This window comes from Arachis hypogaea, chromosome 17, assembly GCF_003086295.3.
Source record: "Arachis hypogaea cultivar Tifrunner chromosome 17, arahy.Tifrunner.gnm2.J5K5, whole genome shotgun sequence".
Classification (NCBI taxonomy): domain Eukaryota; kingdom Viridiplantae; phylum Streptophyta; class Magnoliopsida; order Fabales; family Fabaceae; genus Arachis; species Arachis hypogaea.
The window spans coordinates 6,026,102-6,096,431 of record NC_092052.1 but is presented as its reverse complement, the minus strand read 5'-3'; the positions used below and the strand labels follow the sequence as shown (position 1 = coordinate 6,096,431).

Below are 70,330 nucleotides of genomic sequence, written 5' to 3'. Positions count from 1 at the left end.
TTCCTATTTCTCGTATTGAATCCCGTATTTGTACATCATAATTAATATATAAGATCAAATTGATAAACTTGTAGTGTTTTCCTAAGCTAATAGACCTAACTAAGTTCCACGCATGGTAAGGTTGAATTGCAACATTTTTTTTTAATTTATAAATATAAAAAAATTAATCAATAAATTATATATATATATATATATATATATATATATATATATATATATTAATTGTTCGCTTTTAATTTTCGTCCTATATGAAAAAAGACTTAAATATTAATATCCAAGTCTATGATCACTCTTAGTAAAGTAAAATAGGCGATGACGTTGAATTAGAGTTGATTGTGACGTGTCTTATAAGTAAAAACAAGCAATTACTTGATACAAGAGAACAGAGAAAACTATTTTTACAAATACACAAAAAAAATTGATCGTTACAAATTTATTAACGGTTGGGATCAAATTCAATGGAAATCACTTTCATAAAAACATTAAAAATATATTTTTTTAAAGAGGTTAAAAATGTATTTTTTTAAAGACGTTTATATGTGTTATATTATTATTGGACATTTTTATTAAACCGATTAATAATTTGTTTTTAATAAATAAGAACAAAATTGATTTATTATAACAACAATCATAAATCTAATTGTCTGTATTATAATTGTTAGAATATAATTAGGATCAATTAGATCAATTAGTATTATTTAGTATATCTGAATATTTATTATAGGATATTACGTCTTTATTATTTCGATTCTCTTAACACCTATAAATACCCTTCTATATTATATCATTACAAACAACTTGAATACACTCAATAATACACAAATTCTTTCTCCAATTTAGTCTCTTGTTTCTAACAAGGTATCAAAGCCATGATATCCTTCTTGAGGAGAATAGGTTTTTTTCTCCGGTTGAAATTGCCGTATTTTTCTTACTTTTCTTCCATGTCATTTTTCCTCTTCATTTTTGTCACTTCTTTGATGTTTTTTCACCTCACCGACTAGCCTATTCTCTCCGTTTTGTGTATTTCCAAATTGAATGATCAAACACCAATGTCATCCACTGTTTTCCTATTCTCATGAAGAAATCATATAGTTTTTACTATCTTTCGGCAGTTCCGTTTGCTTTCCTCGTGGCAGTTCCATCTGCGTTCTCTTGTGGTAGTTCTGTCTGGGTTTCCTTGTTGCAGTTCCATCTGTATTTTCTTGTGGCAGTTTCGTTTGCTTTCTTTCGGCAGTTCCGTCTGCGCTTCTTTCAAACAGCGACAGTTCCATCTGCACTTCCTTTCGGTAGTTTCATGTGCGCTTCCTTCAGACAGCGACCGGCAGTTCCATCTACACTTTCTTCAGACCGCGGCAGTTCCATTTGCGCTTCCTTCAGACAGTGGCAGTTCCATATGCACTTTCTTTAGACAGTGGCAGTTCCATCTGCGCTTCCTTCAGACAAGCGGCAGTTCCATCTGCGCTTCCTTCCGATAGTTCCGTCTGCACCCGTTCTATCAATTTATGCATTTTTTTATCTTTATTTCTTTGTTTTAAATAAGTTTCAAACTCAAGTTGTCACTTGAGTTTGAGGGAGGATGTTAGAATATAATTAGGATCAATTAGATCAATTAGTATTATTTAGCATATCTGAATATTTATTATAGGATATTACGTCTTTATTATTTCGATTTTCTTAACACCTATAAATATCCTTCTACATTGTATCATTAGAGACAATTTGAATACACTCAATAATACACAAATCCTTTCTCTAGTTTAGTCTCTTGTTTCTAACAATAATTATTAGACCCGATTTGATCCGATTGATTTACACAATCTGAACCGAATCATATTTAAATATTTTGATAAAAAGACAAATATATCCCTAACTTAAAAGAGCTCCAAGTTCAGTCTAGTGTTGAGAGAGGAGTGTGAGAGTTTAGGGATGCCAAACGACATCGTTTATGGAACAGGAAGTGAAAAAAAAAACTATAATCCAATGGATTATGTAAGTTGATCGGTTTGATCGGTCTGATAACAATTATATTTATTGTTATTGTTATAAAAAGATCAATTTTATTCTAATTTATTAAAAAAATTTAAAAATAACCAATTTATTAATACGTCCAATAATAATATAACACATAAACGTCTTTACAAAAAGACGTTTTACACATCTTTATAGGAGCATTCATCAATTCAAATTTAGACAGTATATTCTGTACATATGACTTTTTACTTATACCATTTAAATTTGAGCAATGCTAGGGAACCAAAAAGGTATTAGCCAGAACCAAAAAGGTATTAGCATAAAATCAGCCAAATATCTCTGGGTGAATCCAAAATCTCTACGAGTTAATATACATGGATGTTTCTTCTGCTAAGTATCAGAATGTTTCTTTTTCATATAAATGGATGTTCTTTTATATATTTTTCGAATTTTTTTGTATTATAAATGTGAATGTCTCTATTTCTTTAAGAATTTCATAATTTTTTTAAATTTTATGGATATTTAATTATTTTTACTAAAATATAACTGGATATTTCTTTTGTTAAGTATTAGAATTTTTTTCATATTAAATGAATTTTTTTATATTTTTGTAAATGTTCAAGGACTCCTTTTGACTAAGATCAAGTGTATAGTTTGCAGTCTCTTTAATCATCAAAACGGCATCTAATATCCCAAAACGTAGATGTCGGTGATAGAAGACATGGGCATGTGTGCGAAAGGTTGCTGAGCCAAACTTTGTTGAACTGGTTGCTTTTGGATAGAAAGGGTACCTTGGCCTTGAACAGGTGAAGCCATATACAGTCTCTGTAATTGCTTCCGGTCGAAGGAGCTAGTGGAGGTGACGAAGATATGTAGGGAGATGAAGAGTATGGTTCCGGAGATATTGGAGGTGGAGGTTGATCCGAAGGGAGGGACGGAGATAGTGGAGGCCGCGATGAGGGTTTATGCGGAAAAGAAGAGTGTGGTGGAGGTGTTGCAAGCGATGCAGGGGATAGAGGCGGCGGGGATGAAGAGATCCTTCTTCGGTTACAAGCAGGTTGTGGCGGCGGTGATGGGGAGTGCTGAGGCTAGCGGGAACCGAGTTGGTTTCGGCGACTCGCTGATAGAAGAGGAGTGGGTCGCGGTGGGGAGGCGAAGAGGGCCTGACGGTGAGAGAGAGAGGTATGCGTGTGTGATTGTTGGAGGTGGGTAGGTTAATGTGAGAGAGACGAAGAACGTTTTTATAGGTTTTAATTGGGTTTACTTAATCTTTTAAATTTTTTAAATTTTGAATTTAAAAAATTTAAAAAATTTAAAATTAATTAATTATTAATATAAATTAATATGATTTTGTTTAGTTGTTGGCTGGTAACCTTTTGATTCCATATACTTTTCTTTTAAATTTTCTAAATGAAAAGTTTGTGGTTGGAATCATAGGCCACACAACAACAATTCTATTTTTGTGGTATTCTCATTTTTTTAATTAGTTTTTATTTGTAGACTTTGATGTTTAGATTAATATATATTTTTTAATTATTTTTATATTTTATTGTTAATTTTTTTATATCATATATATTAGTTTAACATTAAATAAAAAAAAACTTATTATGTAACTTGAACCCAACAAAGTACTATAGTCTAGAATATACAATTACTAATTATTATTTTTAATGCACAAGCATGCATATTACAAGATGGAATACCGATTATATTTTCAAAGACTTAATAATAATGCATTATCTGAAAGTTTTTAATGTAATTAAATAACTAAACTTTGTAATTTTCATTTTTCTAACGAAAATTTTACAAAGTTATAAATTTATTCCGTAATTATAATGATATTTATATAAAGTGCGTATTTTTTAAATGAGCATTTTTGTTAATTAGTGATTAGATTTTTAATTTTAGCATAGTTTGCAATTATTTCTGCAGCTACGACAAATTCATGATGAGTACCATTGCCCATATTCTACAGGCAATTTTTGTCAGTTGTATATCCAAGCAAATTTTGGTAGTTTACATCATATGCATTCATCTTATTGTTTCTGTTAAGTAATTTTTTATTCAGAATTTTTTTTAAATATGTAACATAATTTGTCTAATATTTAACTCACTAAATGATCATTTAAAATGACAAATATAATTATAATTGTGTGTGAATTAAAATTAAATTTTTTTATTTTTGATAATAAAAAGAGAAGTGTAAAAGAGATTTAGAAAAAAAAAAGACAAACAATTATTTTTTTTGTCATGGTAGTTGATGTGTTTATATTTGCATTACATGCATTCATATTTGTTATATGTAACTTATATCCAAAAGAGTACTATAGTCTAAGATATGTAACTACATCGTTATTTCCAATGCACAAGCATGCATATTATAAGATGAAATACAGATGATATTTTCAAAGACTTAATAATAATTCATTGTGTGAAAGTTTTTAATGTAATAAAATAACTAAACTTTGTAATTTTTATTTTTCCAAGAGAAATGTTACAACGTTATAAATTTAGAGGAAGTATAGGGAGTCAATGGAATATTTGTACAATATGTATAATAGAGGTTTAGGGATGTCCGATTTAGTATTAGAGATATAATCATTAGTGTTACCTTTTTTCCATCAGCTGAAACTTTTGAGATGAGTGGTATCATGACATGGTATCAGAGTGGTATCATGACATGGTATCAGAGTTCTGTTAAGTAATTTTATATTCGAAATTTTTTTTAATACGTAATATAATTGGTCTAATATTTAGCGCAATAAATCATCATTCAAAATGATAAATATAATTATAATTTTGTGTGAATTAAAATTATTTTTGTTATTTTTTATAGTAAAAATAAAAGTGTAAAAGAGGTTTAGAAAAGAAGACAAACAATTATTTTTTTTGGCCATGGTAGTTTATGTTCATATGTGCATTACATGTATTCATATTTCTTATGTAATTTGTACCCAATGAATACTATAGTCTGAGATATGCAACTACGAATCGTTATTTTCAATGCAGAAGCATGCATATTATAAGATGAAATACAAATTATATTTCTAAAGACTTAATAATAATGTAATGTGTGAAGGTTTTTAATGCAATCAAATAACTAAGCTTTATAATTTTTACTTTTCTAAGAAAAAATTTATAAAATTATAAATTTATTTAGTAATTATAATAATATGCACATAAAGTGCATATTTTTTAAATGAGCATTTTGACTGATTAGTGATTAGATTTTTAATTATAACATAGTTTATAATTATTTTTACAAATTCATGAGTATCATCGTCCATAATTTACATGCAATTTTTATCAATTATATAAATCTCCAAACAAATTTTGGTAGTTTATATCACATGCATTCATCTTATTGTTTTTGTTAAGTAATTTTCTATTTAATTTTTTTATATGTAACATAATTAGTCTAATATTTAGCTCAATAAATAATTATTCAAAATGACAAATATAATTATAATTATGTGTGAATTAAAATTATTTGTTTATCTTTTATAGTAAAAATAAAAGTGTAAAAGGAATTTAGAAGAGAAGACAAATAATTATTTTTTTGGGACATGATAGTTGATGTTTATATGTGCATTACATGCATTTGTATTTGTTATGTAATTTGTACCCAATAAAATACTATAATCTAACCTATGCAACTACGAATCGTTATTTCCAATGCATAAGCATGCATATTATAAGATAAAATACAGATTATATTTCTAAAGACTTAATAATGCAGTGTGTGTGAAGGTTTTTAATGTAATCAAATAACTAAGTTTTATGCCAATGAGTAATAGCTCAAATGGCATAGTCTTTCCATACTCAATTAAGAGGTTGCGGTAAAAAAAATAATAACTAAGCTTTATAATTTTTACTTTTCTAAGAGAAAGTTTACAAAGTTATAAATTTATTTAGTAATTATAATAATAAGAGAAAGTTTACAAAGTTATAAATTTATTTAGTAATTATAATAATATCCACATAAAGTGCATATTTTTTAAATGAGTATTTTTACTGATTAGTGATTGAACTTTTAATTATAGCGTAGTTTACAATTATTTTTGCAGTTACGACAAATTCATGAGTACCATCGCCTAGAATCTACATGCAATTTTTGTCAGTTGTATAAATTTTCAAGTAAATTTTGGTAGTTTATATCACATGCATTCATCTTATTGTTTCTGTTAAAGTAGCTTTTTAGAATATTTTTTTTAATATGAAACATAATTGGTCTAATATTTAGACTACTAAATAGTTATCCAAAATGACAAATATAATTATAATTGTGTGTGAATTAAAATTAATTTTTTTATCTTTTATAGTAAAAAAAAAAGTGTAAAAGAGGTTAAAAAAAAAGACAAACAATTATTTTTTTGACCATGGTAGTTAATGTTTATATGTGCATTATATGCATTAATATTTGTTAGGTAATTTGTACTCAAGAGAGTACTATAGTTTAAAATATGCAACTAGGAATTATTATTTCCAATGCACAAGCATGCATGTTACTAGGGACGCACCTAGAAGGAGGCACGTCACTCCCCAAAATTTGAAAAAATTATATTTATATATGAGATATATGTTTAAAAAATATTATGTAATTTAATAATTTTATAGGTATTATTTTTGATTATGTGATAGATTTATGTCTTAGTTGTTTAATTTACTAATATTTTTTACTTAACTAATTTAATATCATATCCTCAAATCTTTGTATCTTTCAAATTTGTTTTTATTTAATATTCTCTATATTTATTTTTAAAAAATTATTTATTTTTTTATATTAATATATTTAACATTTATATTATTATATTAATAATGACTTACGTAGTTATATTTTGGTAATCACATTATCATTATGTACTTTAGATATTATTTTCTTGTAAAAAATATTCATTTTTCTTTTCTAAATTTATGTTATTAAAAAAAAGGGCAAAAAACCATATTAAGCCACATGCAGAAAAGTTTAACCAAAATACGCCAAACAGAAATTTGTTTCAGCAATAAGCCAAGAGGCATTTTTATATAAATCGAACCAGCATGGTTCGAACTGTATTAACTAGTAATTCGAACCAACATGGTTCGAACTACTACTGGAAAAGTTTGAATAATTCGAACCAGATTGGTTCGAACCAAGAAAGCATGTAATTCGAACCTGGTTGGTTCGAATTATGGGGAGAGAGCGTGGTTGTAGTAATTCGAACCAGGCTGGTTCGAATTACATGCTTTCTTGGTTCGAACCAACCTGGTTCGAACCAAAGAGAGGTTGGTTGTAGTAATTCGAACCGGCTTGGTTCGAATTACATGTATGATGGTTCGAACCAGGTTAGTTCGAATTAGTAGGAATCAGAGCTCTATATAAACGCTGTAAACGTGAATTGCTCTCATTAGAGGACGTAACATGGCTAGTGAGGAGGAGAGTTTTGCTGTTTTGGTACACCACAAAGGATCCATCAAGAGGAAAACTCGGTCCGGAGTGAAGTTCACAGATAAGAATCCTCTCTATATTGTGGTGAATCGAACGACAAGCTATGATGACCTGGTTAGAGCTGTGCTGATGAAACTTGGCCTGGAAGGTGCAAAGCGGATTAAGAAGTTTTTCTATCGCATTCCAGTCACGATCCTGCACGATACGGTGAAGTATGATTGTCTGACGATTGGTAGTGATGAGGACCTCCAAGTCATGTTTCTTTGTCGGAGGCAGTTTCCGGTCGTCCGCAAGGTCAGTACCACTCCTCGCCGTATGATCCGGCCACCTGAACTGACGCTGGCTCCTCCGTGTCCCTACACCCATCCTCCTCTCAACCCTGCGCCTGTCAGGCACGTCATCCGGAGCATCCATGTCAGGCACTCGCCCCAGACCCCGCTGTGAGGCCTCAACTGGGATAGGAACTGATCTCGGATCCCCCAGGTCAATGTCCGGGGCCAAGAACCTCTTCCCATACTGACTCCACCACTGAAGGAACTGATGAGACGGTCCAGGGTCGGCAACAACGTCGAACCTCAATACACTGTCATGACGAGCGTCCCAGTATGCATGCCACTTCGGCATGGAAGAGGGGAACCATCGATCGCCGCCTCTCCCGTCCTTGGACATCAGAAAGTCGATGTTCAAGGCGGGCCGCGGAGGGGCCTGTACCCCTCCAAACTGAGGAAGAACACGATCTATCTGATGCCACTCTATGACAGCAAAGTAGATCAGCGCGGTCACACTGCGCCACACCGCCATGTGCCGAGGCTCCAAAACCGCCGGGTGCAACACCTGAAGTACGTCGGGGCTACTGTACGGCATCCATATAAACTGCAGAACAAACCGACCCTTATCAGGGCAACTGTACGACCCAAGTATAAAATATTTAACTAAAATGCATCAGTTATTAATTAGCAGACTAACCTCCCTGGACTGTAACCGGTCTATCCTAAGCCTCCACGACCGCACTCTCGGACCCTTCTCGCTACCGGAAGGGTTGTAACCTGCCCATCTGCAACATACACATGAGTTACATATACTAATATCTGTGTTTACATTATGCAATAGAGTATTAACATACACGCAATTCTCTAAGTCATATTGAAAAAGAATAGGCCCAGTATAGTACCTCGACGCCAACGGCCAGCTAAACGTCTCATGTCCTGCAGGCCTAAACTGAGGAAACCGCCAAAAGATCCAAGACTGCAGTAGCTGGAGCGGGCCCGCTAACTTCACAACATGTCTGTTTGCCACTCTGCACATGCACCGGTACAACCAGGCCAGTGCTGCCGAACCCCAGCTGTACGTACCCAGCTCCTCCAGCCTCGCTACATATGGAAGCCATCTAATGTGAATCCGGTTGCCAGACTTGTCCGCAAACAACTGCGTGCCTAGCAACATCATGATGTACGCACGGACATATCGGCGAACAGTGTCATCATCTGCATCCTCAGGGCACTCACCAAAGGTCTCCTGAAACCAGCTGCAGTTCACTGCGTACTTCTGAACCTGACTGGGAGGAGGTATAACTCCTAGCAACTCCTGGAACCAGACCCAGGGTGGACGGCCTCCATCGATGTATATATGGAACTCTGACAGGCACCCGCTCACGTAACGGCCATCGACTGGCAAACCCAGCTGGTATGCCACGTCCTGGAGTGTGATCGTGCACTCTCCGAACGGCATATGAAAAGTGTGCGTCTCGGGACGCCATCTCTCAACGAATGCACTGACGAGCGCCTCGTCTAGCCGGAACCACCGGTCGTTCAGCCGTGCAAGATGGTATAGCCCTGCCATCTGCAAGTATGGAACGTATCTGTCATCAAGACGCATGCCCTGCTGCCGCCTCATGCTCCTAATGCATCGTTCGGGCTGCGCATGAAAAGAACCCCATACTGAGATATATAACTACACAGGTTTTACAGTAAACCGGTTCACATATACCGGTTCACAGTAAACCGGTCTACGTAAACGGGTTTACATAAAACGGTTTCCATAAACAGGTTTACATTAACCATTTTTCTAAATTAAACAGCATAACATTACATGAAAGATAACTAACTGGAAAACAAACCCTAAACCACACAACTAAACCGCTAGCATATACCACAATTAACGAGACCCATTAACAAGAAACAAATTCAATAAACCGGCTTACTTAAACCACCTACCATTAAACAACTACCATAAACCACATAAAAAAACCGCTTGCGAAAACCGCTAACAAAAACCGCTAACATAAACCACCAACATAAACCACTACCAAAAACCACTGACTTAAACCACTAACAAAAACCACTACCCTAAACCACCACCCTAAACCACTTACATAAACCACTAACTTATACCGCTAGCTTAAACCACTATCATAAACCACCTACATAATCCCCTCACCTAAACCACCTACATAAACCACTAACATAAATTACCGTCTAACCAAGATACAAAACCACTAAGGCACAACTAACGCTTGAATCAAAAAAAATTTCCGTACTAACCTCGTCGTTGATGACCCCGGCTATATGAGCGACTCCGTCCAACCGATATAACCGTGCCGGATCGTCCCCCATCAGCAGAGTAGTCCGTTCAGGTCTTTCTCGGAGAGAATCTGGGTCGTTTTCTCTGAGATTTTGTGGGGTAGGGGGGAGGGATAATGGTTCGAATGAGGGTGATTCGAACTCCTTATATAGTCGAATCACACATAATTCGAACCAGCCTGGTTCGAATTATGAAGGAGTGCATTAGGAGTAATTCGAACCAACCTGGTTCGAATTACATGGACTCGAATACAAAGCATAATTCGAACCACCCTGGTTCGAATTATGCATGAGAGAAGTTCGAACCTTATTGGTTCGAATTATGTGTTGGAGAAGTTCGAACCATCTTGGTTCGAATTATTCAAAAACGTGGAACACTAAATCGAACCATCTTGGTTCGAATTATGAAGGAGTGCAATTCGAACCAGCTTGGTTCGAATTGTATTAAAATACACTTTGGCTCATTGCTGAAACGAAATTGGATTTGGCGCATTTTGGTTACAAGTTTCTTGCTCTGGCTCAATATGGTTTTTTGCCCTAAAAAAAATTTATAAAGATATCTTATATCTTGTATTCTACAAAGGTACCGTGTCTTTTGTAACATAATAGAGTTTGTTTTTTGTATAGCTGTCAAGTTGGTTAGTTTGTTAGACATAATTATAGTACTATTAGTTAGTAATTTATTTTCCCTTTTGCTATATATATTGTAATTGGTACTCAGTACTCTGTGCTAGTTCTTTTAATCAATTATTCTCTCTTTTCACTTCTTTCTAATTCTTCTTCCATTACTTTAAATTTCAATGACCTGAGAGTACATCACCAACCTTCTTATTTTCTTATAATTATTTTTGTAATTCACTTGAATTAAGCTTGGTATCATATGCTAAGGTATTCACTTGTAATTTCATATGCTAATTAATTTATATATTATATACAAACACAACTGGATTATTTCATATTTAGTTTTATATTCAATTTTTTTAATTCTTTAGAATTTATAAAATTATTAAAATAAGTATCAAATATTTTAATATTTATATTTACATATTAAAATATTAGTAAAGATATTTATTTTAATTTTTTTAGAGTATTGAATTAGTAGGTTTTCGAAGATTTCGACTTAGGACTAATTAGTAAGGACATATAAATATTACCATTAAATTTCACATGATAAATTAATGGAGGGACATAATGTGTTCATCGTTTACTATCTTGAATGGCTAAATTGGTACTTTATTTTTTTTTCAATAGCTAATTAATCTGAAGTCAAAAATTTTAAAGATCTAATTGTCAATTTATTCAATTTTTTACTATTTTATATTTTTTATTTATGTACGACCGGTTCTATCGGTTCAACCAGTGACCCAACGGTTGAACCAGTGACCCAGTAATCTGACCGGTTCGATCACCGGTTCGGTTCTGACAACTATGCTCTGTGGTGGTTCTTTTAATCAATTATTCTCTCTTTTTACTTCTTTCTAATTCTTCTTCCATTACTTTAAATTTCAATGATCTGAGAGTACATCACCAACCTTCTTATTTTCTTATAATTATTTTTGTAATTCACTTGAATTAAGCTTGGTATCATTTTACATCTTTCAAATAATTAATAATTTATAATTTATTTTTAAAATTTTAAAATTAAAAAAAAATAATTTTAATTAATAAGATATGTGATAATTTTTAACTAAACACATTATAAATTATTAGTATTTTATAATTTTATAATATACTATTGATATTATTATATTTCTTTTATGTAATTATCATATTAAAAATAAAATTGTGAAAAAATTATATATATATATATATATATATATATATATATATTATGAATGTTTTAAAAAACTAACTCTAATAACTATGTGTTAATTATTTTGATGGAATGAAAAATTATCTAAAATTTGGCCCCTCCATAGTAAAATTTCTGGATCCGTCCCTGCATATTACAAGATGGAATACATATTATATTTCCAAAGACTTAATAATAATGCATTCTCTAAAAGTTTTTTAATGTAATCAAATAACTAGCTTTGTAATTTTTATCTTTCTAAGAGAAATTTTACAAAGTTATAAATTTATTCAGCAATTGTAATGATATCCACATAAAATACGTATTTTTAAAATGAGCATTTTTACTGATTAGTTATTGGATTTTTAATTCTAGCATAGTTTATAATTATTTTTGCATCTACGAGAAATTTATGAGTACCATCGACCAGAGTCTATATGCAATTTTTGTCAGTTGTATGAATCTCCAAACAAATTTTGGTAACTTATATCACATGCATTCATCTTATTGTTTCTGTGACTTAAAGTAATTTTTCAGAATTTTTTTTTAATATGAAATATAATTGGTCTAATATTTAGACCAATAAATAGTCTTTTAAAATGACAAATATAATTATAATTGTGTGTGAATTAAAATTAATTTTTTTATCTTTTATAGTAAAAAAAATGTAAAAGAGGTTTAAAAAAAAGACAAACAATTATTTTTTTGACCATGATAGTTGATGTTTATATGTGCATTACATGCATTCATGTTTGTTAGGTAACTTGTACTAGGAATTGTTATTTCCAATGCACAAGTATATATGTTACCCTTAGGGTGTGTTTGGCAAACGCGTTACAAGAGAAGAAGCACGTTTAGTCTTTTTGAAAGCTTCAATTTTTGGTTTGGCAAATTTTTGATTTTTTTTTTTTGGTGACTGAACATAACACAAAGAAAAAACACCTAAGATAAAGAGTAGTACTCCTCTCTAATAATAATGTCTAAATTATTAGGGGGTTGTAACCACTCTAGGTACACCTGCTTGTTTAAAGCAGCAGTCTTAGCCATTAAATCAGCCGCTCTGTTTGCTGTACGCTGGATGAGCACTAAAGTAGCTGTCCAATTGCGCTGAAGCATCTCTTTGATTTTGCCAAGCAGATCAGAGTCATTCGTAATCATGCTGGTTGTGCCTCGCGAAACAAGAAGAAATGCATCAAGATTATCAGTTTCACATATGACCTCTTTATACTCGCAATCCCAAGCCATAACAAGCCCTCTCCAAATAGCATGAAGCTCACAAGAGAGAACACTAGAAAGAGGTATACTGGCAGAACAACCTTTCATCCAAATTCCCATGCTGTCTCTAATAATACATCCAAAGCCCGCTAATTGCCCATTTTTAAAAACGCTTGCATCGCAGTTCACTTTATAGACATTCATTGGAGGTGGTTCCCAGTTATATTGCAAAGAGGAAGGAATAATATGTTTTTGGTTAGTAACAACCTTAGAGAAATCGCGAGCAGCATGTTGAACTAAGTGAACAATTTTCTCCTTACTCCATGGATCATCTTGATGGAAGATGTCATTGTTCCTATCCCTCCAAATCCACCAAAAGGCCGCTGCAAAGAGAAACTCATTTTTGTTGAGGTTAGAACGAATCCAAGACACAAAATCCAAACTAGAGTCCTCAGCGGTCATTTCCAAATTTAAGCTAATCCAAATCTGACGAGCTTTTTGGCAAGTCCTAAAGCAGTGGTTAATATCCTCTAGAGCAAGATAACATCGCTGACAAAAATCAGAAGTAGCAAGACCTCTTTGAAACCGGTAACTAGCTGTGGGAACTCCGTTGTTGAGACAAAGCCAGAGCAGACACTTTATCTTCTCCGGTATTCTCAAGCGCCAAAGCCAAAGCCAATTTTCATTATTGTTCCAGCCAAATTTCTTCTTCAATAGCCATTCATACCCGCTTTTAGTCGAGTAGGTGAGAGTATTTGAGTTTGTCCAAAACCAACCTGTTTTATCTCCTGCCTGCTTGATAGGATCAAAGAGCATCAAATCAAGTTTAACTTCTTCCGGAATCATTGTGCAAAGAATATCCCACCGCCAATGTCCATGGTACCAGACATCTTCTAGCTTCAAGTGAGAATCAGAGATGTGCACAAAAGGAACCAAATGAGCTAGCGTTCCACATGGTCGCCAAGCATGATACCAAAAGGATTGAGACATCCTGCCTGTACACCAATCAAAACCATCACGAAGCTTTTCTATTGTCTTATAAATCGCTCGCCAAGTGCTTGAAACATTATTAGAAAAACTGGATGAAAAGCAAGACCTCCCAGATAAATATTTTGCCAACATAATTCTTACCCAAAGCTTATCATTATTATGCAGTAATTGCCAAACAAGCTTTCCTAATAAAGCAAAATTTACACACTGGGTATCTCTAATTCCCAAGCCTCCATATTTTCTTGGAGTGACAACTTTGCTCCACTTGACATAATTTAAGCATCGCTCCCCCACCTTTCCCTTCCACAAGAATTGTCTAAGCACAGAATCAATCTTTTGACAAATTGAAGTAGGAAAAAGAGTCACTTGCATCTGATAAATAGGAAGAGAAGAAGCAACAGATTTAATTAAGCAAAGCCTGCCTGCTCTGTTAAGGAGCCGACCTTTCCAACTAGCCAGCCTATTCTTGATCTTTTCTAAAGAGTCCGCAAAAATAGACCTAGCAGCTCGAGGATGATTAAGGTTCACCCCCAAGTATTTGCCTAGGTCACTAGTAAAAGGAATATGAGAAACACCAGACAACATTTCCTTCCTTCTATTAGAGATATTTCTAGAACAAATAGCTTTAGATTTTTCAATGTTAACCTTCATACCTGAAGCTTTGCAGAACAACTCCAAGGTGTGCACAACATTCCGAACTTGATTTTTCTTTGCTTTACAAAAAAGGAGGAGGTCATCTGCAAACATCAAGTGAGAAACTCTAGGTCCTCCTCTAGAAACAGCCACACCATCCCAAATACCCTCGTCAACTTGTTTGGAAATTTTTGATTTATGAACGCAGAAGTGATTTTGTTTTTAAAACCACGTTTACAAGAAGCTACAATTTTGAGCTTCTGCGTTTCACAAACGAGCTTTTAGCCATCAATACTCCATCTTTATTTACCTTTTAGCAATTTTATCCTTTATGCATGTTATTATATTATTATAGAATTCTTATTATTATTTTTGGTTACATGAACTCTTTTTTTAATTATTTATTATTATTATTTTTTATTAATTATTTATTTGATATTATACATTTTTATAATTATAATTTTTTGTATTATTTTTATTATCTTTTTATAATATGATTTATTGATTCTATTAGGTAAAGTAAATTAAATAAAAAATTAATTATAAATAATAATAATAAATTATAGCATACTAAAAAAGAGTACTAAGAGTACTAAAAATATACTATATAAAAAATATCATAAATTTTTTTTGATTTATTTCAGTTACTACCAAGATAAATATTTAATTTTTTTATTATTCTTAGTACTCTCTAAAATTTATATTTTGTTAGTTTTAATTAAAAATATATTTTGCCAATTTTTATATATTATTTTTATTTTAGTGTATAAATATTAATTTTATTATAGAATTAATTAATAAGATTTATTCAATTATCTAAATTAAAATGATAAGATAATATACAAAAATTATTTAAGTTAGTGTCTATTTTAGTAATTTTTTATCTAAAAGTGATTTTGAGTAGTATAATCCAAACAACATTTATTTTACTATAATTCATTTTGATGCAAAGATTGCCAAACATAAATCACTTTAATACAAATTTACTTTTCATCAAAATCAAGTTTGCAAAATCAATTTTATTCAAACTCTTATTTGTAAACTGTAATCCAAACACACACTTAGAGGGGGCGCGACGTTCCCTCCCAAAATTTTAAGAAATTATATTTATATATGAGATATCTGTTTAAAAAATATGATGTAATTTAATAATTTTATATGTATTATTTTTACTATGTAATAGATTTATGTCTTAATTGTTTAATTTACTAATATTTTTTACTTAACTAATTTAATATCATACCCTCAAATCTTTGTACCTTTTAAATTATTTTTTATATAATATTCTCTATATTTATTTTTAAAAAATTATTTATTTTTTTATATTAATATATTTAATATTTATATTATTATATTAATAATGACTTACGTAGCTATATTTTAGTAATCACATTATGTACTTTACATATTATTTTTTTTTTTTTTGTAAAAAATACTTATTATAACTCAAATGGCATAGTCTCCCCATACTCAATTAAGAGGTTGCGGGTTCGAGTCTCCTATCTTTGGTAAAAAAAAAAATATCTTGTATTCTACAAGGGTACTGTGTCTTTCAAATAATTAATAATTTATAATTTATTTTCAAATTTTTTAAAATTTTTGAAAGAATTAATTTTAATTAATAAGATATGTGATAATTTTTAACTAAACACATTATAAATTATTAGCATTTTATAATTTTATAATATACTATTGATATTGTTTTATTTCTTTTATGTAATTATCATATTAATAATAAAATTGTGAAAAAATTATAATTATATATATTTTGATGAATCTTTTAAAAAACTAACTCTAATAACTACATGTTAATTATTTTTTATGGAATGAAAAAAATTATCTAAAATTTGGCCCCTCTGTAGTAAAATTTTTGAATCCGTCCCTGCATATTACAAGATGGAATACAGATTATATTTTTAAAGATTTAATAATAATGTATTATCTGAATTTTTTAATGTAATCAAATAACTAAGTTTTGTAATTTTTATCTTTCTAAGAGAAATTTTACAAAGTTATAAATTTATTTAGCAATTGTAATAATATCCACATAAAATGGGTATTTTTTAAATGAGCATTCTTATTGATTAGTGATTGAATTTTTAATTTTAGCATATTTTATAATTATTTTTGCAGCTACGAACAAATTTATGAGTACCATCACCCAAAATCTACATGCAATTTTTGTCAGTTTTATAAATCTGCAAGCAAATTTTGGTAGCTTATATCACATGTATTCATCTGTTTCTGTTAGTAACTTTTTATTCAGAATTTTTTTATTATGTAACATAATTGGTCTAATATTTAGCTCATTAAATAGTCATTCAAAATAATAAATATAATTATAATTGTGTGTGAATTAAAATTAATTTTTTTTATCTTTTATAGTAAAAAAAAAAAGAAGAGGGTTAGAAAAAAAGATAAACAATTATTTTTTTGGCCATGCTAGCTAGTTAATATTTATATGTGCATTACATGCATTCATATTTGTCATGTAACTTGTACTCAACAGAGTATTATTGTCTAAGATATGTAACTACGAATTGTTATTTTCAATGCACAAACATTTATATTAGAAGATGGAATACAAGATGGAATACAGATTATATTTTCAAAGACTTAATAATAAGGCATTGTCTGGAAGTTTTTAATGTAATCAAATAATTAAACTTTATAATTTTTTTTTTCTAAGAGAAATTTTACAAAATTATAAATTTATTCAATAATTATAATGATATTCACATAAAATGCGTATTTTTGAAATGAGCATTTTTACTAATGAGTGATTGGGTTTTTAATTCTAGCGTAATTTACAAATTACAATTATTTTTGCAACTACGACAAATTCATAAATACTATCACCCAGATTCTACATACAATTTTTGTCAGTTGTATAAATCTCTAAGTAAATTTTGGTAGCTTATATCACATGCATTTATCTTATTATTTCTGTTAAGTAACTTTCTACTCAAAAATATTTTTTTAACATGTAACACAGTGAGTTTAATATTTAATTCATTAATTTATTTAAATAAAATATCGAATATGTCTAAGTAACGTACCATCATGATAGTAGGAGTACTTGTCATGCAAAGTATATTGTCTATTTAAAAAATTTTAGATCAGTAATTTTTAGTAATTTTGGTAAGTATTTAAATAGCATAAATATCAAATTATATTCATCAAATAAATTTATTAATTTATGTGTATAAATTCTAATAAATATAAATATAAATTATATTGATTTATATATATAAATTTTAAAGAATATGAGTATAAATTATAAATTTTGTGTACAAATTTTTTATAAATATTAATATAAATTATTATTAGTAAAATATTAATATAAAATAATAATATTGTTGCTTAGGTAAAATTTCTGATGCCTATTTATTCCCTAACTTAGAGAGCGATAAGGGCAACCAAGCTATCACACCCTTAAAACTCCAATGGCAGAGTATTCAAAGAAAGATGGCAATGAAAATGTCCACATTGTAATGCTACCTTTCTTAGTAGTTAGTACAAGGTCATCTCATCCCATTCCTAGCATCAGCAAAACAAATCCAACAAACAACTTTCAAAATTACCATTGCCACCACTCCCTTAAACATTCAACTCATCAATGGAGAGAGTTATTTCCAAGGCACAAGCATGCATATTATAAGATGGAATATCGATTATATTTCTAAAGATTTAATAATAATGCATTTTTTGAAAGTTTTTAATGTAATCAAATAACTAAGTTTTATAATTTTTATTTCTAAGAGAAATTTTACAAAGTTATCAATTTGTTCGGTTAATGATATCCAGTAAAGTGCGTATTTTTTAGATGAGCATTCTTATTGATTAGTGATTGGGTTTTGATTTTAGCGTAGTTTGCAATTATTTTTTGCAGTTACGAACAAATTCATAAGTATCATCGCCCAGATTCTACCTGCAATTTTTGTCAGTTGTATAAATCTCCACGCAAATATCATCGCCCAGATTCTACCTGCAATTTTTGTCAGTTGTATAAATCTCCACGTAAATTTTGGTAGCTTATATCACATGCATTCATCTTATTATTTCTGTTAAGTACCTGTCTACTCAAAAAATTATTTTTTTAACATGTAACACAGTTGCTCTAATATTTGTTGTTGTGTACAAATTTCTTGTAAATGTTAGTGTAAATATTGCTAGTAAAATGCTAATCTAGAATAGTAATATTTGTTGGTTAGATAGAATGACTGATGCCTATTTATTCCTAACTTAGAGAGCAATAAGAGCAACCAAGCTATCACACCCTTGAAACTCCAATGGCAGAGTATTCAAAGAAAGATGGCAATGAAAATGTTCACATTGTAATGCTACCTTTCTTAGCACAAGGTCATCTCATCCCATTCCTAGCATTAGCAAAACAAATCCAACAAACAACTTCTTTCAAAATCACCATTGCCACCACTCCCTCAAACATTCAACACATCAAACATTATTATTATGATCATAACCATGTCCACCTTGCTGAGCTACCTTTTGATCCTACACAACATGGTCTACCACCAAATTCAGACAACACTAAGAATCTCTCTTCTTTAGATGCAATGCTCAAACTAACCATGGCATCTTTGAGCCTTGAGGACCCCTTTCGCTCTTTGATTTTGAAAATCAAAGAAGAAGAGGGCCACTCTCTACTCTGCATAATCTCTGATGTGTTTGTTGGTTGGGCTAACAATGTTGCAAAGAGTTTTGGAATCAAGAACATAACATTCACAACTTGTGGTGCTTATGGAACTCTGGCTTATATATCTATCTGGTCCAATCTTCCCCATAAAAACTCTGATTCCGACGAGTTTTGGATTCCGGGGTTCCCTCAGAATTACAAGTTTCACCGCTCTCACATGCATAGCACCTTGAGAGAAACTGATGGAAGTTGTGATTGGTCAAGATTCATCCTTTCCCAGATTCAACTGTCCATGAAATCTGATGGGTGGATTTGTAACACTGCTGAGGAGATTGAGAATTTGGGTTTGGAACTTCTCAGAAAGTTTTTCATTAATCTTCCTGTATGGAGTTTTGGTCCACTTCTTCAACCACTTGCACTTCAAGGTATAGTTCAAAACAATTTGCACCTTATATATACAGGGAGTGTAAAATATAATTAAAAAAAAAGAAACTGATGTGAAGATGATTAGAGATGTCTTCACATGAAGATGTAAGTTCAATGAGGCACATTATATTGCAGTCCACCAAAATGTCCAAATAATTATAACTTTTTGCATCTAAATTGCTATGTCATTGGTTTTGGGTGAGTTTAGATTGGTTTTTGAAAAAAAATATCTATTATTTTTTTTAATAAATAAAAGCTATTTCACATTTCAATAATTTTTTTTTTAAATTTTAAATATTAAAAATGTCTTTTATTTTTTTTTAATCTAAGTATTTTTTTAAAAAATATATCTAAATATGTTTAAAATTGAATAAAAATATTTTTTAACTAAAAAAAATCAATTCAAACTAACACTTAGACTTGGTTAGATAAAATTTTTATTTTTTAAAAGTAACTTATAAAAATTAGTTTTTAAAAGTTGTAACGTCTATATTTAATAAATTAAATTAAAAATAGCTTGTAATAAGTACAAGCAACAAATGTATTTGGTAAAATAATTTTTAATATTTAAAAATATTATAATAAATAAAAATTAAATTTAAATATTAATTAATGTATGAGATTATATTAAGCTTTTTAGTTTTAATAAACACAAACTAACTTTAAAATTTTCACTTTTAAGTGCTTTTAAAGGCATTCTTAAAAGTTAAAAGTTGCATGAACAAGCAGATGAGAAATGGGGAGAAACAATCAGTTTGTTGTTTAGGGTTCTTGTTATTTATCGAATCCAATATTCGTATTTGTATGTACAGGTAAAGAGCGTGGCAAGGGTCTTGAACCCTGCATTGAGTGGTTAGATTTGAAGGATGAAAGATCTGTTCTTTACATATGTTTTGGATCACAGAACACAATCAGTGCTTTCCAAATGATGGCATTGGCAGAAGGGTTGGAACAAAGTGGGAGAAGTTTTATTTGGGTTATAAGGCCACCATTTGGTTTTGACATCAATGGAGAGTTCAATGGTGATGAATGGTTACCAAAAGGGTTTGAAGAGAGAATGAAGAACACTCAAAAGGGTTTGTTGGTGCATCAATGGGGACCCCAAATGGAGATTCTTTCACATAAGTCAATAGCAGCATTTCTTAGTCATTGTGGGTGGAATTCAGTGTTGGAGAGTCTAAGTTATGGTGTTCCAATCATTGGGTGGCCATTGGCAGCAGAACAAGTTTACAATGCTAAGATGTTGGAGGAAGAATTGGGTGTTAGTGTTATGCTCACAGCAACAGTTGAAAGTGTGATTTCAGGGGAGGAAGTGAAGAATGTGATTGACATGGTTATGGATCAACAAAGTGGGAAGGGAAATGAGATGAAGGTGAAGGCTAAAGAGATTGAAGTTCTTATGAGAGAAGCAACTACACAAAATGGTGAAGTTAAAGGCTCTTCAATCAGAGCAATAGATGATTTTGTGAAAGTCATCTTACAAAACTAAAACTTTGTGAAGATGTGATATCAAATGTTAAGTTTTTTTTTTTTTTTTTTTGTTTCCATTAATGTTGCTTATTTTAATTAGAAGAGAAGTCTTAATCATTTTCTAATAATGCATTAACTTCTCTCCTTGGATCCACTTGCCTTTGATTACTGCTGTTAGAATTCAAAAGAGAGGACTAAAAATTACTATGCATGTTAGTAATTTTTATTATAAAATTATGTATGTTCTCATTTAAAAATTAAAAAAATTACTTTATATATTTTTGCCTATTTTCCCATACAATATGTGGATACATATGCTAGTTAATTTAAAAAGGAAGAAGTATTATTATATTTAGAAAGAATCCATTCATAATAAATCTACATTTTTTTTCTCCATATTGGATTTTGATATTCCCATTTTTAAGTTTAGAAGATTGCAATAAAAGTATTATTATATGAAAATGTTTTTATCAAACTTTCTTATTGTCAATTTTATTAATTTTTTAATTCGAATAGGTCATCTATATGATTCTTTCTTAAATTTAATAGTTAAAACATGACACAGAATATAAAGAAAGTGTGTTCCTATAATGTCTAATTTAAAAATAAATAAATAAAAAATAATTTCTTAACATCTACTTCTCTCTTGTATTATTTCTAATTCAAAATACATTACATCAACAACTACAAAAAAGATACCTACCAAAAAAGAGAGATATCTTTGCATATATTTGCACCTACATATTTCCTTCCTTTTTTCAGTTGTCTACATAGTTGCTTATGGTAGTAAATTATCATTTACAACTATAAAAAATTGTCATATAAATTCAATTATTAATAGATACCAAGTTAAGTTTATATCTTTAACTCTAATTGTCTTGAGTTATCTAGGAAGAATCATTCTTATTTCCAAATCAGGTGTCCCATGATAGTGAAAGTGATACTACATTCCACCAAAATTTTGGTAAAGTGAAGTATGAAATTATGAATATAACTTGTTTGCTTTCATTCATACCAAAAAATACAAAAATATACGTGGACTAATCTAATTCACATGTTTCTTTTTCTTCTGTACACTTTTTTCTTATAAGAAAGACTCAAAAGGAAGAATGAATGAATGAAAGAAAGAGATTGAAGTTCTCTAATCATTCTCCTCCTTCTCCAATGGCACAAGATCCTTCAAAGAACAACAAACATGGCCACATAGTAATGATACCTTTCATGGCACATGGCCATCTAATTCCATTCCTAGCACTAGCAAAACTTATTCTACAAAGAACTAACAATAACTTCACAATCACCATAGCCACTACTCCCCTTAACATTCAATACCTCAGATCAGCACTTTCCTCCTCCTCTTCTTCCACAACAATTCATGATCATCTTCAACTTTCTGAGCTACCCTTCAATGGAATCCAACATGGTCTACCACCAAACATAGAGAACACAGAGAAGCTTCCCTTAACTTCCATGATCAAGCTCTTCAATGCTTCTACAAGCCTTGATGACCCTCTTCGTTCTTTGATATTGAAGATCACTGTAGAAGAGGGTCACCCTCCACTTTGTGTAATCTCTGATGTGTTTCTTGGTTGGGTCACCAATGTTGCAAAAAGTTGTGGCACCAAGAACATTTCCTTCTCAACTTGTGGTGCTTATGGAACTTTGGCTTACATCTCTATCTGGACACATTTTCCTCACAGGAAAACAGATTCTGAAGAGTTTTGGATACCTGGGTTCCCTGAAAATTATAGGTTCAGATTTTGGAATATGAATTTTTACATATTTGGTTTTTAGTATATTATATTGTATTTTGTTCGATACTAAAATTTTCTGGATCCGTCGCTGCTGCTGCAGGTTCAAGCGCTCTCACTTGCATAGGATGTTAAGGCTAGCTGATGGGAATGATGATTGGTCCAAATTCTTCCCTCCACAGATTGCACTTTCTATGAAATCTGATGGGTGGATTTGCTACACAATTGAGGAGCTTGAGCCTTTTGCCTTGGATCTTCTGAGGAAGTATCTTAACCTTCCTGTTTGGAGTGTTTGTCCTCTTCAGATAAAGGATTCAAATTCAAAACAACGAGCAGGGAAAGTTTCTGGCATAGCTCTTGAAGAATGCATTGAGTGGCTGAATTCCAAGGATCAAAGTTCTGTTCTTTACATATCTTTTGGATCACAGAACACAATCAGTGCTTCCCAGATGATGGCATTAGCCGAGGGGTTGGAAAAGAGTGGGAAGCCGTTTATTTGGGTTATCCGGCCACCTTTCGGTTATGACATGAATGGAGAGTTCGGCACTCAATGGTTGCCGGAAGGGTTCGAAGAGAGGATGAAGGAGAGCAAGAGAGGCTTGTTGGTGCATAAATGGGGACCCCAATTGGAGATTCTATCACATAGTTCAACAGGAGCCTTTTTAAGCCATTGTGGGCAGAATTCAATGTTGGAGAGCCTAAGTTATGGGGTTCCAATAATTGGGTGGCCATTGGCAGCAGAACAAGCTTACAATGCTAAGATGTTAGAGGAAGAATTGGGTGTGGGTGTTATACTCACAGCAACAGTTGAAAGTGTTATTTCAGGGGAGGAAGTGAAGAATGTGATTGAAACAGTTATGGATCAAGGAGGGAAGGGAAAAGAGATGAAAGCGAAAGCGAAAGAGATTGCAGTGCTTATGAGAGAAGCAACAACAGAGAATGGAGAAGTGAAAGGTTCTTCACTGAGATCATTGGATGATTTTATAACTACTATTTTGTCATCCAAGTCTCTGTGAAATTTGAATTTGAACAGGTTATTTACATGGAACATTTCTAGTTTTGCATTGCTATATTCTTTTTGGGGCAGTAACATTATGATTATGGTATTTGAGTGTGAATATTATCACTGAAATATTTACAAACAAACATTGTTGATTTGCCATTGGAGTTCGATGTCGCTTCTTTTCTAAAATTTCCATAAAAGATAACCACCACGAAATAATCTAAGAATAACTCCTAGTCATTATATTACTTTGTGAATATTGATGACTCAAGGTGATTTTGTGACCAGCCTGGGATATAGTTCCTAAAATGACACTAAAACATTACTTATGCAGAATGACATGACAAAAGGCTTCCTATATAAACAACGTGCTGCCTACGATATGATACATATACAAATATGTTAGACAAACAAACTTACATAGAAAAAGAGACTAACCAAAACAAAAGAAACACTAGATTTTCTAAGCCATCGGGGTATCCATTGCCATTGTCACCAATCTGCCAGAAATATGATTAACACACCCCACCTGGGCACAAAAATAAAAATCTATGCTTCACTTCTTCTGCCTTTTCGTTACAGAGATAGGATCTGACTGCACATAGCCCTGCCAAATTTCACCACATAAATGCATTAATATCCCCCTAGAGAACACACTCAATGGTGGCATAAAACAAGGGACACCTGAATCAACAGATTTTAACAGGATTCTTAAGCCTTTAGTAATTAGCTCTCTTGAAATTTGCACGATGATAACAGAAGATAACTTACATCAGAAGAAAGTTGCTCACGGATATAGGACATTGATCGTTGCATAGCACCCAATGTGTCCCTGGAAACCTGAAACTTGACTTCAGACTCGCCAGAAATTGTGTCGGAGTCTTGAAGCTGAAACAATTTAAAGAATTTTAACAATCCAAACATTGATCAAAGGTATAGAGACGGAGAATCAAATCAAAGAAAAAAAATTATTAGAAACCAGACTGTCCATACAATTAAAACTAAAATAAAAAGAAACATCAAGTATTGCCCAAAAATGAAGAAGAAATGTGATATTGTGCGAGAGTGAAGATATAGGTCATCAAGAGGACAAATAAAGGCACACTCTTCTGCGTAGTGCCAAAAATAAACAGGTCTCAAATGATTTCTACAAAAATTTCATGAATGAAATTATTGCACCACATAGAAGCTGGTTGTATCAAAATATGGCTTCAATTTTGCCAATTACAGTTAGTTTTGAGATACTAGGCCTGTCATGAAGAGTTTATTAGTTCCATTCCCTTTTTATATCCAGAAAGAGTGAAAGACTAATTACAAGTATCGTCCTTCACAAGCCTATCAATAACAAGTATTTCTCGTGAATTCAAATCAACAACAACATTTAGATATCCTAAGTCCCGATTCCCCCCTACAAAAGAAGGAATAAAAGAAAACATAGCATGGTACAACAAAGTGATGCGTTTCAAAAATATTCTTATGGAAAAACAAAACAGCAGTGATCATTAATCAACACACCTTCAGATTTATTACAGCAACCTTATTAGCTGGTGTAGAAAGTTGTTCACTGATGCCGGCCATAGACTTCAACATTGGTTCCAAAGAAACTCTAGAGAGCTGAAACTTAACCTCCGTTTCTGCTGATGGAACCTTGGTATAATCTTGTAACTGCAATTGAAATATGCAAGGAACTTGAGCTCCTAACCAGTTGTTATTTGTTAAAATGTGCAAGTTAAAAGCAAAGAATTATGCCACAAATAAGTCTCCTACAAAATAAAGAAGGCATTTATACCCAAAAAGGGCTTAAGTTAATTCTGTTCCATAAACTTCTCAGGCAAGGATAGGTATCTCAACCAACTTTGACTAAATGAAGAATTCTACTGCCTCTTTCTCACTATTTTAGATTACTATGACCATACCTTCAGATTGATAACAGCTACTTTATTCCCCGGAGTTGAGCTTCTATTTTCCATTACCCATGTCATTGATTTCATACAGGGAAGAACTACCTACATGAATGAACCCAAAGACCAGTTCAACACCATCCAGTCCTATTCCAATAGCAGAAACACAGTAAATAAACAAACTAAACAAAACCAAAAAAGTTCTCATTCATTTACCATGTTTTCATCTTGACCATCATCTCGCTGGACAGATACTGGAGCCATTCTAGGGAAGTTTAGATCGCCAAATGACTGTTGAACAGGTGCACCAGCATCATTAAGATTAAACCTCCTTGTTGTTTCATCATGCCGTGGCCACAAAAGAGGGGGTGTATCTGATCTTGAAGTCTGGTTTTTCTTGTCATCATGAGCATTGCTGATACTCCTACTACTAGCCGGTGCAACTTTTGCAAAATTTCGCTTTGCGACAGCAACTTTCTTTCCTACATCTCTAAGAGCACCCATTGCAGCACTATAAGTTTCCACAGATATTGCCCCATCCTCCGCATATTTTATGGCTTCTCGACACAGAGTGCCATACCGAGATGTCATAGAATCCAGTCCATGTGATTCACTGGCATGTTCATCCAATCCAACATAACTTTTTGCATTCCTTGTCCACCGTTTCAAGATGTAATGGGATGGTAAAGTAAGTACATTAGTAACAGTGAAAACAGTAAGGACATGCCTACACAGAATGCCTGAATACTCAAACATTTGACAACTACAGTCAGCCTTCAACTCGGAATGGTTTAATGTGACAATATATGCCTTTTGGTCATCCTCAAATTTAGCAACCCTGAATATGCTATTTGCCCCTTCTTCTTCAATTCTGTTTGCAGTATAAACAAAAGTTTCAACTAGTTCCTCTTGAAACTTTGAAAATACTTTTCGTGTATAAAGATTAGCAGTCTGTTTCTCCATTGGTGAAGGTGTCTTCAAAACAGGTTGGCTGCAAATTGTCTCAGAATCTAATTCTATTTCCCTTTCAAACCACATCTCCATAGCTTGTTCATACTGCCTAAAGAAAATTGGTAATGTTGTTTGCGGGTTAACAAAACCATCGAAAAAAGAGCTATCAAATCCATGATTAGGAGATATTGCAGCAAAAAATGAATCACGGAAATATGCTGGGACCCACTGAGCACGAGCATTGTACAATGACTGCAGCCATTCATTTCTTCCAAGTTCATACTTTTCCATAATAGAATTCCAAGATGAATCAAACTCTTCAATCGTTTCGGTCAGGTTAATACAATTATAAAGTTCACCCTGAAAATTTGGATGCATGTGACATACATGAGCCAACCTTTCCTGACCTTCTCTCAAGACATCCCACTTGTTTAGACAGTGCCGTGCATGGGGGAAAACTTGTGAAACTGCACTCTGAATGGCTCTATCTTGACCAGTAGTGATAGAAATGGGGTGGCGGTCATTCATTGCTGTCAGAAATGTCTTGAGAAGCCACACAAAAGAATCTTCAGAATCATCCAAAAGGAGTGCAGAACCAAATAAAATTGTCTGGCCATGATGGTTTACCCCAGTGAATGGTACAAATGGCACTTTGTATTGATACACTTTGAATGTTGTGTCCAGACTAATTGCATCACCGAAATGATTGTAAGCACTCCTTGATCTTGCATCTGCCCAAAACACATTAGACATATGGTTATCTTCATCAAGTTGTATAGCATAGAAGAAACCAGGGTTTTCCGCCTGCATTCTCTTAAAATACTCCAGCAGGTTCTGACAATCCCTCCCAAGTGTCTTCTTCTGAACAGGCTGTTTAACAGTATAATTAATTGATGTAGAATTTTTTATTTGGTGATTAGTCTTCGCAACAACTGCAGGAACTTGGTGATTAGTCTTAGCAGCAACTGCAGGAACTTGGTGATTAGTCTTGGTAGCAACTGCAGAAACTTGGTGATTAGTCTTAGCACCAACTGCAGGAAAATTCCTACTACCATGAATGTTCTCAGTGGAATTGCGATTCCCAGGAGCCCTATCCATAGATATATACATGACACCACTGGGAACAAGCCCCACTCCTTGGTAAGTTTCAGGCATTGTTCTTCCAACACTAGAAAAGTGCCTTCGTGGCTGAAGACTGTGCACTTCACCGGAACTTGACGTGGAATGACTATGCTCCTTCACAAATTTTGTAACAAACCACTTATGTTGACCCTTTCGCTCTATCCTAATCATTGCATTACAAGTTTCATTAGGCTTTCTTTTTAAACCATCGCCACCACAAACAAATTCCCGATACGCATTTGCCCCATCAGGTTTTGAACGACTCTGCGGGCTAGCTTTGGGAGTGAAACCCAAACGTCGGGCATACTCGTTATAGAAATTCTTTGCAGCATCTTCAGATTCAAACCCCATACCAAGATGTGGCTCGGAAGCCCCATCCTCAACATGAGAACCAGAGTTTTCAGCATTGTTAACTTCCCCATCACTAGGTTCAGCAGCTCCATCATCTGTAGCAGATAGATGGCCACTTCTTTCCCCCATGTTTAAGTACCACTTGGACATCCACCTTCAACAATTTATGCTGCAAAATTACTCAGCAACTATTTCGTGGGTAACACCATGCATCAAGAACCAATGCCTTCAATCATATCAAACAGAAAGACCATCTAAGTTGCCAAGGTTACAAGTAAATGCAAAACTACACAATGCAGCTCCTGAAGTTTTGGAAATTGATCTTCTTCAACCACCACCCTGGACTTCTTTAAACAAAATGCCGCTATCATGTCCTCTTCACACCTGTTAAATTAATTCCACCTCCAATGTTCTCAATAATGAAATGAAGCTTAACAAAAGTAAAGAATAACACAAGCGAGCTTTTTGGAATTTTCTTTTGAAAATTAAGGAAACATGATAGATGTTACTAAACATACCAAATGAAGCTAACAATTTGTGACAAACAAACTATTTATGATAAAGACAAAGTCTTGTTTAAAGTGTACGTTATCAATTCAAAACTGACAAAATTCACCAGAAATCTCATATATCAAAACATACTAACAAAACAAAAAGTTCATTTAAGTAGGGTGACATCATAGGTACATGACACAATTTCAATCCTCAATTTTAAAAAATAACAAAAAATTCTGATTCCAGGTCAAAACTGCAAAAGTGCAAAATTTATAGTGAAATTCACATAAGGAACGGAAGGAAAGAAAAATCATCTATAGACAGTAGCTGTTGCAGAAATCATTACGGAAAATTAGGAACCCTAACTTACAGTAACAAAAGGCTAAGTATAGCTATGATAAATTAATTCGAAAAAAAAAACCTTCAAATTTCGGCGTTGAAGAACCTCAACTCGCGTCAACAACGAGATTGAGGGGACAAAAGAACCGTGTTAGGGTTTTCTGAAGCTCCGGGCGATTTCAGAGTAGGGAGAGAGAAGGAAGACGGTATGTGAGAGAGAGAAAGAAGAGTGAGAGAGTGGATGTCGCGTGGGTTTCGGTTGCATATGACATAAGTACACACGCGCCTTGTCAACCGTTGGATTTGCATCGTACGGCTAGTGTTTGTTGAGAAGGAACTCGGTTCGCTGTTATCAAAGTCGAAAGTTGATTTAATTTTCTGTGTTTCTGTTTGTAGTGCGCGGGATCATCTCACGTGCACGGCGCATGACTGTGGGCTCGCCATAGACCATAGTGCACCACTACACTGGGAATATGATAGAAAAGTAAAAGTATTTCTTAATTATTTATTTTTAAATAAGATCACTCAAATTTTCACCTTTCCTCGTTTGAGATTACAATTTTGATGCAAGTAAACATTTTTTATACGGCATAGTTTTAGTTTTAATTATAAATTATAAATTATAAATAAATGCATAATAATTAAACTTCAAAATATAGAAAACCCACGATACACACAACGAGCTGCTACTATGTATGATTAAATCAAATATATATTGCCACAATAATAAAATTTGTTAATCTCAAACCTTAAAAAAATAAAAAAATAAAGTGTTGAACACAAATTTTTTTATTGAACGGAAAAAATTAAATTATAAAATAAAAATAAATAAATAATACTTATAACAAAATATCTAATAATTTTAAACTATTAATTTATATTAAAATAATTGTGAGTGATTTTTTTTAGAAATTAAAGGGATAATAACTCCCTTCTGTAATCACTGGGAGGATTATCAACAAATGGAATCAAGAATTAACTTTGAAACTCTCCTTAGCCAATCAGTCCTTCCCTACATGTGTGTTGAACTCTAACATTCCAACAGCATAAACAACATAACTCTATTGATAACTTTGTGTACAATATTTTTCAAGTTTTGTTGTCTCCAGTCCACCAATTCGTCTTTTTTGAGTTCTCTCACGTATAATAATTTTTACTACTGTTTATCATTTACGTATTATTTTAGTTTTCAGCATTACAATTAAGCATCTATCATCTATCCTTGAACCCAATGTACAACGCACGTCAAGGTAGTACAAACAAAATTTTGTGTGTTCATTGATCTCAAGTGCAAGTTATTCAGACCAATAAATTGTACTGTTTAATTTTTCACATGAAACTATTTAATCTTTTCCTGCTTCAAAAAAAAATAGATAAAACAAATTTGATTAGAAGATCTTGCTAAGCCAAAAATAATATCTTAAAAATTCATATAAAAAAAACAATCTAAAGGGTAATAATATCAGTTACAGGTAACTCAGTTGGATCAAAGTCATCATCAAGAGTCTTAGAAAGCCTCAACAAGCTCCTCATGGCCAATATAGCCATGGGGTTCACATCATGCATGGACCGTGCAAACAAGCACCGGCAAGCCTCATTCGCCGCCGCAAACACCGCCTCATTTTTATTACTCCCCGGTCCCATCAAACAATGCGCCAGAATCCTCACCACAGGCTGCATCAGCTCCCACGGCATCGGTATCCTCCCTTCCGCCGCCGCCTCCTCCACCGCCTTTCCACCACCTTTACCTTTACCCTTACCTTTCTCTTTCTCTTTCTCTTTCTCTTTCTCTTTCTCTTTCTCTTTCTTTTTCACGTCGATTTTGATTTCTGTTATTCTTTCTTCCTCGAAATGTTTATACATGCTACCGTCTTGTCCCGCCCAAATCTTACAAAACTCGCAGAAATCCACCTTCGACTCTGTCGGCATTGAAGATATCTTGCTGTAGAAGAGTTCTAACGCTACGCCGACGATTCTTGCTCTTCTCGTTGACCTAACGGTTCCGTGAGGCTCGAGCGTTGGGGAAACAACGGCGATGTTGAGATCCGTGGCGGAGTTTTTCGAAGGCGGTGGAGTTTTTGACTCGTGGTAGAGGCTAGGGTGGGAGAGATCAGGGAGCGTGGCGGTTACGGGCTGTCCGGCGCGTGAGGTTGTTTCATGCGCGTAGAATGCTAACAGAACGGCTTCAAAACCGGCTTGAGGCTTTCGGTTATGGATTCGAGAGAGGTAGAGACCGGTGATGAGAGGGAGGAAGCGGAGGACGAGGAGTTGGAGGTCGGGGACGGAGGATTGGAAGGTGTCGTATAGCCAGCGGCAGAGGTTGTTGTCGCCGATGCCTGAGTTTGGGCGGCGGAGGAGGGCGGAGATGGGAGGGTAGAGGGCGGAGGGATCGTGTGAGGAGAGCGGGGATGAGAGGATTGAAGAGAGGGATTGCATTGCGGATTTGATCTTGTCTTGGTGGGCGGGGTTGGTGGCAGCGGTGTTGGCTGGTGCGGTGGTGGGGGCGGTGGCGGGTGCGGTGGTGGGGGAGGTTTCCTCTTCTTCCGAGGAGGAGGAGGACGACGAAGAGGACGAAGACGACGTCATGTTTTTGTTGTAATTGTTTTAGTTGTGACGTGTGAGAGGGGACAGAAGAGAATGAAATGGCAGAAAATTTGTTTGAGAGAGAAAGAGAGAGAGGCGTAATTGAGGGAGAAAAAATAGGATCTTATTCTTATAACTGTTCTTGTAGATTATGATGATAACAATACCATGTGATCATGTTTTGTGCAACTCTAATTAACTAGATGAAATTCTCCTATTAATTTCAAAATAATTATAGGTAACTAGATTCTACTATGATTATGATACAGTAATTATAGTGATTATTTTAAAATAAACTATACGTGAGTAAATTTTAGTATGATTATATTATAATAATAATTAAAAGCATAATTTGGGCAAATCACACTATTAAACTAGAGTGGAGGAGAAATTACGTTATTTAATCAAAGCAAAAGATGTAACGTGAATTAACCATAAGCATGTTTCTATGTAATTCGAATTAGGAAACCAAGAGTAATTCAAATTACATCAATTTGAATTAACAGGGAAGTGTAATTCGAATTTGATCCATTCGAATTATGCATGCATTAAGTCATATGTAGTTTGATCCATTCGAATTATGAGGGAAGCAATTTAAAGTATAGTTCGAATCTGACTCCTTCAAATTATCAATCTATCTACGTGAATTCGATGACATAAATATAATCCATGCAATTATTTTAATACACAACAATTATATCTATATGGAGCCAATGCTAGATCGAATTCAATTAGTTCGATAATATGAGTCTATAAAAAAGTTGCATTTTATAAAGCTTAAAAATTTTTATTATGTGATATATTAATAACAATTTTTAAATTAAACATGGTTACGATTAGTACTATAAAAATTTGTAATGTACTTTTTTACTAACTTATCACGTAATAAAAATTTTTAAACTTTGTAAAATGTAATTTTTTTATAGACTCATATTATCGAACTAATTGAATTCGATTTAGCAATGGCTCCATATAGATATAATTGTTGTGTATTAAAATAATTACATGGAATATATTTATGTCATGAAATTCACGTGGGTGTCTTGATAATTCGAAGGAGTCATATTCGAACTACACTTTGAATTGCTTCCCTCATAATTCGAATCAGTGTGATTCGAACTCCCCTAAGTCAACCTTTATGCGTAATTCAAACTACTGATTCGAACTACCTATGACTTAATGCATGCATAATTCGAATTACTCTTGATTTCCTAATTCGAATTAACTTTGATTCAAATTACATAGAAACATGCTTCTGGTTGATCCATATTACGTTTTTTGCTTGTTGAATCACGTAATTTCTCTTCCACTTTGGTTTAATAATGTGATTTGCCCGCATAATTTTTTATATTTTAGTAATATTTTTTAACAATATTTAATAAAAAATATTTTTTAATTTTAGTAATATTTTTTAAATAAATAGTCAAATTAGTCCCTAAAAAATAATTCGTTTTTTAAATTAGTTTTCAAAATATTTTTTTAATTAAATTCATCTTTTAAAAATTTTAAACTAATCATGTTAGGTTTTTAGTTACTTTCTTTGTTAATATGGTGTCAAAATTTGTTAACGTGCCACGTTAAATAACATCTCAATACATAGTTAGAAATTTTAATTGACTATTAATATAAAGAGTTATGCTAGGTAATCAATGACTTTTTTAAACAACATAAACAACTATCAATCAAATAAAAATACACTATATCTCTAAATTATCCAATTAAATCTTAATATTAAAATAATCATCTGTACACCTAATAAAATGAATATTTGATATGTCTATTATTTATATTGTTTAATATTTTTATTATTTATCTATATTTTTCCTAATATAAAAATCTTATAGAAAATGATGGTGGATATTGGCGATGATAGTGACGAAAATAGTGGTATTTTGTCTCTTTTAATAATTCTTTGACGCGTGTCGAATTAATGTTATATGTGAGTAAATTATGTAAGTTTTAAATAAAGACATTAATAGAAAGGACAAAATATCTGATAGAATTAATAGTTAAAAACTATAATGTCATTTTCAATCGATGAGAGATCGAATGAGAGTTAGCAAAATGATAAAGGGACGGTTGGGAAATGTTTCAAAATTAAAAAAGATGCTGCTGTGCATGCACGTTTCATATCAACGCCTTATTCACGTTTTTCAGATAAATTTTAGGGTAAAATGTATATTTAAATTAAGATGAAACTAAAATTATACTATTCACCTAAAATGAAAAATGTTACATGAATCTTTTAATTGGACATTTTTATATAAATCGAATGAGGTCTATTCGAATTATACAACCCAACACTAATTTAAATCAAGGCAATTTGAATTATAGAGAAAATGCAAATTGAATTTGACCAATTCGATTTATACATGGATGAAATCTTGTATTAAATCGTAAGGGTGACCGCATATCAAATCAGATCGGATATGGCCTAAATTTCTATCAGAACCGTACTAAAATCATCGAATGGGACTTGATTCAATATTCGCAGTTTTTTAAACTTGAATCCGATTCGATCTGATCCGCACATTTGTGGATCGGATCAGATATCGGATATATCCGCATTTCGCAAAATACAAAACTATTTTTAAAAATTTATTTTTATTAAAAAACAAGTATAATTACCCGTGCCATGTACGTGATAAGATTGAAATTATAATTTTAAATTATTTTTTAAAAATTAATTTAAATTATAATAATTTGATTAATAAAAAAGTAATATGTTATGTATTATTTTTTTTATTTAGTGTTAATTAAATTAACTCTAAAATAGTTATTAATCGGTTTTAATAATCTACTTTTTTCTATAAATCAGACATATATACTGAATGTGATCATAAATAATATAGTAATAGTTAAATCCACCAATAAATATATTAGTTATTATCAAACTATAAAACAAATTAAATATAAAGGCTATTAGCACTTATAAATCTATAAAATCGCACTGTCTATGTTGCTTGCAAGGGTTTACTTATCAAATAAACTTAAAATATGAACAAAAAATATTTATAAATTAGACCTAGCATCACTTGAAAGAATAATGAAAAATAATCAACTTACCTTATCATCATGAGAACCATTTCTATATAAGTCGTCTTGTTCTTATCAAATTTGGATGAGACTTTCCGTAACTTTATATATATATATATATATATATATATATATATATATATATATATATATATATATATATATTACGGTAATTTTTCTTAATATATATACATATACATAAATAATTCTATATATATATATATATATATATATATATATATATATATATATATATATATATAATATATGAATTATATTTTATTAAACTCTATGTTACCGGTTATTAAAAATATTAAAATATATGAACAAAAAATATTTATAAAATGGACCTAATATCACTTGAAAGAATCATAGAAAATAATAAACTTATCTTACTATTCATGAGAATCATTTTTATGTAAGTCGTCTTGTTCTTGTCAAATTTGGATAGAACTTTCCATAACCTTATATATTAATTTTGTTAAATATATATATATATATATATATATATATATATATATATATATATTACGGTAGTTTTTCTTAATATATATACATATACATAAATAATTATATACATATACATAAATAAAAAAATATGTGAATTATATTTTATTAAATTCTATGTTACCGGTTATTAAAAACATCTAAATCACATATATTAATTATTTTTTTGTTATAATTATTTTGTTTTATATATATGATTATTTTTTATACCTATATATATTCCTCAATTCCGACTCCATTCGTACGCATATTAACAATTTTTTTCTAATAGTGATGTTTTAATTTTTCGTTTTCCTTTTTTTCACGTAACTTTCTTTTTTTTTTAATAGTGATATTTTAATATTTTTTTAAATACATTTTTTAATAATTATATTACTAATCTGAAATATAAAATGAGAAAGAAAATAAACTTAAAAATCATAAAAAAAAGAAATTTTATATTAAAAATATAAAAAACAATATATTCAAAAAGAATAATCGTAATATATAAATTGAGTCAACAATTTAAATTTCTCTAAAACTAATTTAATCAAATACCAATATTAGAAATAAATTACTTAAATAATATTTAATCTATTCTAATCCTTAGACACGTATAGATTAGAGTCATTCTCGTAATGACAACGAACTGAAACAACGTCGTAAGTTCGAACATTTAGAATTCGTGCAAATTCAGATCATTCATTTGTTCTTTGAAAACCTTCTGTATCCTTGATAGAGTTGAATCGAAATTCCTTTTATGGAAAAAGAGTTACGGATATGGCTTTGATGTGTTGGAGACCAAAATTCGGAAGTCACTATTTATATTTGAGTGTCACACCCATTAAACCCGAACGACCAAATAAAATAGTATCTCTGGTTTTATTCTCATTTAATTCTAAATCAAAAGTAATAATGACTTATTTAGTTCAGCATTTATGATAATAAATGAGATGGCCATTATATAAGTCATTTAATATAAAATAGCTTAATTTACGATTATAATTAATATATATATTGCCCATAAATAGATTAGGAAATAATAATTTCATAACAAAATAATCATTCAATTTTAATTACAATTAATTGATTGATAGAAATTATAATAAATTGTATGATATTTAAAAAACCAAATCAATTAGTTGATATAGTTAATTTATTATAATAAAATAAATTTAATGAGTTAAAAGAAATAAATTGAAAAACACCATCAGAAACATGTTACGACAGTTTTATCATTAAGTGCAGAAATTTAATTTTTACATAATAGAATAGATATTTACAGATTATTATATTAAATACAGACTAAAAAAATACACTAAACAAAATAAAAGCATCAATGGTAAAATATAACCTAAAAAATCACTTAAATTCAAAAAGAACATGTGATGAATTATAATAAATCTATATATGAGAAGTAAAAGTAAAATAAACAATTAAAAATAAAGTAAAAAGAGCAATTAAAAAAAGTAAAAGAAGATAGAAAAGATAATGTGTGGAGTAGATAAAAAATGTATTGCAATAGAAGATTAATATAATTAATTAATACAAAAGATGAAATAGAAAAATTAAAATATGATCTTATTAAAAAAATTTCAGAAAAATATTTTAAAAAAGAACCTATTAATCAACTTTTATAAAAATATTACAAAAAATTTAAATTATCTTTAAATAAAATAATAATACCCTTAAGAATTATTAATCAAAATAAATAAAAAAATTAATATAAAACAAAATCATAGAAAAATATTAGCAAAATTAAGATAAAAAAACAAAAATAAAAAATTACAAATATTTTACGTGAAGTACAAAATAGAGAAGGAGAAAAGGGATATATAAAATAATAAGACAATAATTTAAATTAATTGAGTTCATTTATTTCATTGCTTTATATATTATTTATTAAATAATTTAATATTTATATCGATCATATTAAATAATAAATTAGTTATAATTCATTTGGTTTAATGAATCGAATTGAATTTAAAATAATTTGATATTTACTCTAATTAAATTAAATATTTGAAGTTATGATTAATGTAATTTAATGAATCAAATAAAATATTAAATGATAAGATATTTATCCTAATTAAATAAAATTACATAATTGATTAGTTATAATTAATACAATTGAATGAATCAAACACATTAAATTGAGAAATAATTTAGTTAATTTGTGTTTTAAGGACACATTTTAAAAATATTTATTTTGCAACAACTTTTATAAAAGATTTTTTATAATATTTTTAATTTATGGTTTAAAGGCACAGTTATGTAAATCGAATGAGATCCATTCGAATTATATAATCCAACACTAACTTGAATCAGGGCAATTCGAATTACAGAGAAAATGCAAATCGAATCTGACCAATTCGATATATACATGGACGAAATCTTGTATTAAATCGTAGGGGTGACCGCATATCAGATCGGATATGACCAAAATTTCGATCAGAACCGTACTAAAATCATCGGATCGGATTTGATCCAAAATTCGCAGTTTTTAAACTTGGATCCGATTCGATCTGATTCGCACATTTGTGAATCGGATCGGATATCGGATATATCCGCAAAATACAAAACTTTTTTTAAAATCTTTTTTTTATTAAAAAATATCAATAAAATTCATTTTTTCTATTGTTTTAAATATGTTTACTACTAAAATAATATTAAACATACTTTTCTTAAATAATAAATTAAAATAATACAACATATATGATAATTATTAGTTGAAATAAAATATATAAAGAATATTTACTTATTTATTTCCTTTTTTTGTGGATATGCAGATTGGATATGCGGATATCTACATAAAATTCGTAATCCAATCCTATTAGTGTGCGGATCGGATCCATATCTGCAATTTTCGGATCAGATTCGGATAAACACCACGGATATACGGATCGGATCCAATCCATGAACACCCCTATTAAATCGAATAACATTGATTCGAATTATGCATGCATGTGAACACCTCACTAATTCGAATGACACCAATTCGAATAACACCTCATAATTTCCTTATATAATTCGAACTTTACTGATTCGAATTACCATGAACATATAAATCAAAGAAGGTAAATTCGATTTACTGTGACACCAACATATATAAACATGATGTGAATGTGAAATTATTGCCATTAGAGTGAAAGATAATGGCTAGTGAGGATAGTTTTATAGTGTTGGTGTACTATAGAGGGTCGATTAAGAAAAAAACACGCTCTGAAATTAAGTTTACTGATAAGGATCCTCTCAGTATTTTTCTGAAACCTACAACGAGCTTTGCTGAGTTCCTAAATTCTATAATCCAAAAACTGGGGTTGCAAGGCGTGAAACGAGTTGAGAAGCTATTCTATCGAATTCTGATTTCAGTTTTGCGAGATGATGTAAAATACGATTCGTTTGTCATATGCAATGATAAGGATTTGGAGGTTCTGTTCCATTGTCGTCGACAATTTTTTTAGGTCAGGACCCCTGAGCTGTTGGCCAAGCTTGTCGATGTGGTCTCCAGCTCACGAGGTTCAAACCAGAATCCCCCAGCTCTAGCAATGCCAGTCTGTTCTAGTTCGAGGCCTGTTGGTGCCTCGTCATCCGTGCCTGTGATTGCCTCCCCGTCCTTCGCAGCTGATCTACACCATAGTGGCGATAGAGGAGTTGGTATTACTGATGCGGCATCGGTTTTATTACACGGTGGCACACTGGATGGTATAGACGATTTACTGCGAGATGATGATGACGATGATGATGTGGATCCGAACATAATTGCCAATGATATCGGTGATGATATAGTAGCGAGTAATCCTGCTGGGGCTGACGAAGCCTAGCTCAGGGACCCAACAGTACCCCCGCACTTTTCAACTTTGGATTGGGATGCCATGAGATAGCAGGGGGTTCCTAGCAAACTTATTGGATTTGGTGCAAGAGATACACAGAGTACCAAAAGTCTAGCGGAGTTTTAGGTTGGTCACTAGTTTCAGAATAAATAGGAGGTCGTGTTAAGCGTGAAGACCTATAGCATCCGACGCGGGGTTCAGAACAAAGTAGTAGAGTCCGATTATCGCAAGTACTTTGGGAAGTGTAAGAAATTTGGCAACGGTGCACATGGTTGATTCAGATCAGTCTCCGCCAGCGTAGAGGTATTTGGGAGGTAAAACAGTACAATAGACCTCATACTTGTCTTGCCATGTCGATATCGAGTGATCACAGGAGTGTTGATTATCATGTGATCTCAGCATTCATACTGCCAGTGATTAGAGCTGATGCAGCTGTGTGTATCAAGGTACTGCTGAACGTGACAGAGGCACATTTCGGTTCTAGACCGACTTACAGGAGAGTTTGGTTGGCTAAGTAGAAGGTCGTGGCACATATTTACGGAGATTGGAATGATTCATATAATGAGTTACCGCGATGGGTCCTAGGTGTACAAATGACGATGTCTGGTAGTGTTGCAGTGTTGAGGACGAGTCTTGTGCGAGTGGGTGGGCAAGTGGACCAGGAGCAGGCCTATTTTCACCGAATTTTTTGGACATTCTCACCGTGTATTGAGGCCTTCCGACATTACAAGCCGTTAGTCAGTATTGACGGGACCCACCTGTACAGCAAATATGGTGGTACATTGCTTGTTGCAATTGCCCAGGACGGGAACTCCAACATTCTGCCGGTTGCATTCGCACTTGTGGAGGGTGAGAATGCTAAGTCATGGTCGGTTTTTTCTATCCCACCTTCGCCAGCACGTGACTCCGCAATCGGGTATTCTAGTGATATTAGATCGGCACAACGGTATCAAGGCAGCACTTGAGGCTCCCGACGGAGGTTGGCTACCACCTGCTGTATAGCGTGCATTCTGTATTCAACATGTGGCCGCAAATTTTGCCCTGACTTTTAAGGGCAAGGATGCACGCAGGCTTCTGGTGAACGCGGCATATGTCAAGACTGAGGTTGAATTTGATTACTGGTTTGATATCCTACGAACTGAAAACCCTGCCATGTATGACTAGGCTAACAGGATTGAGTATTCGATGTGAACTCAACATCGGGATAAGGGTAGGAGATTCGGACATCTGACGACAAATATCTTCGAGTGTGTGAATTTGACATTGAAGGGAGTGAGGAACCTTCCAGTTTGTTCATTGGTGAAATCCATGTACGGGAGGTTATCCTAGCTATTTGTTCGCAAGGGGAGAGAGGCAGAGGCCCAGTTGGGAACCGGACAACAGTTTAGTCGGCATCTGATGAAGTCTATAGAGGCTAATCTGAAGAAGTCACGATGTTTCATAGTGACTTTGTACGATAGGGATAATTCTAAGTTCGCTGTCGCTGAGACCACGCCTACTTAGTCGTTCTCACTTGGTAGTTACAGAGTGTCACTTAGGGATCAGACATGTGATTGCGGATATTTTCAGGCACTTCATTATCCATTCTGTCATGCCTTAGCTTGTTGTGCATATTCACGTCTGACTTGGTAGCCCTATGTGCATCAGGTGTATCGCCTTAGCTCGATTTTCAGCATGTATCGGATGGGGAAGTGTGATCCTCCAAAGTCTGCATCAAGACCCTCACTGGTCAGCAGGTCTGATAGAAGCTGACCTAGACTAACCCATGTATGGCTCTCATGTATAGCCTGGTCATCACTGGGGACACCGACAAAGTAATCACCGAATGGCCCTCCGCCATCTCCCCCGCCGCCCTCCTCCAAATCATCACCCACACTAGAACCATACGAGTATCCACCATGGGATCCTCTACCACCGCCACCATGCGCACCTCTTCCAAGTCCACTCCCCATCTCACCGTCACCTCCTCCATGATGCCCGCCATCATGTCCACCATCAGCCCCATCATGATCCCTACCATCACCATCCTTGTAAAGACTGTCATCATCATCATGTCCACTTCTCCCTTATCTCCAGCTCTAACTCGACGACCATCCCTCCCAGTCTGTCCAGCACGACCCCTACCTCGTCCATCACCTCTACCCTTGCCCTCACCTTCCGCCATCGCATGCTCGAGCCACCGCCACTCACGCTGGCTCCTACGTGTCTCAACACGAGCTCTTTGCTCAACTCGACGCCTATTTGGAACATTATCTACCCGATCCTTGTCAGGAACTTGACATGGACCTCGCTGAGTCACCTCGACCATAATAGGAATGGCCCTGGGGTTACCGAGGAAGAGCTTAGGTGTTAGGTGATAGGAATCTCCTGCCATGCTGGCTCCACCAATCCAGAAACTCATGCGACAGACTTGGCGGGTTGTCTCAGTGGAGGTGCCAAAACTGCAAGCTGTGTGAGAACCATCGATCACCACCTCTGTCATCCTTCGACATCAAGATGGCTCGGGGTCAAGGTTGTACTCCACCAAACTGCGGTAGTACCCGATCTATCTGGTGCCACTCTATGACTGCAAAATATATCAACGCTGTCACGGACCTCCAGAACGCCGTATGATGAGGCTCCAATATCTCCAGATGCACCACCTGAACTACATCATGAGAGTTATACGACATCCAAATGAAATGTGAATAGAAATAGTTATGACATGTCATCATTAAATATATAGTGTTGCCAATTCAAGAGAGATTTTAACTATATAGAGTGATTGAAATATTCACATTTCCAGCCTGTAAGAGATCTATTATGAGCCTCCAACTCGCAACTCGAGGTCCCTTCTCGCTCGCTGTAGGGTTGTGACCTGACCATCTGCAACCCAAACCCAAGTTATCACTAAATGAAGCTAACAACAAATAATTGTGACAAATAAAGCATTTGAATAGAATAGTACCTCGAGGCCAAAGGCCAGCCGAACGTATCATGTCTAGCGGGTCTAATTCAAGGAATTGCTAGAAGATCCATGATTGAAGCAGCTATAATGGTCCGGCTAACTTCACAACGTGCCTGTTCCCCACGCGGCACATGCACCAGTATAACCATGAGAGAGCAACTGATCCCCAATTGTACCCACCCATGTCCTCAAGCCTGGCTACGTATGGCAGCCACCTAATGTAAATGCGAGTACTGGACTTGTCGCCAAATAGCTGAGTCCCCAACATAATCATGCTATAGGCCCGGGCATACCTCCTAACAGTGGCCTCATCGGCACCATCAGTAAACTCTCTGAATGTCTACTGGAACCAACTGCATTTCACTGCGAACTTGTATATGCAGTTCGCAGGAGGCAATACACCCAGCAACTCCTTAAACCACGCCCGAGCTGGACAACCACCCTCGATGTATGTCTCAAAATCTGTCAGTGGTCCATCGATCGGTAGCCGTAACTGGTACGCCACGTCTTGTAGTGTAATTGCGCACTCCCCGAACAGCATATGAAACGTGTACGTTTTCGGACGCCATCGCTCCACGAATGCACTAACTAGCGGCTCATCCAACCTAAACCAAGCTCGTTCAGCCTCACAAGATGGTATAAACCGGCCATCTGCAAGTACGGAACGATCCTCTCGTCCAAGCGCATACCCTACTGTCGTCGCATGCTCATGTTACATCGGTGGGGTTGCATAAAGAATGTATCAAATTGTGTCTGATCTCGGAACATATTTATACAACATTATTAACTAATACATATATCCAAAGAATACAACTTGTACGCAACCAAATAATGTTACGCGTTCAAATACATCATATATGCATCAAACGGGGTCTAATAAAAAATAGTATAACATTAACAAAAAATTGACTTTAACGACTGAGTTTAATGTTAACAAAAAAAAATCTGACTCTAAATAAGTTGCACCCCCCATTATCTTTACTACTCATACTCTTTTACTTATTTGTAATCACTATCCAAATTAAAACTTGCTCCGTCGAACCTCTAAAACTAACAAATCACCAATACAGCAACTCTATCTAACTTAACAATTCTAAATAATGATTAGCGTTATAAGAAACAAAAAAAAAAGTAACACATGAAATCCTATTTTAGAAAAAAATGTGCGCACTAACCTTTTCATTGATGACACTAGCTATATGAGCGACTCCATCCAAACGATAAAGTCGGTCTGGGTTATTCCCCATCAGTGGAATATCCAAATGTTGAACACTTTCTTGGAGTTTTAGGATAGGGTTTTTTTCTGAAATTTGGTGGGGCAGAGATTTGAAATTGTAGTTCGAATGAGCTCAACTCGAACTATATTTATAGGGTAGACATTGGTAATTCGAATGAGTCCAATTCAAATTACCTTAGGCTACTTCTTGGTGATAATTCGAATCAACCCACGTCGAAATTAGTTACTATAGGCAAATCGAAACAGCTTGTTTTGAATTACCATGTGCACAAAACTGCTTGTAATTCGAACTGGTGTCATTCGAATTAGTGGGATGTTCACGTGCATGCATAATTCGAATCAATGTGATTCGATTTAATACAAGATTTCGTCCATGTATAAATCAAATTGGTCAGATTCGATTTGTATTTTCTTTAGTAATTCGAATTGCCTTGATTCGAATTAGTGTTGGATTGCATAATTCGAATGGGTCTCATTCGATTTACATAAAAACGTCCGGTTGGGAGATTCAGGTAACGTTTTTCATTTTGGGTGAATTGTGTAATTTTGGTTTAAATATGCATTTTATCCAAAATTTAAAAATTTTTTCGAAAGAATTTATGATAAATTTATAAGTTATAAAATACTGAAAAAAATCAAATAAATGATTGAAAAACTGAAATCTTAGATTTATAGTATTTTTTGTGTGTCTACTTATAGGTATTTAGAAAATTATAATACTTGACATAATTTATTTTTCTGATTTTTTTATCTAATTTCTTTATGACCTATAAATATATCGTTACAATTGTAGGAAAACTTATTCCCTACTATTTGTAGTATTGCTAAAAAAATAATGAATAGACCACAAAAATTATCCTTCAATTAATTATTGAAAAAATACTCGTCAAATTATTTAACCACAAAATACTATTAAAATATTTTAAAATACATAAAATATTATTAAAATATTTAAAAAGTAATAAAACTAATTTTAAAATATTTTTATAACTAATAAATAATTTTTGTATTTAACAAATATTATATATATATTTTTTAAATTATTCTTAATCATTAATAAAAAAAATAAAAAATATTGTTTAATATAAAATTATTAAATTTTAGCGATAAAAGTTTTTGTTTTTTTAATCAGATTCTTTTTAGTGACAAAAAAAATTTGATTAGAAAAACAAAAAAATCGTCAAACTTACAAAAAATATCGTCAAAATCCAATAATTAAATTCTTCGAAGAAGGTATATTTTATAGTTAGATATTTGATTTGAAGAGTTTAAAATATTTGTATTGTTAATAAATTTAAAAAGTATTTTCATTAATAATTTAATTATTTAGGGCATTTGTAGTAAAATAATTAATTATGAAAACCAGAAGGATAGAAGCGTGAATTCGCGGATTGATTAGTGTTCTCTTCAAAGTTCACGGTGACCACCGAACACTGAGGGTGAAATTTGGGGATCTGATTACTTCATAGTTCTAACTTGTAACCCTAACCACATAACGCCTCTTAGCTTCATTCAATTCACACCTTCACCTTTTTCTCTCTGCTTCTTCTCCGCTTCCACGCTTTTCTTTCTTCCGCTCAAGGTAATTCTTCTTTCCATTCTCAATCGGAATATCTTTTGTTCAATTTCCCCATTTTGCATTTGTTTTTTGTGTGTGTGGGGTTCTTTTTCTATTTTCTGTTAGCTCGTCATCCTTGAATTTTTCTTAATTTCGTTTTTTAATATATATTTTTTATTCTTTTGCAGAAAATTGAGGATTTCTCTATCGTTTTATTTGGCTACCGATTATTTCTAAGCTGATTTTTGGCCCTACCTTGGTTATCTTATTCGTAGGAAGCTTCAATTAGGGTTTCAGCTTCTTTTTTTCCCCCAAATTCGAATTTTGTTGGCTTAGGTATTTGGATAATTTGTTAGAATTTGTGTGCTACTGGAGGGTTTGAATTTTCAACCCTATTGTTTTGGAGTATAGCATCCCATTCTTTTATGGCATTTAGGTGCCCAAGGAGTACTACTGAGGTTTCTGAAAAATTGGTAGATTTTGTAGCAAATCCAGGCATAGGCATAGTTGAACCAACTCTAGTTAGTCACAAACCAAATAGTGAAGGAATTTCAATCTCTGATATTGTTCCGAGTACAAAGGGTGAGTATAGGAAGGGTGACAGTTTGAAGGGAGCATCAAAGTTTAATTCCAAGAAAGGAATCAAAGCCTCTGGCAGTGGTTTGAATCAATCATCATTGACTGCTGAAGTGGTTTATGATTGCCGTCGGTCCATCACCGACCTTCCTCCGGCGATAATTTCCGAGATTCTGAATTGCCTTGACCCCAAAGACCTTGGCATTGTTTCGTGCGTCTCCACGATTCTCCATAGGCTTGCGTCCGAGCACCATGCTTGGAAGGAGTTCTATGCTGAAAGGTGGGAACTTCCAGCAGTTCCTGTGGCCCTGGAATTAGATGTTGCTGATGAGAAGTCATGGAAGGAGCTATTTGTGGAGAGGGAGTTTAGGAGTAAGACTTTCATGGGACGTTACACTATGGATGTATTGTATGGCCATACTGAAGCAGTTCGGACCGTTTTCCTGTTGGCCTCTGCAAAGCTTATATTTACCTCTGGGTATGACTCTGTTGTGAGGATGTGGGACATGGAGGACGGGTTATCAATCGCATCGTCACGGCCCCTTGGCTGCACCATTCGTGCTGTTGCAGCAGATAGAAGACTGCTGGTTGCTGGTGGTACTGATGGATTTATTCATTGTTGGAGGGCTGTGGAAGGACTACCCCATCTGTTTGACCTTAGAGGGTCTCAGGACCAGAATACTGAGGTTAGACTTTGGGGACATGAGGGTCCAGTGACATCACTTGCTTTAGATTTAACAAGGATTTACAGTGGTTCGTGGGACACGACTGTTCGAGTGTGGGACCGTCATTCAATGAAGTGCATTGAGGTGCTAAGGCACAGCGATTGGGTTTACGGACTTGTCCCTCATGATACTACAGTTGCCAGCATATCAGGTTCAGATGTGTACATTTGGGATACCAATAGTGGGAGTTTGTTGACTATCATTTTCAGTGCTCATGTTGGCAACACTTATGCTTTGGCAAGAAGCCATACAGGGGATTTCCTTTTCACTGGAGGTGAAGATGGTTCAATACACATGTATGAGATCATAGACGACGGCTGTGAGGCCAAAGCTTGGCAAGTTGCTGCTTGGATTCCTCACACAGGTCCTGTGTATTCACTTGCCTTTGAGTTTCCATGGCTTGTGTCAGCATCAAGTGATGGCAAGCTTGCTCTAATTGATGTGCGAAAGCTGCTGAGGACTAGCAGGCATGCTCTGAGGAAGAGGAGTTCAAAGGTGAAGTATTTCGATGGTGGTGCAATAGAGCCCCCACAGAGGATGTTGCATGGATTTAAGAGCAATCTTTTTGCTGTAGATATAGGAGCTGATCGGATTGTCTGTGGTGGGGAAGAGGGTGTTGTCAGGATCTGGGATTTCTCTCATGCTTTAGAAATTGAGCGTAGAGCCCGGGCACTTAGAGGAATGCGGTTAGAGCACCGGATGAGGCGGCGTAAGCTCCAAACGGAGCTGAGCAGCAGCAAAGGTGGCCGTAGTGATCAATGTTCAGTTGCGGCGGCCAAGAAGAGTTCAGTGAATTGTATCTGGCCCAACAAACGTGGGTTAAGTGGAAAGGTGAAGGCATAGTTATGGTCCCTGTTGTGTGCTTCGATGCACAATTGTCTATTTCTGCTCTTACATAATTGATGTATACGGTATTTGGATTTAGTTTCTCTCTTATATTAGCATGATTTAATCAGGCATATTTTTAGTAATTGGATCAAAGAAGACTCCAGGTTTAGAAAGTAAAGTGTTGTTTATGTCCATTGCCTACTGAATTTTGATGTGAAATTCAGTGGAAACTTTATTCCCATTACTAGGGATTTGGGTGACAGGAGTCACAGGACCATGACTTATTAAGACAGTAGGTGAAAATGTCACTTAGTTAAACATTAATTCTCAATGATTGATTGATTAAAAGAAAAATTATCAATTAACTATGAACATGCGCTGTATTACCCGAAACTTTGATTAACTTGACCCAACTCACGGAAATTTCATGAAAGGGGTAGGAATCTTCGAGCAAAGTAAAATTTAATACTATAATTATAATCGAAATCATATACAAATACAACACAATTTAACAATTAAGCATCAATCTCTAGTTAATACAAGTGATTCAACACACACCCACCTTTAAGTTAATTCATATTTTCTTTCATTCCAAACTTCATGTACTATCAAAGTTCGTTAGTCTGGCCAGACATATATATCCATGTCTTAATCTTAGAACTTAGATGGATAAGCTTGTTGCCAGAAATTGGCCATTCTAATTTCCTCCTCTTGTTTTTACAATTTATTTACTTTTTTATTTCTTAGATAAGAAAAACAAATGAATGAAATCATAAATTTTGCTGACAATGAGGTTGTTGAGAAATGCTAAGCACATGACCTTTCCCTTGTCTTCTCAAATGTAAACTGAAAAACAGAAATACACACTTTGTCCTGTTTTAAGTTCATCTACAACCAAATGGGAAAACTATTGAAGAGAAACCATTAAAATAGCTACACTTATTGGAATGATTTAGCAGCAAAATCAGTTTTTATAGCCAAGGCTATGCAGAGCAACATGAAAATAAGAGGGTTTGATGTTCAAGTTGTTGTTATGCTAATGAGCATGTTAAGCTTAGTTTATTGTCAAAACAAAGAGGTAGTCACTACCACTAACATTGATGGTGGTAGAATTGGTTCACATTCATATGCATTTTATGTGTTAGGTGATTCCTCAGTTGATTGTGGAGACAACACTCTCTTCTACCCTCTCCTTCATGGTCATTTCTCTTTGTATCCATGTAATGGCTCTGATTCCACACTTCTTCCTCAACTTCTTGGTATGATCTCTTTTCTCTTTACTCTTATCTTTCTGTGCTTGCTCTCAAATACATTAGGATTGTTGAACTGAAATTGTTGTTGTAGCTGAAAAGATTGGACTGAAATCAATGAGACCATTCTATGGTCAAAATGGATCTGTAGAGGAGATCTTTGGGGGTCTCAACTTTGGATCAACACAAGCAACAATCATGAACCAGGGAAGCCAAAGCCACCAATCACTCAACCAACAACTCCGGCAAGTTTCCGAGACCATGCAGCTGTTGCAGCTGCATCTGGCCACGGACATTGCTCTCCAATTCACAAGATCCTCCATCTTTGCTCTCTCATTCGGCAAAGACGATTACATTGATCTCTTCCTTCAGAACTCTACCAACCAAATGTCCAACCACACTTTTGCCACCATTCTTGTGGATCAAATGACAAATGCAGTGAGGTACCTCTATGATGCAAATGCAAGGAAGATCATATGCTTCGGAATCCTTCCTTTGGGGTGCACTCCACGCGTAGCGTGGGAGATGAATCGCACGTCAGATTACAATGGAAGTGGTTGTGAGGAGCAAGTGAATGATTTGATCATGGAATACAATAACTTGCTAGAGGAACATATGGCCAAGCTTAACACTGAACTCCCTGAAATTCATGTGGTGTTCTGTGATGTATACCATGGAATGATGGAGATTATCAACCAACCTTGGCTTTTTGGTATGTTAATTTCTCCCTTCTTAAACTTCATGATTATTATTAACAAAAAAAAATTGACCAAAATTATAGATACTTTGAATTGTGTTTTATACATTTGTATTTTGTATAGTACATACAAATATTTATTAAGAAATACTTATATGTTCTACGAATGAATGAAGTACAATCTATTTAAATACTCAAGGAGCATACAATAAGGTTTTTTAAAAAATATTTATAGGCATTTCACGTTGTATTGTATATTGAATCGATTCATGTGTACACCACCATTTGGTGTGTGCTACTCCAATTGGGAATGGCATCTCATCTAATAATAATAAGAAGAATAAGTGTCTTTTTCGGTCCCTTATCATTGACTCGAATGATATAGTGCCATTCACAATTCGAATCCTTAACCAGTTTCTAATCATTCAAGTAATTGGTCTAAGCGGCTCTTATAAGCATTGATTTTTCAAGAACTACTTAAACTAATTATTTAAATGGTTAGAAATTAATCAAAGATTTTTAAATTATGATATGATATTTTCTTTTAAAAAAATTATCATAGACCGAAAAAAATATTTAACATAACTCGGTCTGGAGATAATATCCAAAATGAATAGCCAACACCTTTTTAAATTGTGAAACATGAAAGTGAACATGATTAGGTTTGTGAATGTACAGGTTTTGTAGACACAAAGACTGCATGTTGTGGACTAGGCTTGAATGGTGCAATGATAGGATGCATGTCCATGGACATAGCATGCAATGAACCTTCAAAACACCTATGGTGGGATCTATTGAACCCTACACAAGCAGTAAACTCAATCCTAGCTGATGCAGCGTGGTCTGGCTCACTAATCTCAAATCTTTGCCATCCTATCACCATCCGTGAATTGTTCAACATCAAAGTGTAGAAGAAACAACCACCACCATTTTTCTTGATTGATCATATCTTTTTACCCTATATGTTAGCTTTGAAGATGTTACAAAACACAAGTTCTTAAAGTCTAGCTTACTCCATTTGCTTTTAGTATTTAATACACCATAAAGAACAGGTTGTTAATGTGATCTTATAAATATAATTATGATTTACTAAAGTGGGTATTTGATTCTGACATCATTTGTCTTTATCCTATGTAATAAATTCAAGTCATGCATAGTTCTGATTCTGACACCATTTGTCCTTGTCAACATTTAAGTCATGCTAGCACATGGAAGTTCAAAAAAGATGAATATTTTTATGTTGCTTACTAACTTTCTCATCTAGTTTCAAGATCTAGAGCTCAGATTTATAACAAAATAAACCCTAAATACTTGCATTTTTTCAACAAAAACCCCAAAACCCCAATTCTCATTCTCCATCTTCATCAATGGCGGCAAAAATTCTAACTTTTTCACCATTTTCACTGAACACAAAAACCAAAAGCTCAAAATCCAAATTGCATGTTAACAAACTCACCATCATAGCCTCCAAATCTACTCACCCGTCCATCGCCGGCAGGAAGCTCCGCGCGGCGGTGATCGGTGGCGGCCCAGCCGGATCCTCCGCCGCGGAGGCCCTGGCAGCTGGAGGCGTTGAGACATTTCTCTTCGAGCGCAACCCGCCGTCCGCGGCCAAACCCTGCGGCGGCGCAATCCCTCTCTGCATGCTCGACGAGTTCTCCATCCCTCTCCACCTGGTCGACCGCCACGTCACACGCATGCGCATCTTCTCTCCTTCCAACATCGCCGTCGATTTCGGCAAAACTCTAAAATCCAACGAGTTCATCGCCATGCTCCGCCGCGAGGTCCTCGACTCTTTCCTCCGTTCACGCGCCGCATCCGCCGGTGCCACCGTCATCTCCGCCCTCGTCACGGCTGTCGACCTACCTCCGTCGCCGACCGCTCCCTACACTATACACTACACCGTACAAAACACCTACCGGCGGAGCCTTGCCGTCGACGTCGTGATCGGCGCGGACGGAGCAAACAGCCGCGTCGCAAAATCAATCGGCGCCGGCGACTACACCTGCGCAATCGCGTTCCAGGAGAGAATCAGATTACCGGACGAGAAAATGGCGCATTATGAAAATCTCGCCGAGATGTACGTAGGCAACGACGTATCTCCCGATTTCTACGGTTGGGTGTTTCCCAAATGTGACCACGTGGCAGTGGGCACCGGTACTGTGCGCTCGAAGCAGGATATTAAGTTGCTCCAGAGAGGGATCAGGGATAGAGTCCGTGACAAGATCAACGGTGGAAAATTGATCAAGGTAGAGGCCCACCCTATTCCAGAGCACCCGCGTCCCGTGAGAGTCAAAGGACGCGTGGCACTCGTTGGTGACGCAGCAGGCTACGTCACTAAGTGCTCCGGCGAAGGAATATACTTCGCCGCGAAATCGGGCCGAGTTTGCGGAAACGCCGTGGTTAAGGCATCAGAGGGGGGTCTTAAAATGATTGACGAACATGATCTAAGAAGGGAGTATCTGAAAATTTGGGATGGGGAATATACTAGTATGTTCCGGTTTTTGGATCTGTTGCAGAGGGTTTTCTACGGTAGTAACGCTGCTAAGGAGGCATTGGTGGAGCTTTGTGGGGATGAGTATGTTCAAAGAATGACTTTTGAGAGTTACTTGTATAAGAAGTTAGCTAAAGGGAGAGTTTTGGATGATGCTAAGATGGTTATGAACACTATTGGGAGTTTGGTGAAGTGTAACATTTTAGGGAGAAAAATGGAAGGTTTGATACTTTAGATGATGATAACCATGTTGTAACAACTTTGGTTTTGTTTCATGAATCTTTGTTAGTGTTTTATCTATCTTCTTGATTTTTGGGAATTATTATATGTTGAAAAGAAATAGTATGACATAACATAATTTTACGAGAAAGTCTAGAACACTAGCACTTTTATTAAAATTTGGCAAGGTTATCTCACACCATTAAAAATACATACAAAAGAATGAAGTCATTTGTCCATCCAAACTACACATCTCAGACACTCTCCTTTCATCAGTAAATCAAAAGCTTTGTTGATGTCTTTGAATTTCAACTCATGAGTGACAAATTCATCCAACTTTAGTTCCTGTCAATAATTTTGCCATCAGTAATAGAGGAACAAAAAGAGGTCTAAACTCTAAACAATTACCATAGAATTTGCATAATGTTAAAGTACCTTGTCCATGTAACGTTTAAGGAGAACAGGGACATGAGATTTGGGTTTGAGTCCTCCAAATAAGCATCCAATTAGGCTCTTCCCATTGAAGAGGATCTCTCTAGTGTTAAGACTCAACTTGGATTCTGGCTTGTCCACTCCTAAAACAATTGTTTTTCCCCAACCCTGAATCCAGAAAACAACTAATGATTTCATCAACTATGGTTAGAGAGAGAGAGAGAGAGAGAGAGACCTTTCTACAAGAAGCATATGCTTCATGAACTGATGATGTTAAACCAACACATTCAAAGCAGTAATCTGCTCCACCACCAGTCATATCTATAATTATCTGCTCCAAAACCACACAGTAATAACTATAATCAATCTCATTCTTATGTCCTTTAAGTTAAAACAAACATCATTGGAGCTTTATAGAGTACCTGGCTTAGAGATTTGTCTCCACATTCTCCAGCATTAACAAAATCAGTAACTCCAAACTTTTTTGCTGTGTGTATATGAACAACAATTTCATAATGTAAGCATCATAATGGTAAGTAACATAAAGAAGCAGCATACCTAGAATTTGATGAGTCTATGTTATGTTATTAAACAGAAAGTGAAATTACCAATTTCAAATTTTTCTGGCTTAACATCCACACCAATAATTCTAGTTGCTCCACAAAATCTAGCTCCTTCAGCAACCTTTCAAAACCAACCAATTTCAATGATCATGTTGTATATAAAAACCCTCACAAAACATAGAAATCATACAGATTGAAATTTATATTATATTAAAAATTCATACTGCTAATCCAATGCTTCCCAACCCAAAAATAGCAACAGTTGAACCTGGCTCTACATTTGCTAATCTCCAAGCAGCACCTAGCCCTAAAGATAGAAATTTAATCAACATATTGAATTTGATGAATATTGTTGACTTATGAATAAGATACTAAGAGTAATCTTGTATTTATTCATGACCATATTATACTAATCTTATAGAGTATCTTATTTTTTGTGTATACATAATATGGTTGATAAATTTAACATATCAAACTCGTCTGCGAAAATACCTGAATCAAACAAAACAAACTCTAATAATGTTTTTATGCTTCGCGATAGAAAAATTACCGGCCGAGATACCACAACTAAGGAGGCATGCCTTGTTTGGAGGAACAAGGGGATGAATCTTGGTTAGATTGGCAATGTCAACGACAGTGTATTCACTAAAACTTGAAACAAAAAGGAAATGGTGTATGATGTCTCCATTGAGATCAGTGAATCTGCTACTATCATATCTTGGCATCCATGGAGATACTTTGAATGGGAATTTTGAACACAGGTTGCTCTTTTCTGATTTGCAATCCACACACTCTCCACAATCTGGCAAGAATATTGTCATAACTACATCTCCTTTTGCAACTTCAGTTACATTCTCTCCTATGCTTTCCACAACCCTGCATTACATAAAGAAACACAAATAGTATGAATTTAATTTTAGTGTATTGACAGCGTAAAATATTTTAAATAGTCGTCCAATTATATTTTTTTTTCAACGTAAAATGTGGTTATTTTTTTGTTGTCTACAGTATCCTCAACTCAATACAACACGTCAAGGACTAATTCATCAAGTCGCTGGCCAATGAGTTGCTGCATGTAGCTAGCAGGATTCAAACCTCCGACACTAGCGGACGAGTGAGCTAACCATTCGACCAACTCAAATTAATTACATGTAGTTATTTTTACTAATATAACATTACATAATTAGATATATGTATAAAACTGTTTAATAATATATATATATATATAGAGAGTCAATAGTGAAATTCATTTTTTAATGATAATAAATTAAATCAAATTAAATTCATAAAAGAAAAACAGAGAATATATCTATTTTATTTGTGTTTTTATTTTTATTTTTAATATTTTTATTTTAAAATTATAAAAAAATACAAGCAGGAAATAAGAATAGAAAATAGAATTTTACCAAAAAAATCTTTAAATAAAAACAAAAAACAGAAAATAAATAAATAAAAGAAACCGACCATATTTCGCAAATTCTCTTACCCAATTGCCTCATGACCCAGAATTCTTGGCCAAATTGAAGCAGGGTCCTTCAAAACACACAAAAAGACATGTTTAAAAACATGAATACACATTGATAATGAAATCATTAATTTGAAATGAAAGAAGAAAATGATGGTAATTTGTAAGCAATAACCTTAGTGTTCCAAAAAGTGAGATCAACGTGACAAAGAGTGGTGCATATAACTTTAATCCTTGCTTCACAAGCCATTGGTGGTGCCACAATGATCTCTTCAATGCTCAATGCCTCACCTTGTTTGCGACTAACCGCAGCTACATACATTATCACATAGCTTCCAATTAAAACTAACATATCAACTTCAAATTGGAACTTCCATTTTTCATGGAATTATGGAACACACACCTTTACATCTTATGGGTTGAGCTTCACTTGTTCTTGCTACTTTGTTTTCCATGGTGATCCAATAACTGAGTCTCTTCAATTCTGTGTCTTAGTTATGTACAAAGGGTGTCGGTTGCTGAGCTTATAATAAGTCTTAGAGTAAATATGTGTCAAATGATAATGTTACGTTACAATAATGTGTGTGGTCCATATTATTTGGGAATGGAGCCTAAGCTTTGAAGTTTTAACTTCAATTTTGTTAGGCAATCATACCATAAAAAAAATATGCATCTAGCAAAAACATTATTAATGTGACAAGAAGAATCTTAATACATAAAGAAGAGAGCGATGCAGATTTAGGAATTAGAAAATCTTTTTAATATAAAGTAATGTTAGAGAATGAAGTTTTGGACGATACAGTACATTATTGAAATGAGAAGAAGCAGCTTAATTTTGGCGTTTGATAATAAACTTTTTTTGGTGTCGATTTTTCTAAAGCCTTTGCCTTTTAAATAAGATTTAATAATTTTGTTGGCCTTTATAATTTGACCAAATTTTTAATTAGATTTTTATATATTTTTTTTAAGTCCTTCATAGTATAAACAATATTAGAATTAATTGAATATTTTTTTGTAAATTGAAAATATTTATAACTGAATATTCGAACCGACTTGTTGAATCGATCCAACCAAAAACCAATAATGAAAACGGTCCGGTCTGTTATTAATGACCGTTCATTCGAAAACTGTTGAATCGTCTGGGAATCGACCGGTTGGACTGGACTGGTAACCGGCCTATTCTTGATAAACGGTGCCGTTTTAAAAAAAAACCCAACGTTCAGCCCTCACTCACTCACCCTCCTTCCCCCAACCCCCCCTCCCTCCCATCACTATCCCTCTCAACTCTGAAGCAAAGTTCAAAATCACGCAACCAAAACCCTAGGTTCTCCCTGCAACGGTTCTGCCGCCGCCGTCCGTGCTGTCGGCGCCTCCGCGTCCTCTCTTGTAGCTCGGCGTCCTCCTTCCCCCTGTCCCCGTCCTCCCTGGCTTCTCTGTTCGAGGTTGGAGCAGCTCGCCGCCGTGTCGCCGCTTCCCGTCGTCTCGCCGGTCGCCGTCCGTGTCTCCGTCGAAGGTTAGTGGCACTGCTTTCACTTCTTCGGTTCTTCTCTTCCTTTTGTGCTCTGTTTGCTTACTTTTGAATGTGAAATAGTGAATGGATTACTGGAAAATCAAATAATTGATTTTGTGCTGCTGCTCTTTTTTTAATTCCTGAAATTTTTGTTGAAATTTTCTGCTGCTAAAAATAGAAATCAAATCATTATTGAAATTTTTGTTTAGCTTTATTAATCTCAGGTTTAGTGATTAGGGATTACTTGTTGCTGTTTTGTAATGTTTGTTGCTGAATGCTAAAAATGGAAATCAAATCAAAGCTGTTTGTTGCTGAATGTTGTTGGTAGTATTAATTTTGTGCTGCTATTAATTTTCTGGCTGTGCTGCTGCTGCTGTGGGTTCTGGATTCTGGTGTGCTGTTGTGTGTTTTGTGGCTCTGGTTGATCATCTTTCTCAGTTGTCAATGTTCTTTATCAGAACTGAGAAGGAAAATGGCAATCTGAACCAGCAAAAGGATTTCCACAGCGTCAGCGCGTGCCCACACTTGCAGGAACAAGAAAACTAACTCTTTTTCTGCCCTCTGGTGCCTCTTCATCTTTCCTTCTATTTCTGCACTTGTTCATTGTATAATAAGTCAACTCTTTGGATTACTGGCGTAATTGAATTGGAGATTCAAGAGACACAGTTGATTTCTTAATACTGAAAATTCACCCTTAGTTTTGATCTAATTGTTTTGTTTAGTAGGAACTAATAGAATCTCTTCATGGCTTTATCATTGTTGTTTTCCAAGTTATGCTAGTTTCTTGTAAGAGAATTAAAGCTAGCTAGTCTTGCCTTCCGTTTTGCACAAATAGGAATCTGTAAATACGGCCATTTTATCAAAACTATAGTCACAATTAGGAAGTTTAATTTAATAGTATATGATGCAAATACGCCTATGGTACAGATATTTGAGTAGAAACGAAGTATTTGTACATTATAGCTTGCATATGTTGCGGAATAGGATAATAAAAGAGTATTGAGTATTGATATACTTGTTATCTCTCTTTGAAATGTTACTTTCTGTATTTACTGTTTTAATTTAGCTTTGTATTCTCTCAGGTTGGAACAGTGGTTATAGTGTTGTTTATTGGCTTTCTTTCAATATATCATGGAATTATCTGATATCTTCACAATTTGTACTATTTGAATTGGCATTTCTTTCAATAGTCACTGACAAGCTGCTTCTATATTCTAAGATGTTTATTTATAATTTATTTATTATTTTATTCTGAAATCATTTTTCTGGTTGAACCACTGTTAGACCGGTTGGATCAGTGAACCAATGACTAGAGCGGTTCGATGACCGGTCCGGTTCTCAGAACCTTGCTTTTTATAGATAAAATTTACAGCAATAATGCATATGTAGCGTAAGGGATTTTCAACATAGTTGTTTGATGCATTGATTTTACATTTATTTCCTTTGAATTAACTAACAGGTACTTAATTAACTTTTGAAATTTTCATATCTGATCAGATGGTGGTAAGACTTTGGAACTTCCAGCTGTCAGAACATTTCAAAGCACATGCAAATGAGACCTGTTCAGCTACAGGAAAGCAAACAAAGGCATAGGAATAAGGATAATTGACACGCATCTCAAATGCGGGGCCAAATAACCGGATGTTAAGATATTAACATAGGATAGGATACTAGTGCTTCTCTAATTTCTGTTGAGAACAAGAATATTAGGCTAGAAACTAATTGAGTCGGTTGGCCCAACTTGTGGTTTTTAAGCTTAGCCCATTCTTAATAGATGGTTTCTCTCACTCAACAAAAAAAAAGAGTCCCGACCAAAAAGAAAAAGAAGTAAAAGGACAACCTTGGTCTCACATCCCCACCCCTACCATCTCTTACCTTCCTCGCCTCTCCGTCGTGCTTCACTGCCGCACCGTCCTCCACCACTGCCGTCGCATAATTGGCTGCAGCTGCAGTAGGAAGTAAAGATGAAAGAACTTGTAACTATCCAAGTCGGCGATTTTGCCAATTACGTTGGCTCTCACTTTTGGAACTTTCAGGTTTCACATCCTACTTGGCCCATTCCCTATGCTAATATCATTTTCTATTTAATATACTTTAATGCTGATTTATGATTTTTAATGCTTTTTTCTAGTTAAGCGAGTGTTTCTGCATTTATTGCTGTTATTGAAAAGAGTGAAATTTTGTTAAGTGAGAATCTTCCTGCTATAACGATTATTCAGAAGCTTCGGTTCAACATGTAGTTAGTAAAATACTTCGTTTGAGTACATTATGTGATCACAGTTTTCCTTTTCAGTGTGTAGTCAATGGAGTTGTTATTACTACTTTTTCTTGTTGTGAGCAATACAACATTTTCCTTACTTTTATGGAGATCATTGCATGTCTAAAGTTTTCAGAGAGCATTTAAACCCCCCACCACCAACAAAAAAACACCAAAATACCACCATCACAGAAAAAAAAAAAAAAAAAGATGCCTTTCATTTTCCTGTTAGAGCTGTTTGCCTCAAATATTTTGCTAGCAACTAACTGTTCTAAACCTTTCATTTTCTCACAGTTGGGGTTTCTGTTTTTCTGGTTATCTTGGAAAGAATTTATATTGAGGTTTAATTGTCTAATCATGCATATTTGTGTTCAATTGTAAGGATGAGCTTCTTGGGCTGGCTGGAGACCCTAATGCTGATTCATTCTTCAAGAATCATGATCTTAACATGGATGTGCTTTATCGTACTGGTGTAACGCAACAGGTGCAATTTCTTGAGATTGAACTAGCATTGTAGCCTTCTTTTAAGAAAATTTTGTATGTTAAAAACTATGTTGGTAGATGATTTAATGAGATCTTAACATCTTGTATTTGCAGTCATCCAATTGGTCTGCTGCTATCTATTTGCCTCACTACATGTACCTATTCTCATGACACGAATACAAATAAGTATTAGTTAATTCATCTGGGTTATGATTAACTAATAGATTAGTGTCTAGTTGGCATATTTTAGCTGTGGGAAAGGAAAATGGCAATGGGATGATATGAATATGTGGATTAAAGTCATTCGAGTTTCAACTCATACTCACACCGTGCTACTTCAATATCTGCAGGGCATTCTTACATACACTCCTCGCCTACTTTCAATAAACATGAGAGGTACTTGATGTTGTCATGATGATATCTATTGGTGAAAAATATTTTAGCATAATATTAATTCTTTATGCTTTTATTGTTCTTCCTGGTTCAAAAATGAAACATCGTTGTCTCCCCATTTCCCACTTCATATATTTTTACACTTTGTGTTAACTTTTTCAGGTTCACTTGGATCTTTGAGCTCACATGGTACATTATATAAGGAGGTTACCTCCTTTCCATCAGATGTTGTTACTTGGTGAGACCTTTCAGTCTATGCCTGTTTGAGAAAACTCAAATTTTATAAGGTTGAATAAAAATAAAAAATGGCAATTTTCTACAAATATCTAGCTGGAGCCTTTTGGTGCTCTATTCACTTACTGCTTGCTTGTTCTATTGGACATGAAACGTACTTCATCAGTTATATTTATCATAAATCTTTAGTTTAAATTTTGTTTATGCGCTGAGTGTCCATAGACCAATGTGCAGGACAGGTAAGATTTCCACCCAGGCCTGTGAACCTCATAAGAAAAATTTGTTCCTACAAAGACTGTATGAGGAAGAGGAAAATTTGATTGTGACTAATGACACTAGTGGTTCAAGCAATGGTTCTCAAAGTGAGTATCAGGATAAGGATATAGTTGAAAGTCTAGAAAATGGTGTACAGTTTTGGACGGACTACTCAAAAGTACATTATCATCCCCAGAGTCTCTATGAACTAAATGGGGTTTGGATGGATGCTGAGAACTTCAACAATTACGGAATTGGAAAGGATTCCTTTTCTTGGGATTTGCAAGGGGAAGAAATTAGTGACAGGCTACGATTTTTTGTTGAAGAGTGTGATCATATACAGGTATACTATCACTTCTTTTGTGTCTTGTAGTTGTTGGTTTTAGGAGATATTTCTCTTATATCTTTAATCTTTTTAGTGAAGCAATATCTTTTGGTATCTACTACGTTACAATTCAATTTACTTTTCATTTTTTTTAATTTCCTTTCCATATATATGGACCCACTGCCTATTATGGCTTGTATTTAGGAAAAGATTATATTTAAGGATCAAAGCTACTAATTTCAAGGCTTATTCTTCTACCCAATATTGTAGGAACTTGAAAATAAATTGTTACCAAAAGTAGTAATGGCTATATAGAAAATATTAGTGCAATGGTTTTTGGTTATCCCATTTTTCGTGTTTCTCTGTAAATTTTGGTTTCGGATTTTTCAATCAATGGTTATTATTGGTATGATGACTCAAAGCATAGTGTTTTGAATTTTGACTAACCATAATCTTCCTCTTTTAGGTTCTGGGAGAACAATCATTTTAGTTTGATTTGTCTTAAACAAGTTTAAAATGTTGGCAGGGCTTTCAATTTGTAGTTGACGACTCTGGAGGATTCTCTGCTGTGGCCGAAGAGTTTCTAGAGAATATTGTAGATGAATATACAAATACTCCTGTTTTGCTGTATGCTGTCCAAGGCCATCGTGCATGCACAAGTCTTCAGAGCAAGAAGCGTACAGTCTTGGAGGATCTTCACGATGCTGTATCATTTTCAAGACTCTCATCCTACTCTAAACTTATTGTCCCTCTTGGTATGCCCTCCTTGAGTAAAGGTAATATTCTCTTTAATGAATTTATCACGTTCGACAACTCACTAGTCAACATGCTTTTTTGGTAATTGGCAGAAAGGCCTGATGTTTAACATTCTGATAGTTTACTGATTTAACTGGTTAGCTGTCTCCACAGCCCTGAATTTTATATAAGCTGTTTTAATGTTTATACAATTTGCCTCACCGATAGTGTCGATATTGGCTTGCAGAAACACGGCCAATACCATTATTCACTTCTTCTGAACCTTTTTTCAAAATCTTATTCAGGATCGAGTTTTTTTTTTTTTTTTTTTTTTTTTTCCATATAATTTCGCAGGTAAAGTTTCCAAATTCCTCCACATTGAAGATGAGAAACATTACCACTCAAGTGCAGTTTATGCTGCTGCACTACACTCCATTAGTCTTCCTTTTAGAATGGACCCAATTGGCCCTACTACACCTGCATCTTCTGTCTCTGGGGCTGTTGATCTTCATGGAGTCATACAAATGTTATCAGGACAAGGGAGGCAGAATATGGTGTCAATTCTAGATGTTGCCATACCAGCGCCTGCTTTATTTGGTACATGTGATGTGAAGTAATTTTTATTCAATCTTGATAGAACTTTATTTCATTGGTCTTATTCTTGTAATTCAGGGGGACAGAGCGAACAATCTTTATTAGAAAATTTGCATCCATTGACCCCTCAAATAGCAGAGGATGTTGAAGACATGCAGGGAGTTGAATGCTTGACAGTCCATGGAGCTTATGCATCAGGTATTGTTTCTAAAGGTTACTTCTCTTCCTCCTCTTCATTCTCTCACCTTTCTTCCTCTCTGTTCTGTTCTTTTTTCCCCTCCTGTCTGTGTCTTTCAAAACAATATTGTCCGACTTAAATTGGATGAAGTAAGCATAGTTCGTTTTCAGTATATTCTCTGCATCTCAGCTCAACTTCATCAATGAGAAAGACTTATTGTGAACATGATTGTGATGTTGGCTTCCTATTTCATTATTTATTTTTCTCTTCTGTTGCTTCTCCCCAAGTTGTGTTCCCTATGCGGTTTATTTTTGCCTGAAATGCTTCACCACTTTGGTTCAATAGGTAGCCATCGTGCTTCGGTTTCCCAAGTAAAGGATGCAGTTGATGCTGCTTTTCAATGTGCCGAAACAAATCCAATGTTCTACCATTTATCTGTTGCTCTTTGTCCGCTTCCCATTCCATTGTCTTTTCCATCGATATTTGGAAACCAAGTTGGCCAGCATGGTGAGTTGATGGGCGGTCCGATAACTAATTCTTCATCAAAAGGATCCCTGGACGTCTATTCCATTCCAATGGCTGCCAGATTACGCTCCAGCAATGCTATCCTACCATTTGTTGAGAGTAGATTGCAAAACCTTCACCGATTCGGAATTGATCGGGGAGCAGCTGGGGCACAATTACTTCGGGGTTGGGGCTTTGGAAGGGAAGATTTGGAAGAAATGGAAGAAATGTTGTCTAAAATGGTTGCAACATTGTGTCCTCCCCAACTGTCATCCGATTCAGACTAGAACACGTACGTTGTTCTTTAGAGAAACCAAGTGAGGAAACATTTATAACTATGGTCATTGCATTGGATAGTAATGATTAGAACTGTGCCTTTCTGGCTGTTTATAGCGCTATGCCTTTCGGTGATCAATTTCCCAACGTACATAGTTTTTGCTGTCTTAATTTCTTTCTTTTACCTGTTTATTTGTGTCTTAAGGGGTTTTTCTCACATGTATCCCACGATCCCTCTGTCAAGGTAATCATGATTTGAGATCTTGCTGTGACACTTCCGTTGCAAAATAATTTAACACGGATTATATTGCACTTGATTTGTGTTGTCTTTTAACCAAGGTTCTGAAAACCGGTTTGAATCGGTCGGTCGGACTAGTCGAACCGAAAATCGACAAGGATAGTGGTTCAGCTTATAAGCATAATTGCCTGGTTAAAAATTGCCTTTTGACTGTTGGACCAGCCGAGAACTGTGCGGTCAAATCGGACCAGAACCTGAACTCGGCCGGTTTTCAAATTTGAGGAGAAATGATGCTGTTTCATTTATTAATATATATAAAAAGGGTAGCCCTAATTTGTTTACTCTGAGCTCAGCACTCAGTAGTAGCATCAACTTCCTCTCGAGCTCCTCCTTCCCTCGGCAAAAGAAAAATCCCATCATTTGCTTCGTCCAGCCACCGTGGTGTCACTACGGCCGTCACAGCTGCTCGAAGCAGCCATCTCCACTACGCTCGTCTCCGCCACTGCTCGAAGTTGTTGTCCCCATTGCAACTCGTCTCGCATCCGCTGCCCTCCACCCTCTTTTGCTCTATTTTCACTGCGCTCCATCCTCCTCGGCTGCAGTTCCACAGCGGTCCAGACCACCTCTTCTCCAATTCTGTCGCATCCAGCCTTCCGTCGTGTCCCTAACCTCTGTGCTCTAGAAGGTATTTTTTACTGTAATTGTTTTAATTGGTTTAGGATTGTTATGTGATTTTTCTTCTTCAATTATTGTTGTCATTACTGTGGTTTAGAATTGTTGATGATGTTCTTGATTCTGTTATGCTATTATTCTTCTATTGTCATTAATTTTTTTTTTGTTTTTACAGTGATTTTCTTTGATTCTGTTATCATGTTGTTCTGTTGTTAATTATTGTTCTATTATTGTTCTTCAATTATTGTTGTCCTTGAGATTATTGGATTGATGTTCTTTTTGCGGATTTTGATGATTGATGACAAACTTTGATATTGGCATTTCATATTTGGTTGTTTCTTTTCTTATTTGCCTTTTGAGTTTGTATTTGGATAACATGATAACATTGTGGTTAATGTAGTACTTTTAATTTGGATGATATTTTAAAGTTTATAATGACTATATTGATGTTTTAGTGTGTTTATTTATATTTTATTTATTATTTTATTATAAAACAGTTATTCTGGTTGAATCACAGTTGAACCAATGAACTAGTAAACTAGTAGTTAGAGCAATTTGATGACCGATTCAGTTCTCAGAACCTTGTTCAAAACACACAAGAGGACATTGTTTAAAAACATGAATACACATTGATAATGAGATCATTAATTTGAAATGAAAGAAGAAAATGATGGTAATTTGTAAGCAATAATCTTAATCTTCCAAAAAAGTGAGAATGTGAGATCAACCTGACAAAGAGTGGTGCATATAACTCTAACCCTTGCTTCACAAGCCAATGAGCCATTGGTGGTGCCACAATGATATCTTCAATGCTCAATGGCTCACCTTGTTTTTGACTAACCGCAGCTACATGCATTATTACATAGCTTCCAATCAAAATTAAAACACTAAAACTAACCTATCAACTTCAAATTGGAACTTCCATTATCATGGAATTATGGAACACACACCTTTAAATCTTATGGGTTGAGCCTCACTTGTTCTTGTTATTTTGTGTTCCATGGTGATCCAATGAGTCTCTTCAATTCTGTGTTAGTTACTTATAGTCCTAAGCTTTTGAGTTTTACCTAATTTTGTTAGGCAATGATAGCATATAAAAAAATATGCATCTAGCAAAAAGATTATTAATGTGACAAGAAGAATCTAAATCCATAAAGAAGAGAGGGATGTAGATTTAGTAATTAGAAAATCTTTTTAATATAAAGTAACGTTAGAGAATGAAGTTTTGGATGATATGGTACATTACACGAATGAGAAGCAGCTTAACTTTGGCTATTGGTAAGAGACTTTTTAGGTGTTAATTTTCTGGAGTCTTTACCTTTTAGATAATAATAACGAAAATTTGACTTTTTTAACGAGAATGCCGTAAAAATTATTGAATTTTTGCCTTGTTTGTGGATGGTTAGGACGGTGTTTTTGTTTTTGTGTTATATACGAAACTGTTTTATTTTTGATATATGTCTTTTTATAAGTGGTTTGATTTCATTTGGTTGATACGTCATATCTGATATTATCATATACAGATATTTTACGAGAGAATATTCAATTTGATTCCTAAACTTACGGGCCTTAAAAAGATGGGAAATAAACTTGGTTTAAGAATCACTTTATCAATGCATGGGTTATTTTATTATTGAACAAGTTACAAAGTTGGATATGTATTTTTTCCCTATCAACAGAAAATGAAAGCAAGAAAGCTAATAAGTGCATAAAAGAATGAAGTAATTATTTATCCATCCAAATCACACATCGGAGACACTCCCCTTTAAGCAGCAAATCGAATGCTTTATTGATGTCCTTAAAGTCCACTTCATGTGTTATAAACTCATCCAAATTCAGTTCCTGAAAATAGTACAACACATTACAAAATTTATGTTTTATTATCACTTCTTATAACATATAAATAAAGTTTAACTGTTCTGTAAATTCATATAATTTTATTGAATTTATAATTCAGTTTTACCATTTAAAGTTGATATCAAGCATACATATTAGATAAAGATTTTAATTATATTTGTAATAGTATTTTTTTTAGTTTAATTTTGATGTACTATCATTTTATACTATCGTGTAATCACATCCGTTCTTTTAAATGATTGTGAAAGATAGTTATTTTTACTTATGTGGTATTATGTAATTGAGTACACGTTACACTGTGAGTGCATCAAAATTAACTTCATTTTTTTCCATAAAAAATTACAATAATTCTAGTTATTGACTTTTATAATATTTCACAATTCATTTTACCTTAAAACTAAAAACAATATTTAAATAATATTTTGTGTTTGTTTTTAGCAAAACACAGTTAAAAATGATCTAATTAAAGTTTTGTAAGAATTTAATTATAAATTTTTTAAAATTATAAAGTCTATCATGATAATTAAACCAATAAGTAATTGTTACCACTATTTCCGGCATTTATATGAGAAAGGCCCTATTTTTTTTATTATGGAAGTAGAAGTAGTGATATATCTTAACATTGTAATTTTTGGTATTTTTTAAAACTGTGGAAAGTACACAAATCGGAGGGTCCGATTTCTGTACCTCAAATTTTTTAATTTTTTAACCACAAATCGGACGGTTCGATTTTTGTACCTCTACAAATCGGACGGTCCGATTTGTGTACCTCTAGAAATCGGACGGTCCGATTTCTATACCCCTAATAAATCGGACGGTCCGATTTCTGCTTCTCTAATTAAACGATTCCACATTTGAGTATAACACCCCAACAATCCACATTTTAAAAAAATACTGCTACCACTCCAATATTAAAAATAAAAAATTCAAAATTAGTATCATGTGTCTTAAAATACAAGGCACCAAGTGTCATATGACTTAAATATTAAAAAGGAAGCAAATAATAACGTACCTTGTCCATGTAGCGCTTAAGGAGAATAGGGACATGAGACTTGGGTTTGAGTCCCCCAAACAAGGCTCCTATGAGACTCTTCCCATCACAAAGGACTTCAGTAGAGTTAAGCGTCAAACAAGATCCTGGCTTGTCCACTCCTAAAACAACTGTTTTCCCCCAACCCTAAAATCAAAACTAAACATCAAATTCAATTTCTTTTAACCACTTCTCTCAAGAATTTTCGGTTTTTATTTTTTTTTATTTTTTTTATTTTATTTTTTTATCATAGAAGCTCTAATAGTAATGTTATATTTTAAAATTACGTTTCTCAAAAACTTAAATTGTTAAAAAAAATTACATAAATGGTTATAATTAAAAAATTTGTATATAGTTTTCAAAAAATGTGAATTTTCTTAAGATTGGCCATACAAGTTAATTTTTAGGAATATGAGTTTAAGTTTTTTGCAGGCTGTAACAAATAATTTATATATATATATATATATATTGCGAAAAGCAAAATACATTTTTTTTACGTGACACGTGACTATTTTCTGATTTTTTAAATCGGTCTATATTTTTGTATATCATCTCGTCACTCATTTTGGCGAATTACACCAACTAAAAAATTATATAAAAATTAATTTTTGAAATAGTTATATCTTGAACATTTGCTAGTAATAATATGGAATTTCAATTTGGTTTAAAACAAATATACTTAAAAAACTAATAAATTAATCACATTTTGAGAGAGACATAGATTAGAATATAAATATTAGATACCTTTCTACAAGAAGCATATGCTTCATGGACCAATGATGCCCTTCCAACACATTCAAAGCAATAGTCTGCACCTCCACTAGTCATCTCTATAATAACCTGTTCCATAACCACATTAACTCTTATTCAAAAATGTTCCTATAATAATAATATAATAAAAAATATTATTAGGGTTTAAGATTTAAAGTTGGCGAAAACTGGGGTAGGTGGCTAGTGAAGGTACAAGGAAATTTAAAAAAATAATAATTAATTATTGATTATTTTTTGTTAGTTCTTTAGTGGATTTATTTAACTGTGGTCTAATAATTAATTTTTTTTTATATTCATTTTTTTTTAAATCCCAAAGAAAGTCAAATATTATGGCAAGACCTGGCTCACAGATTTGTCTCCTCCAGCTTGAATAAAGTCAGTGACTCCAAACTTTTTTCCTGAAAAAAACAAATTAATTAAACACATGAAACCAATTAATCTCTTAAAACATTAATATTATTTGACAAATTAAAACACTTGATGATGATGTTATAGAAAGAGAAGATAGTTAGTTACATTACCAATTTCAAACTTATCTGGGTTGACATCTACACCTATAATCTTAGTTGCTCCACAAAGTCTAGCTCCTTCAGCAACCTTGTTTTTTCCAAAACAAAAACAATTTTTAGTGGATACAGAACTATACAATATATAATAATAATAATAATAATAATAATAATAATAATAATAATAATAACACAAAGATATGTTTAATTATCTAAGAAACCATACCGCTAATCCAATGCTTCCTAGTCCAAAAATAGCTACACTTGATCCTGGTTCCACTTTTGCTGCTTTCCAAGCAGCTCCTACCCCTAAAATTAAAAATTTTAATAACAAAAATATTGAATTAGATGAATTTATTATGAATGTTGCATATTTGATGGAACAAAGCTTTAATTTTGTCACTGACTAAAATAACATAGTACAAAATCATCTTTCACCATTTGAAACGAAAAGAGAAATAGACTAGTCTTTTTCGTACAAAATAGTTTTAAGTACGACAGATTTTTTTTATTTTATTTTGTAAAGTGTATCTTTTGTCTTTGAAATTTAATAAAAAATTTTAAAATACCCTTAAATTTTATTTTGTTTCAATTTTATCTTAAAAGTTTTCGATTTGCACGAAATATACCATGGAGAGCTAAATTTTCAAAAAATTTAAAACCAATCCAACAAAAATGCATAAAAATTATGTTTGATTTGCTTGTATTAAAGATTATTTTTAAGAAATTGTTGTTAAATTGGTCCTAAAATTTTAAAAAAATTAGCCCGTCAGGATATATTTGATTCAAATAGAAAACTTTTGGAATAAAATTAAAATAAAATAAAACTTAAAAATATTTTAAAAATTTTTGTCAAATTTTAAAAACAAAAAATATACTTTATTCCTTTTTTTTGTTAGGACGGACATAATTTGATAAAGATTAAAGAATAAATTTATGGCTTTCGAATTCTAAAAGGTTACTTTATCTTTCTCTTTAGTTACCGGTCGATACGCCGCAACTGAGGAGGCATGCTTTGTTTGGAGGAACAAGTGGATGAATCTTGGTTAGATTGGCAATGTCAACAACAGTGTACTCAGTAAAACTTGAAACAAAAAGGAAATGGTGTATGATGTGTCCATTGAGATCAGTGAATCTGCTACTATCATATCTTGGCATCCATGGAGATACTTTGAATGGGAATTTTGAACACAGGTTGCTCTTTTCTGATTTGCAATCCACACACTCTCCACAATCTGGCAAGAAAATTGGAACAACCATGTCTCCTTTTGTAACTTCAGTCACATCCTCTCCTACACTCTCCACAATCCTGTATAATAATAATAAAAAAAATTATTAGAAGTTAAATTTTTTTATATTTTCCGCACTTACTTTATCACCATTGAATTTTAGTGAATACTCGTGATTATCTTCACTTAAAATTGATAATTAAAAATTATTAGATAATAATTTAGTCAAAGTAGAAATTTATATAGTTAAAAATTTGTTAGATAATTTAACATATTTAACTAAATTAAAATCTAACGGTTTTTAATTATTAACTTCATATAAAGACAACTGTACGTGAGTATCTATTTTAGAGTCAAACATATCAAATAATTTAACAATTTTCAACTATTAACTTCATACGAAAATAACTATATGTGATTTTCCACTTTAAATTTTAACGCTCAATCTCTTATTTCTTACCATTAGATTAGAACAATATGAAGATGGCTTTCCATAACAATTTAGCAAATCTCACAAGAAAAATGAGTTAAAACCCAAAATTCAGAATCAATCAAAACAAAAACAAAAAGTCAACTGTACAAACAAGTTGAAACTTTTTATGAAAGGACCACTACAAATTTTCAGTGTACATAAATTAAAGCACAAACCACTAATGAAATGGAATGGAACATGACCATACAAATAGTATAGTATAGCAATCCCATTTTCGTATATTAAAATTAATTAATTAATTTTGAATGAATAATCTATAAGGAGATTTCAGAAACTCACCCAATTGCCTCATGACCGAAAATTCTTGGCCAAATTGCAGGGGGGTCCTTCATCAAAGGATGAAATGAAAGACTCAAAATCTAAATAATTGAGAGAAATTAAATTAAAAAGTAAATAGAAAAAGTGATTGCAATGAACCTTGATCTTCCAAAAAGTGACATCGCTGTAACAAAGAGAAGAGCATATAACTTTAATCCTTGCTTCACGAGCCATTGGAGGCGCCACAATAATCTCTTCAATGATCAATGGCTCCCCTGGTTCTCTTCCAACCGCCGCTATTCAAAGTTTCAAACACATGAAACATAGCAACCTTAAAAAATGGAAAAAAAGAAAATAACTTGCATCTTCAATTGTTCATGGCTGTCACACAAACCTTTACATCTTATGGGTTGACCTTCAATTGTTCTTGCTGCTTTCTCTTCCATGGAGATTCAAAAACAACCAACCTCACGCCCTTCACTGTCTTATTAGTATCTTACGCTACAAATCAAACTCTTGCTTCCTCATTTATAATTGTGTGTGATTATATATAGGAAAAAAAAAACTAAAAAATATGTTATACAATTTTAGGGGAAAAATTGGACAAAAATAAGTGACAAATCTACAAAATTCTGATAGTGTCGACAAAATATTTATATTATGATAATAAAATAACTCTTATAACAGTTTAATATATTAAAATCAAGTTTAATAATGTAATAGAATAAATAAATATATGGTTAAAGATGATTTTGGTCTATAAGTCGAAATTTTTTTTTGTTTTTAATTTTTTTTGCATACAAAATCATCTTTAATGTTTAAAACTAAGTTTTAAAATCGTCTTTTTTACTTAAATATTAAAATTTTAGATTAAATTATCCATAATAAAAAAATTATAAAATATAAAAATAAAATAAGAGAAAAATAATGCTACTACTCTTGTGAAGGAAAAATGGAAGAAGAAGGAGGAAGGAAAGAAGAAGCAGCAGCTATCCACGATTCACCTTTGCCTCCACTCTCGCCGTCACCTCCGTACGACTTTGGTCCCTAAGATAAAGACGATTTTAAAACCAAATTATATTTTAGGGATGATTTTGTATGCAAAAAAAAAAGTTAGGAACGACAAAAATTTTCAACCTATACCTTAAAGTCCAAAATCGTATTTAACCCTAAATATTATTATTATATACAAATTAAAAGATTTTTAAATGCTAGTAGGGCTGCTTCAATAATAATATAACATCATATATGTATCCGCTAATAAAATGATATTCTTTCATAAATAAATAGTGAAAATTTAAATACAGTTGTATTTATATAAAATTAATATTTAAAAAATATTAAATAATTTAATAGGTTTAATTAAATTATTATTTAATAATTATCACCTATTAATTTTATATAAAAATAAATACATATAAAATTTTTATCTAAATAAATACTATACTTGTAAAAATTTCTTATTTTGAAAAAAAACAAAAGGAAAGAATTTTGAGTCAACTGACAATGAGAACATATTATGCACGATG

The 70,330-nt window shown here is 33.5% G+C and overlaps 10 protein-coding genes across 19 annotated transcripts; 6 read left to right on the top strand and 4 right to left on the bottom strand.

Moving 5' to 3' along the window:
• The first annotated feature begins 18,037 nt into the window (after positions 1-18,037).
• On the top strand, positions 18,038-21,439 carry LOC112766670 (UDP-glycosyltransferase 92A1-like). 2 transcript variants are annotated; one of them, XM_072222224.1, is made up of 3 exons: positions 18,038-18,099; positions 18,858-19,690; positions 20,504-21,439. In XM_072222224.1, exons 2-3 carry the CDS (start codon positions 18,901-18,903, stop codon positions 21,178-21,180), a joined length of 1,467 nt encoding a protein of 488 aa, XP_072078325.1. In that variant the 5' UTR covers positions 18,038-18,099; positions 18,858-18,900; the 3' UTR covers positions 21,181-21,439. The 2 variants fall into 2 exon arrangements, with proteins under 2 accessions (XP_072078325.1, XP_025668353.1); XM_025812568.2 differs by having other exon boundaries at positions 18,042-19,690.
• Positions 21,440-22,158: 719 nt separating this feature from the next.
• LOC112765797 (UDP-glycosyltransferase 92A1) lies at positions 22,159-24,058 on the top strand. The gene is made up of 2 exons (XM_025811646.3): positions 22,159-22,912; positions 23,016-24,058. The coding sequence occupies exons 1-2, from the start codon at positions 22,275-22,277 to the stop codon at positions 23,926-23,928; spliced, it is 1,551 nt and encodes a 516-aa protein (XP_025667431.1). The 5' UTR covers positions 22,159-22,274; the 3' UTR covers positions 23,929-24,058.
• Positions 24,059-24,131: 73 nt separating this feature from the next.
• On the bottom strand, positions 24,132-29,624 carry LOC112765795 (protein FAR1-RELATED SEQUENCE 3). Its single transcript, XM_025811644.2, has 6 exons — positions 29,157-29,624; positions 26,033-28,624; positions 25,832-25,921; positions 25,431-25,580; positions 24,687-24,803; positions 24,132-24,522 (listed from the first exon to the last, which is right to left on the bottom strand). Exons 2-6 carry the CDS (start codon positions 28,388-28,390, stop codon positions 24,472-24,474), a joined length of 2,766 nt encoding a protein of 921 aa, XP_025667429.1. The 5' UTR covers positions 28,391-28,624; positions 29,157-29,624; the 3' UTR covers positions 24,132-24,471.
• Positions 29,625-30,414: 790 nt separating this feature from the next.
• On the bottom strand, positions 30,415-31,807 carry LOC112767307 (uncharacterized). The gene has a single exon (XM_025813180.2). It carries the CDS (start codon positions 31,658-31,660, stop codon positions 30,521-30,523), a length of 1,140 nt encoding a protein of 379 aa, XP_025668965.1. The 5' UTR covers positions 31,661-31,807; the 3' UTR covers positions 30,415-30,520.
• A 12,653-nt stretch (positions 31,808-44,460) lies between these two features.
• On the top strand, positions 44,461-47,201 carry LOC112762668 (F-box/WD-40 repeat-containing protein At5g21040). Its single transcript, XM_025808533.3, has 2 exons — positions 44,461-44,778; positions 44,943-47,201. The coding sequence occupies exon 2, from the start codon at positions 45,180-45,182 to the stop codon at positions 46,896-46,898; it is 1,719 nt and encodes a 572-aa protein (XP_025664318.1). The 5' UTR covers positions 44,461-44,778; positions 44,943-45,179; the 3' UTR covers positions 46,899-47,201.
• A 530-nt stretch (positions 47,202-47,731) lies between these two features.
• Positions 47,732-49,939, top strand: LOC112762674 (GDSL esterase/lipase At1g71250). The gene is made up of 3 exons (XM_025808539.3): positions 47,732-48,142; positions 48,228-48,845; positions 49,509-49,939. Exons 1-3 carry the CDS (start codon positions 47,869-47,871, stop codon positions 49,739-49,741), a joined length of 1,125 nt encoding a protein of 374 aa, XP_025664324.1. The 5' UTR covers positions 47,732-47,868; the 3' UTR covers positions 49,742-49,939.
• On the top strand, positions 49,880-51,694 carry LOC112762670 (geranylgeranyl diphosphate reductase, chloroplastic). Its single transcript, XM_025808535.3, has one exon. The coding sequence runs from the start codon at positions 50,198-50,200 to the stop codon at positions 51,557-51,559; it is 1,362 nt and encodes a 453-aa protein (XP_025664320.1). The 5' UTR covers positions 49,880-50,197; the 3' UTR covers positions 51,560-51,694.
• LOC112762672 (alcohol dehydrogenase-like 7) lies at positions 51,683-54,869 on the bottom strand. Its single transcript, XM_025808537.3, has 10 exons — positions 54,407-54,869; positions 54,179-54,315; positions 54,025-54,071; positions 53,089-53,414; positions 52,763-52,845; positions 52,584-52,659; positions 52,398-52,462; positions 52,211-52,306; positions 51,979-52,143; positions 51,683-51,888 (listed from the first exon to the last, which is right to left on the bottom strand). Exons 1-10 carry the CDS (start codon positions 54,456-54,458, stop codon positions 51,772-51,774), a joined length of 1,164 nt encoding a protein of 387 aa, XP_025664322.1. The 5' UTR covers positions 54,459-54,869; the 3' UTR covers positions 51,683-51,771.
• Positions 54,870-55,141: 272 nt separating this feature from the next.
• Positions 55,142-62,059, top strand: LOC112762665 (uncharacterized). 9 transcript variants are annotated; one of them, XM_072222222.1, is made up of 12 exons: positions 55,218-55,516; positions 55,952-56,077; positions 57,011-57,549; positions 58,153-58,254; positions 58,368-58,408; positions 58,604-58,649; positions 58,809-58,884; positions 59,115-59,478; positions 59,987-60,236; positions 60,550-60,792; positions 60,868-60,987; positions 61,313-62,059. In XM_072222222.1, the coding sequence occupies exons 6-12, from the start codon at positions 58,643-58,645 to the stop codon at positions 61,756-61,758; spliced, it is 1,506 nt and encodes a 501-aa protein (XP_072078323.1). In that variant the 5' UTR covers positions 55,218-55,516; positions 55,952-56,077; positions 57,011-57,549; positions 58,153-58,254; positions 58,368-58,408; positions 58,604-58,642; the 3' UTR covers positions 61,759-62,059. The 9 variants fall into 9 exon arrangements, with proteins under 9 accessions (XP_025664310.1, XP_072078323.1, XP_072078320.1 ...); XM_072222219.1 differs by lacking the exon at positions 58,368-58,408; XM_072222221.1 differs by lacking the exon at positions 55,952-56,077 and having other exon boundaries at positions 55,230-55,516; positions 58,368-58,439.
• A 2,204-nt stretch (positions 62,060-64,263) lies between these two features.
• LOC112766771 (alcohol dehydrogenase-like 7) lies at positions 64,264-69,748 on the bottom strand. Its single transcript, XM_025812666.3, has 10 exons — positions 69,196-69,748; positions 68,961-69,097; positions 68,823-68,869; positions 67,805-68,130; positions 67,048-67,130; positions 66,837-66,912; positions 66,655-66,713; positions 66,289-66,384; positions 65,527-65,691; positions 64,264-64,499 (listed from the first exon to the last, which is right to left on the bottom strand). Exons 1-10 carry the CDS (start codon positions 69,245-69,247, stop codon positions 64,383-64,385), a joined length of 1,158 nt encoding a protein of 385 aa, XP_025668451.1. The 5' UTR covers positions 69,248-69,748; the 3' UTR covers positions 64,264-64,382.
• Between the last annotated feature and the right edge of the window lie 582 nt (positions 69,749-70,330).

Excerpts from the sequence above, each read along its gene's own strand:
- LOC112766670 (XM_072222224.1), top strand. The coding sequence starts at position 18,901 with ATGGCAGAGTATTCAAAGAAAGATGGCAATGAAAATGTTCACATTGTA. Across the intron at positions 19,691-20,503 it reads TCAACCACTTGCACTTCAAG|GTAAAGAGCGTGGCAAGGGT; the intron begins GTATAGTTCAAA and ends TTGTATGTACAG.
- LOC112765797 (XM_025811646.3), top strand. The coding sequence starts at position 22,275 with ATGAATGAAAGAAAGAGATTGAAGTTCTCTAATCATTCTCCTCCTTCT. Across the intron at positions 22,913-23,015 it reads GGGTTCCCTGAAAATTATAG|GTTCAAGCGCTCTCACTTGC; the intron begins GTTCAGATTTTG and ends CTGCTGCTGCAG.
- LOC112765795 (XM_025811644.2), bottom strand. The coding sequence starts at position 28,390 with ATGTCCAAGTGGTACTTAAACATGGGGGAAAGAAGTGGCCATCTATCT. Across the intron at positions 25,581-25,831 it reads TAGCTGTTATCAATCTGAAG|TTACAAGATTATACCAAGGT; the intron begins GTATGGTCATAG and ends TTTCAATTGCAG. Across the intron at positions 24,804-25,430 it reads TTGCTGTAATAAATCTGAAG|CTTCAAGACTCCGACACAAT; the intron begins GTGTGTTGATTA and ends AAATTGTTTCAG.
- LOC112767307 (XM_025813180.2), bottom strand. The coding sequence starts at position 31,660 with ATGACGTCGTCTTCGTCCTCTTCGTCGTCCTCCTCCTCCTCGGAAGAA.
- LOC112762668 (XM_025808533.3), top strand. The coding sequence starts at position 45,180 with ATGGCATTTAGGTGCCCAAGGAGTACTACTGAGGTTTCTGAAAAATTG.
- LOC112762674 (XM_025808539.3), top strand. The coding sequence starts at position 47,869 with ATGCAGAGCAACATGAAAATAAGAGGGTTTGATGTTCAAGTTGTTGTT. Across the intron at positions 48,143-48,227 it reads ACTTCTTCCTCAACTTCTTG|CTGAAAAGATTGGACTGAAA; the intron begins GTATGATCTCTT and ends TTGTTGTTGTAG. Across the intron at positions 48,846-49,508 it reads CAACCAACCTTGGCTTTTTG|GTTTTGTAGACACAAAGACT; the intron begins GTATGTTAATTT and ends GTGAATGTACAG.
- LOC112762670 (XM_025808535.3), top strand. The coding sequence starts at position 50,198 with ATGGCGGCAAAAATTCTAACTTTTTCACCATTTTCACTGAACACAAAA.
- LOC112762672 (XM_025808537.3), bottom strand. The coding sequence starts at position 54,458 with ATGGAAAACAAAGTAGCAAGAACAAGTGAAGCTCAACCCATAAGATGT. Across the intron at positions 52,463-52,583 it reads GCCAGAAAAATTTGAAATTG|CAAAAAAGTTTGGAGTTACT; the intron begins GTAATTTCACTT and ends ATATACACACAG. Across the intron at positions 52,307-52,397 it reads GAGACAAATCTCTAAGCCAG|ATAATTATAGATATGACTGG; the intron begins GTACTCTATAAA and ends GTTTTGGAGCAG.
- LOC112762665 (XM_025808525.3), top strand. The coding sequence starts at position 57,478 with ATGAAAGAACTTGTAACTATCCAAGTCGGCGATTTTGCCAATTACGTT. Across the intron at positions 57,550-58,152 it reads CTCACTTTTGGAACTTTCAG|GATGAGCTTCTTGGGCTGGC; the intron begins GTTTCACATCCT and ends TTCAATTGTAAG. Across the intron at positions 58,650-58,808 it reads ACTTTCAATAAACATGAGAG|GTTCACTTGGATCTTTGAGC; the intron begins GTACTTGATGTT and ends TAACTTTTTCAG.
- LOC112766771 (XM_025812666.3), bottom strand. The coding sequence starts at position 69,247 with ATGGAAGAGAAAGCAGCAAGAACAATTGAAGGTCAACCCATAAGATGT. Across the intron at positions 66,714-66,836 it reads CCCAGATAAGTTTGAAATTG|GAAAAAAGTTTGGAGTCACT; the intron begins GTAATGTAACTA and ends TGTTTTTTTCAG. Across the intron at positions 65,692-66,288 it reads CATATGCTTCTTGTAGAAAG|GGTTGGGGGAAAACAGTTGT; the intron begins GTATCTAATATT and ends TTTTGATTTTAG.